Source organism: Lates calcarifer, linkage group LG5 (assembly GCF_001640805.2).
Source record: "Lates calcarifer isolate ASB-BC8 linkage group LG5, TLL_Latcal_v3, whole genome shotgun sequence".
Classification (NCBI taxonomy): Eukaryota; Metazoa; Chordata; class Actinopteri; family Centropomidae; genus Lates; species Lates calcarifer.
In genome coordinates, this window is record NC_066837.1 from 18,261,167 (window position 1) to 18,322,114 (window position 60,948).

General features: G+C 39.3%; 1 protein-coding gene across 1 annotated transcript; it reads right to left on the reverse strand.

Moving 5' to 3' along the window:
- Positions 1-31,374: 31,374 nt before the first annotated feature.
- Positions 31,375-50,227, reverse strand: LOC108875952 (uncharacterized). Its single transcript, XM_018665190.2, has 5 exons — positions 50,129-50,227; positions 33,826-33,919; positions 33,614-33,695; positions 33,129-33,455; positions 31,375-31,915 (listed from the first exon to the last, which is right to left on the reverse strand). Exons 3-5 carry the CDS (start codon positions 33,672-33,674, stop codon positions 31,551-31,553), a joined length of 753 nt encoding a protein of 250 aa, XP_018520706.1. The 5' UTR covers positions 33,675-33,695; positions 33,826-33,919; positions 50,129-50,227; the 3' UTR covers positions 31,375-31,550.
- Positions 50,228-60,948: the final 10,721 nt, after the last annotated feature.

The following is a 60,948-nucleotide window of genomic DNA, read 5'->3' on the forward strand; positions in this document are numbered from 1 at the left end:
GGAGAGAATGAGTGGGCAGTTATCTTGTAAAATTTAAAACTAAAAGGTTAATAGAGTGAAGCAAGAAAATGCATGGATATGAACCAAGAAGCATTGTGAAACTAAAAGGAGAATAGGAGATGCCGTCGTGTTTTTGGTGTAACTCCAAAGCTCCATCTAAAAATTTGGCCTGTTAAGTATTTCATGCATCCAAAATGTAAGTCAGTCAGTCACTCCCACTCACAGTTAGCCTTTGTTCACTTGTGTTGTTGACCTGTGTGGGGTTCTTCGTGTCTGTGAGACATTGAGTGTTTGGCTGTTTGATCTGTCCATGACGCATATCCATCACGATCCCCTGTCATGGGAAAAAAAAATGATACATAATTGGCTCATGCTCATGTATCCAGAAAATGATATTTTAATGCATATATTTTAGTAAATACAAAGAGGTGTCGACCATTACAAGAGTCCTCTTGTAGGTGTGAGTGTGCGTGGTGTGGCCCTTAGTAACTTGCCCTACATTTTATTCCTCCTACTCTTTGATGCCAAATGCATTACCCTGTTTTCACATTTCACACCTAAACATAAAAGTGTATGAATCCTTCAAATAATTATAATAACATGACTATTTTCAGTACTTTTTGTCTAGTCATTTAATTTGCACAGTGAAGGCTCCTCAATGCTAGTTTTTAATTCATGCTTGGCAAATACCATGCATATTTAATATGTGCACTGAAAGTGAGGCATGTTAAAAGTGAAGGAGAAAAGCTGGTGGCTTATTTGCCTCTGGCAAATAGCTAATGAGCCACAAAGGGTAGCATACTGCTGGATTATCTTTTAAATGATTAAAAAAAAAAAGTGCTCCCACTTTTGACTTGTCTCAGGGTCTAGCTGTGCAGATGAATTTCTCTTCTCAGACTCAGCTGCAAGGCATATAGGTGCTCCCCATATTTGATACAAGAAGTTTCAGTTTGAATGAAACTCAGGGCGCACATGAACCTTTAAGACTAAGTCCAGCGTCTGCAAATGAGGCCAAGAATTCCCAATCCTTCACATATTTCTGTTGCCTTATACTTTCCTTCTCTCTGCCCACGTTTTGGTATAATGACACGTGTTCCCTGTTGGCATGCAACCAGCATATGGACCCTAACAGAGCTGCAGCTAACTTAAGGGACTCTATGGCCACAGTCTTTCTTCTGGAATGGAGGTTTCAGCAATTAATATTTAAGAACAAACACATTTACAGCCTGATTTCAGTATATAAGTTAGAGTACTTTGAGGGCAATGTATAAATACCCAGTGGCACCTCTTTTTGCAGAGGAAACTCAAGAATTTTACCTTTACAAAAGTTACAACTGCCAAGGTCAAGAATGAACTGTCAAGCTCAACTTTTAAATCAGAAGTGATGCTGTATGAACGTCTACATTTCCATGGAAAGGATTCACAAGGTCAAGAATGAACTGGCTAGCTTAAATTAGGAAAGAAATTTTGATCGTGTCAAAATGAACTTGGTTCTCACTTTCAAACATTATACATCCAGGTACACATTTCTCTTTGATAGAAACTAATCAATACTTTCTCAGATCATCAACCCTTCAAGTAAAATGAGAGGCATCACACTGTCCCAACTATCAGATTGCTGTACCAATTCATACAAAAACCCCCTCCATAACTAATTCCAACTTTTTTCTATTAGCTCTGTCATAAAAACCCTTTGTCAAGATAAAGAGAGAAAGTAGTTCTTGCCAACTGTGATCAATATCATAAACAAGAAGTGAGGAATTTGTCTGCTCCAACACCTGCTCATATTTGCACTACTTCCTGTACATCCACATTGTTTCAACTCCCTGCCAGCAGCATGACTTTACATTTGTTGGTCTAGCTCTGGTGTCAGTTGGCCATAGGGTCCACCACTTTGGTCCAGACTGATCTGCAGAATTGGACGTGTTGCTATGATAATTTGTACAGACATTTGTGGTTCCCAGAGGCTGAACTGTCATGACTTCAGTACTATTTTAGTTTATGAACAAAAACTAATGGCATTCCCATGACTTGCAGTAGCACTTGTGATTCTCTTTTATTTAGAGGACAAAATGGGTCTACAAACAAGCATACAACTCAGCATAAATCAGGAATCATGTTTCCAATAATAAATGAATGAGTAATGAATATTCACTGGGATTTAATTGTAGCATTTTCTTCATGGAAATTCATCTGCAAGTCACAAACAAACTTAACTCACTGAGCTAAGTGAAACAACAGTCTCAGAACTCAAACTCCATTTTTTTTATTGTAATTAGTACAGTTCATCAATTGGGAATCAGGAAAGAGAAATCAAAATAAAGTGTTACCCTTTCCATTCCCTTGAGATGCACACTAAAGTTTTTCTGACTTTGACGTAGCCCCATTTTCCTCCATATATACGTGCTTCAAGATTTTTTTTTCCCCCACAGTCTTACAACCTGCAAAAATAAGTTTGCATTGAGGCTTGGCTGAATTTATAACTTAAGTGTATAGGTATAGATTTTCCCCAGGTATTTCTACCATGTGTTTCTTTTGAGTTCTGCACCCACTGTCCTGTTTGTCTTACAGTTTTTTGTAACAAAGTTACCATGCCAAGCAGAATTTTATTTAATTTGAAGTGCAAGCCACATAAGGGATTTTTGGTCACTGAACACCAGAACATAACATGTGATATAAAGTATTTTGTCACTTTGTATCCAAGACTCGCTGTAAATATTAAAGTGTTTGTTTTAAATTATATTTAAACTGAATTGTTAACATGTTTTCTGCAAGAAAATTCTCCACTTACTTCATAATTTCATTTTCAGACCAAGTCAGATGACCATGCTTGTGAATTTGCAAGCTAACACTTACTGTTATCAGTGATCCATATATTTTCTCTCAAGTATATGATAAGTTAAAATCACACATATGCATCTCTGAAGCTCTGACCCCAAAACTAGGAAATGTATATGCGTTATATAGATCTCTTATCAAACTCAATTTCCCATACCTAAATTACAGTTTCATTTGTCACAGCCCTTTCTGAAGGCGTGATGGGGTGAATCACTGAAGTTGGTGTTATGCTGTTATTGGGTTAATTGTGTATGATCACTGGTAAACTGTGTCGGAGTGTCATTTGGTAGAGTCACTGATGAAGACATATCAAGGGCACTAGGGCACTGTGTCATTACAGTGGATATTTCGATGAATGATAACAAAGTTCATCTAAATAATCATCATCACCTCAACTTTTTCACTGGTTGTCATTTATATTTACAGTTATCGTAATTTATTTTCGGGAGAAATTTTGCTTCACAATTGCATACTCTGATGAGTTTGTGTGAAGTTTATGGCATTTTCACATTTTGCACTGGTATTATTGTGGGTTTGAGTCAAATCATTTAAGACAAAAACTTACCATATCTGTGTTTGCTCGCTGCTGAGACTGTTCAGTACGACAAACCCATACAAATCCATATACTAGACTTGTTCTCTCGTACATTCTCGCTGTTTTCAACACTTTCTCCACATTCCAATTTTCAGCCACTCTTAGCCTGTGGATAGAACTTTTGATTCCTGCTTTTAGAGAGACTAGCTGATGCAGTTAAATGGCACTGTTTTTAGTACCTGTTAGCGTTAATAACTGCGTAACAGTGGATCCACTCGGCAAGAACGCAGCATGACACAGGATTCAATTCAACCAAGGCTTTTTTAATAGTCTCTGTTTCTGAGGTTCTGTGGCTTCTTCATCCACGTGTTTATGTGTCCTTCAGCTGCAGCAGCCCCAAGACTCAGCACACAACTGCAGAGAGGAAACCGATTAGACAATTCAAGTCAGCTGTGCTAATCAGCACACCTGGCACTGCTCCCTGGGCCAACAGCTTAGCCCAAACACACACCCCACTGTCACAAGCTGCGTTTTGATTTAAATGCTTTTATCATTTATTTGCTTTCTTACTGTAAAACTACACACATATCATCAACACACTTATCACAGTAAAGTAAAAACACATCTTGATGTCATTATCATTGATACCAGCATATCATGTTAGTGTTTCCTGTGCTCTTGTGGCCTTAAATGTGCACATAGCCAACCACTAAAAATACTTGAAATACTTCATTTACAGTACAGAGCAAAAACAAACAAACAAACAAACAAAAAAACACCCAAACCTTTGACCCTCCTGCCACTAGTATACAGCAGTTTAACACATTATACTCCCACCTTCTTTCATCTATCCACCCCTCCATCCACCTGTCTGAATCCTCCTGAGTCATTCACTGACCCATTTGTCTGGACTGATGTGGGAGAGGAGAACATCAAAGTCTCTCTGTCTTTCATCTGATTTTCTCCATCACAGTTAGTCATATCATGCTCTTGTTTATTTTGGTGGACACAAAATGACTCAATGTGGTATCACTTCATGCCCTATTTATATTATTCCCAATGTGTGAACTTGTTATTTTTACTCTTTTCAAACCATGACCCATTCAATGACCCCAAAGCAGTTTTTGCAGTAGGTGAAAATGGATCAATTTGCTATCTGACCCTGGTTTCTGCCCATGTCTAACACTATAATAACTATATAATATAGTGGCTTGCAACATTTTGGCCATAGATTCAACTGCTTGAATATGGGTTGCTTTTTCATAAACTGACTGGATAAAGCACAGAATTTACACTAGATCATCCACACTGTCCACCATATTACATGTCAGGTGTAAATGCTGCCAGCTTTCCAGTACAACAACCTTGTTTTGTACACTCAATCATGCAAAATTTTGTATATTGTTTTACAGTGATATGCACGAAACTTTAGCTGCTGAAGAGCTCCAGAGTGAAAGAAGTAAGTCACCTGGACGACAACGTGGGAGAAGATTACATGAGAAGAGGAAAAGATTACATACTAATTACATGGCAGGAATAGACTAAATGAAAATCTGCGCACTGTTCTCATCTTGTAGCAAACTTGACATGTTCATGGCGTAACAGTCAGTTTGCATGATTGCAAACCTCCAAAAACCCACTGGGGTGCTATCCAAAGAGTTACACAACTGCCCAATTACATGGCAGGAAATAGACTAAATGAACATCTTCACATAGGTTCGGTTTACTTTCCTCGGCTTTGCCTCATGCAGACAAAACAGCAAACTGATTGTTCGGATCAGAGCGCAGATTTAAAGAGACCAGTAAATTCACAGTGAGATAACCAGAGCTGCTAGCCATCTGGATTTGAGGGTCACCTGGAATCATGACAATGACTGAGGAAATTGCACATATAGTACTGGAATACAGAATGTAGTCTATCTGTGTTAGTTTATGAAATAACTTTTTTGTGCATGTTGTAATCACTCTGTTTTCATGATATAGATGTTTTACACACTGGGAGAAGAAACTGAATTAACATTCATGGTCCCCACAGGATTAAGTCTACTGAATTTTGGTGATCCCAAATGATGGATGTAGATGTGACATGCATGATCCAACTTCTCTATATTTTCACATTTCCCCCGTTTCAACCTTATGGAAAAAGTTCTTTCCATCATACTTCCAAAAAAAAAAAAAAAAAAAAAAAAAAAAAAATTCATTGCGTTTGGTACAGGACAACCAGATGAGTCATAGTTATGAGCTTTGATAGATAATTCTGTTGAAGCTACAGAATTTCAGATATTTTAACAAGCGCCTCTCTTGTTCTGTATGTATGAGGCGTCAGCTCAGCTCATACAGTTTGATGGTAGTCAGAATACCGCAGATGACACCTTCCTCCAAAAGTATATCATCTTGTGGCTTGCGGGCTTGTATTTTGTGCTCGCTGCATGATTCAGAGGGTTTACTTTTCCTCTGTCTGTCTCACTGTCCCTCATTTAGCCCCTTAGCTCTCACTGTGCCTGTGACCCAGACTCAGCAGGGCTCTCACATACACCAGAGCTTCTACTGCATGCTTGTCATAGATATTTAACCACACTCATGATGAGTCGAAAATAACAATAATGAAGATTAATAATCATAAATTAGCACAGTCAGAGCTATGAATAACTCCTTTTAATCAGCATGACTGTGGAGCTCCCCCACCTTCTCTCATCATGCTTCCTCTTATCTCATTATGTGACAGATCAGTATGAGCTGTGCCTGGGTTCACACATATTTTTGTGTTTTCAGTCTCCGGGAACGTCCTGTTTCGACAGATATCTGCTGTGTGGTGGGAACATAAGTTCACCATGTCAGAGTGGTAAACCTCTGATCTGCTAAGCTCTAATGGCTGTTTGGAGCAGTGAGGTGAAGGAAGTAATCACTAACCAGGTACACCAAGTATTTCTCTAAATGGTTATAACACCATATTGTAATTGGCCTTTCGAGAAAGACTGTTTCCACAAATTGGAATTCCCTTTATCCCCAACGGGAATATCCATTTTGTTTAATTAAAATGCCTCTGTTGGACAGCAACATCAGTCACAATATGTCAGACCGTTAAGTGTTTTTTAGCCTGAGTGAAGGGAGGACAAAGGTCTGACAGTGAAAGACTAAATAGCCACAACAATGGACGTGGCAGAACAGACATTGTAGCTGACTGTAGCTAACAACACAACTGTGTGTGTGTGTGTGTGTGTGAGAGAGAGAGAGAGAGAGCAGACTGAGTGTTTTTAGATTTATCAGGAACTTCCAGCTGTTTCTGTTATTTTTCTCCATGTCTTCTCTTTTCTTCACCTGAAAACTCAGCTGTGGTAGCTGTTGACATGGATAGAGGGAATCTGCATATTGCAATGGATTTTGCATGCATTCATACCACATTCAACACACCTTTAAAGCAGCCTCAGATTTCTATACGTTAAACCAGTTTGTAATGAAGTCCTCCCGCGATCGATTTTTTGTTTGTTGCTTGGTTTGTTTTGTGGGTGTCTTGTCTTCTCTGTTACTTGCTTCTCTTACATCACTTCATGCCTTCCTGCATCTCCCTGATGCTTTTCTGCAAACTCCAGAGAAAGAATAAATGTGTGATTTTTTTTTGTGTAGAAATATGTACAGCAAGCTCAGCAAATGATGTGTGAGCATCCTAGCGTGTCTGTAATTATGGAGATTCACTTCCCTCACAGTACTGACTGCACTGTACTGTGGTCTGTTGAGGCATCTGTCAGTGAAAGACTGGCATGTCTTCTATTACAGGTTTCTTCCTGAATGAGTGTTGGTGCGAAAAGGCAGAAAAAAGACAAACTTGAGTGAAAGTTTGCTATTTCTACTGTGTAGATCATTTTTCTCCAAAGATTGAATCACAGTCTCTCCCATATTTTATATAACCACAGATCCTATAATTTTATGCAAAAATGATAATGAAGTAGAGGCACCAACCCTGTGATGATGTGGCACCAACTACTGCACTTGAGTTTCTATGGGTGTTTGATGTAAGACGTTGCTGTTTGCATTTACTGTAGTTTTGTAGTTCCAGTCCAGTAGCACTGTGATCCTGTTTAAAGTCTGTACACATAAACTTTACTACTAAGTAGTTATTCTCATTCAATATCTTCATCTTAAGGGCCACTTGGAGTAAGAGGTGTTCCTTGGATATGAAACTTAAACTCAGTTATCCCCCATTTTGAGAAAATGGGGAATAACAGGGTTTTATTTCTCACCTGCCTTGTAAGTAAAAAGCCGGACACTCAGCTTTGCTCAGGTGTTCCCACAAAGTGACAGAACTGGGTCCCTAGGCTGAGGACAGGAGTGGTGCTTAGTTCCTTCAACACTGATAATCAACTGCTAAATAAATTAATGTTAATGAATGAATGAATCAATCAATCTAAAGTTCTCATCTGCCAAATTCTATCCGCCTTCTTATCTACCAGATTTATTCTTCTCAATGAAAACAGGTGATACAGTATGTGTGTCGTGCCTGTGTATGCACATACTGTATATATGTGCATGACGCAAGTAGCGTTTTCATCTTGTATTAGTCCCCTTGCATGGCACAGTGTTACTGACAGGTAAGCTGTCAGAGGCAGCAGAGGGAAACAGCCTGCTGGGCATCCATGTGCTAACAAGTCACATTTGGTTGTGTAACACAGTCAGCTATCTCAAGTCTAAAATGAAGTCTCTCCCCATCTCTCTTTTACAGCTACATGCTGCCTGTGGACAACAGTAGGCAACATGAGTCAAAAATCCTCTTCATTCCTCTTCATAATGTTGCATCTTAATTCATTAACTGATTTGCTAATTATTTGTGCATCTGTAGCTATAGACTGGATGTAATCTGGTCACAACTTAGTTTCACACAAAGTGTACTTGCTGCTTCAGTTTAGTTGCATTTCATTAAAATTGGGACTGGGTGTAAAATACTTAATCAATTGGATTTTTGTAGATGCTATCAGTAGTTTGTGACATTACTTGAAAAACAAAGGAGAGAAATGTTTTGAGGACACATTTCAATAAAAGCTTATTTCTATCTGCACTAGATATACTTTCAAAGCCTTGTGGGAGCACTGAAATAAATGTAAAATCTAGGCCCAGAAAAACTGAGAGTCATTGTTAGTCAAACAGGTCAACAATGTTGGTAAGGGCCTGTTAAAAAGCATTTCTGATTAAGTGCTTTGATGTATGAGGCACACAGTTGAGAATCAGCCAGAGGGATGTTAACATCACTGTCCGTGAGTCACAGGGAGAGCTCTGTGTATTATACTGAACTCTTAGAGCTTTCACTGTGTAAACATTTCATTAGTGAAGATGGAAGTTTTGGACTGTTAAGTTGACCAAATCATTATTGGCCACAACCTTTTTGGGGTTTGTTCCTCTTTGTGTTTTTGGCCTAAAGCTAATAGCTAATCCCAGTCAACTTGACTTATGTAAAGGCTTTGGAGAGGAATGGAGGCATGAAAGCTTTTTCCACCCTCTTCACAATCCACACATGAATTGAAATGTGTTAATCTGTTACTTGTCTGTAAGAAAAAAAGGATGCAAGCTTTCAAAAGTCACATTGTCACGTATTTGAAGAGACGTATGCTTGCCTACAAATATTTTCTCATTTTATCCTGAATAATTAACCTGACACTTGGTGTACAAAAGTGCATCAAAATGTTTCTTGATAAATACAGAATTCTTATCAAGGTTTGACAGATGTCACTGTAAAGCCTGGGGAGTTAATCCATTATAGAAATGTTTATCCAGATGTTTTATTTTGAAAGGAATCAGCACAAACTAATCAGATTGTTTCTCAGCCTCATTTCTAGATAAGCTGATTGTCACTTAACATGCAGAAGTGTGCCAGCCAGGAAGTGACTGCAGTCTTATCAGTCTATGCATGCGTGAGCAGCTGGTGCACAGAGATTTGAGAAGATGCAAAGAGAGCTAGATGGGACCTTTTGGAAGTATAAAGGCTAAGGAGCGCTGGTCTAATCTTAGCAATTAATGCTAATGAGAACTTGGTGCTGACTGTGTGCACTTTTGTGCTTAATACTCTGATGTGTGCTTTCATGAATAGCAGACTTTGCTCTGTGACTGGTAAATACTGGTAGAGATAAGAGGTAATCTTTTTTGATTTTGATATGTTTCCTTTCGGCTTGGGCATGTTTCCCCAAAATCCTATAGCTCACTTTACTGTTGCGGTGTTATGTCTTAGCTTTGATGCAATGTCTTATTATGCATATCCTTTTGGGTTATGCATGAATGCACATTATAAACTTCTGTGGGACACACAATCGCTAAAGACAGAAAATAGGTTCCACAGTCTGTGAGTGTTCCTTTTTGTTTGTTTTTTGTCTGTTTTTTCTGGAGCAAACCAGGATCTGGATTGTAATATTAAATTGCCTGGAAAGACACAACATTGTTTGTGCTTATTTCATTAACAATACTGTAGAAATGTATTATATCAAAATCATTATACTCGGTAATCTATAAATAATACATATTATAAAAGAAACGTGGCTCTTTTGACAATCCAGGCACAGGGTTTTAGGTGCAGAGAAAACCTGGGAAGATCAAAGTCAAAGCTGGACGTTTCATCCCTTGATATGTGTTTGCATGCGGAGCAGCCCTCAATATGTTGCAGCAGACAAATAAGACAGACGAAATACAACAAAATTTTGGATTGAATAACACCAGATGGACATAAATCCCATAACTGCTTTGCTTGTGTCAAATGTTTTACCACACTAAGCTTCCCATCATGTTAGATGGCAGAGCATGATGTTGTCCTTGACAACAAGCTGCCCTGCAGGGCCTCCTTACGCCTCACTTACTGAGAGATTATGGTTCCTTACTGATATTCTGAAAAACCCCATAGGCTGAACAGCAGGTGTATCCTGATGTGTGCTTGTATACACACACACACACACACACACACACACGTGGGTTACCACACAGGCCAGCACACATCTCGTCCACCTTAATCCTTACCGCTCTCCCCTTCACTCCGCCCCCACCTCATCCTTTCATTTCTCCCTTTCCTCATTTTGTAATCACTTTCTTTCCTTCATCACCTCTCTCATCATGCACGTGTAGACTCCATCCATCTTATGCTCTTAATATCCTGAGCACTTCCCAAATATGGGGAAGAAAGAAGCTGAGTTAAGGAGTCGACAGCTCTATTCTGCCCTCTGTGCTCCATCTCCAAGATTATTATGGTCTGTTGAAGTGTATTGTTAGTCAGAGCTCTGTTGGGCCATGGCAGCCCTTACACACCTCAGTACAAAACAGGTTCCTGACGACACAAAGAGCTGAATTACACCATGCTATCTCGATGCTGTCACCAGAACTCAGAGTGTGATGAAAAGTTTCTCTATGGTACCTCAGTGATTGGGTAAAACCCCCAGCATATCACTGTGCAAGTGAAAGTCCCTCAATTGGCCCCGAAGGCCACAAGAAGCAATCAAGGCCATGTGACAATTCATAGCGTATGGATGGCACTCACTCTCTTTAAGATGAATGGCTACTCTACTTGCTGTGATACTGGGTCTGGAATTGCCTTTTTTTTCTGTGTGGAATGGAAATGGGGGTCTTTGTTGGAAATTGAGGTCATTCTTGTGAGGGGATGGGAACTAACTAAACCTGCTACATTAATTGGATGTATGTAGCTTTCCATAGGTCTCTCCTGAAAATGAGAAATTTCATTTCAAGGGTAAATAATAGTAAATGTAATTTATGTAGGAGATAGTGCTATTGTGGGAAGATGTGTTAATTTAATGTCAGAAATGACACCGGCTACAAGAAACAAATGACCAGTCCAGGTGGTTTCAAGCTCCTCTCAAAGATAACAGTCCTGTCTCTCCTGTCTCCTACTCGTCCACTAACTCTTAAGAGTACTCCACCAATTTACTGTAGCATCACATCGCGTGATGCAGCAGAACCAGAAATATTATCTTTTTTTATTCGACACATTCCTTCCTTCTCAAAATCTGATGTCTACATTACCCACAATGCAACTTCCACTGAACGTTCTGTCAGAGATTTGGGTGTGTTGTGCTACTAGGCCTCGAGCAACTCTACCAGCTGAGATAGTTTTTTTCCCCCTCCATTTTCACACTTGTCACACAGTTTTCACATTCAACAGCATTGACTGACTTCACTTGAGGCAAGCAGCTCTGGCACCTTTCCTGTAAAACCAAAACAATGACCTAAGAGAGGCTAAAAAGCTCCAACAGGCTGCAGAGCCACACATAATTCATCATTGCAAGCAACTCCTTTCACCTTACACACATTCATTTAATTCAATGTTTATATAAAATATTGATTAATGTAGCTTTAAATTAGCTCACAGTTCAAATATGTGTCATGAAGCAATTTAAAGTACTATATGTAGAGTGATAAGGAAAAGCAGAAGATTTATGGCAGAAAAAGCTGGATTATTATCATATTGCAATCTTTTTGCTAAACACAGTAGAATATAATGCACAGCAGGTTCCTAAATCGATAATCCAGCGGCTATCCCATGAATAAATCTCTTTCATAAATGATAAGGCTGTATCAAAGGCTCACCCTGTAGGTGACAAAAAGTGAGCTGTATATACATACAGTATGAATAATTTCTCCCTTGTAGAAAACCAATTATACCCTTAACATTTGATTGTACACAGCATCTTATCATTTCTTAGGTCTGTAAGAAGCAAAGCAGAATATTGATCACATGCACACACACACCCCCACCCCCACCCATTCTCTTAACTTGTCCATCTCTTCCCTTTCTTCCTTCAACCTTTTCACATTCACTCATCTGTGCCCTCTCATTATCCTGTCTCCTACCTATTTCTCTAACCAAACCACATCCCCACCCCTCTTCTCCATTTCTCCATCTTCTCACTAAGGCAGATAATGAGCCCCACTGAGCAGTGATCGGTTTCCATGGCATTTCCAGAATCCACAAGGTTTTCTGTTCATTCACATACAGATATTCATGCATTGTATTGGATTTGTTTCTTCCGGGGCTGCTCTATGGGCAGGAGACTTCCCACCATCAGGCTTAGCATTCTGTCTTTCTTCATGTGAGAATTACAAATGACAATATTTTCTTTTCTTTTTTTATGACTCACATGCAGAGATATAAATGCAGTTCTAAAACACAGAGATTTTAACTTTGTCTAGAGTTTGTTTGACTATCAAGACTGCAACTTTGGAAGACATCCATTTGATTTGTTTAATTCAGGCCACTGACCACTAGAATGCATTTTTACAAAGGAGGAGCAAATGCAGTTACACTATCAATGTGTTTTAAAATCAGGTTTGAAAAAGCATGAATCTACTCTTTAATTTCATCCAGGATAACAGTAAATCAGTAAATGATTTACATGAGTCATAACCTCTGACACAGAAAATGCCCTTCCACAGTGACTGATAATGCTGCTAACCCAAAATGCTATTTAAATAATGGGAAATCCTTACTCCATTTCTTACTCCACTTTCCATTTCTTGTAGAGGTAAACTGGATGTATAATGAATTATCTACATAATATAGTTACAGTAAAATATTGTATGTGCAGGATGCTTAATGCATGCTAAGAGAACTAAAGCAAATGATTTTGCCATGACAGTACGATAGGGAATTATGGACCACTCAAACATGTTCAGTTTTAAGCCATGTAAGTTTTGTTATGACACAAATTTGTGTTTATAGCTGTTGGGTTGGATGGTTGGACTGAAGTAGTTACCTTTCTCATGTCTTCTTTTTAAATTTCTAGCCAGACTGGTTGTTGCAAATCTAGCAATCAGTCTGCAACCTAGTGGCCTTGAAGTTCTCACGACTCCTGCCCACTCAGAACCTTGGATTAGAAACACGCACAACAAATCGCTTTGAGGTAGAGACTACACACGCATTTCCATGAACCTACGTACACATATACTGATACAGTACAAATTATTGATTTAGTCTGCATGATTGCCTGTTGTGTTAATGTAAAGAATGTATGGGTGATTCTTGTGTAACTGACAAAATCTAAACCCTCATGACTGTACAGCACACTTCAGAATTAGCTGGATTCCTATTGTGGCTGTATATTATGCAGCAGACACAGGAGTAATGTATTTGAGACTCATTTTAAAACAACGTTGAAGCAGAAAATGGAGCCTGCTTTCAAACTCACCCACTGAACTTAAAATGCAAATGCATGTAGATAGGTATCTCGCTGTTGTGTGTGCAGAATGTATTCATGCTCTTCAGTGCACAAAATTTTCATCTGTTGTGCATTCTGCACGTAAAACACGCTGTCACTATTTTACTCTGTCAAACAGCAGCTCAAGAATCATGAATTACCAGCACTTCAACTACAGCACATTGATGAATTGTCACTGATTAAAGTTTGCTGATTGCAGTCACTAATGATGCAATTTCCAACAAATAACCCAGAGGTCCTTCAGTGTGTTACAGAAGAAGCTGTAAAGAAATCAGTTCTACACAGTAAGCAGACCATGTGATTCAAAACATCATGAGACAAGGGGAAAGGACATCCACACACATTATGAACATAGCACGACTGTATTTTAATGCTAATGTCACATATTACCATACACCCCCTACATATTCTCCGCTAAGATGGGAACTGCTGATTTCGTACAAAAGGGGAGATCCTTGGACAAGCAAACCAATCAAAGGTCTTTTGTATGCTGGCACAATTATTGGCATGGTTGACAGTGGAGAATTTCAGTTGTTTACAGTTCCATCTACAAACTCCTGAAATGATTTGCAGGTCACAGCTTTTTACATTACAAGACTGAATAGTCATATGAAGGTTGCACTGCTGCAAGAAACTGCTGCCATGGTAACCAACGGTAACCACAGTAAAAAGACTTGAGGTAAATACTAAGGCCCAGGTGAGTACACCCCTTCCCGTCCATGTCTGCTGGCTCTGGGGGAAGCCAATCTGATCACACAGTTCTCTGCAACGCTATCTTTAGAGCATGATGAAACTGTAAGTCCACACCTTCACCGTAAAGATTTTTGTTGTTGACAATGAGCATACCTTTCTACGAGGTAACATCGTGAGCTACAGCAAAATGAGTTTTTTCAGCAGACATAAACCTGTAAAAACAGCTTTTCACTTATGTTTCTCCAAACTAATGAGTTTTAACAGCTAACTTGTGTGTATTTCAGTCATATTTGTGTGTCAATGGAGTGTGTAGAATTGTGTTTGTTCTGCATATTTAAGCTCTGGGCAGCAATCAATGCTACCATTTTGTTTTTTGCCTTCTTTCACCTCTCTCTCTCTCTCTCTCTCTCTCTTCTCTCTCAGTCTCCACCACTTTGGTTGATACCTGTTACAGTTATAAGTCACCATGGAAACCTTGTGCCTGTCAGTTTAACTGACAAATGAGATAATGAAGTGAAACACAGCCCACCTGGCCAGGGACAGAGGACAGTCTGCTCTGGTTATTGCAGTTATAGTGTCGGAGAGCTGTGACTTACTTTGTTTTCCTCCTGAGTCAGGGAAGGCCTGGAGATCATATACCACTGGCAGTTAATTATGTTATATTGGACATTATATTTTATTTTCCTCCATTTCAAAGCTATTGGCTGTGTTCCAATTGTGGTCCAGTCTTCATACATCACTTCATATTTCCCTTACAATGTTGAACTTTTTAGACTAACTAGCAGTGTGGCTCTCTCACAATTATTGGATACATTGCCTTTATTTTTTGTACATACATAAGTGGTCCTTAAAGGATAAATCCCTGGTGATCTTTGCTGATTGTCTTTGCTGGACTTTTTCATTAGAGCCACGATAAGGTTTACATTTTTGTTTTGAATGTCTTGATAAATTGAATCAGCATAAATTTTGACACTTACATCCATGCTTCCCCAGGGATCCTCAAGACTCAAGGTCATCCAGTTATCGTTTCTCTGGCACAATTTTTAAAAATCAAATTTGATTTAATAATAATAATAATAACAATAACAATAACAATAACAATAACAACAATAATAATAGTAAATGTTATTTATAAAGCACCAGCTACAATGTGCTTTACAAGACAAATAGTTAGAACAATCAAAAAATTAGGGTTAGGGAGGGAAAAAAAAACGCAAAAGTGCAACAAATGTGAATAAAATCTGATAAATATAACATTCTAAAATAGTTTAAAATAATAAATAAAGAAGATAAGATAAAGAACCAAGACAATGACCATGTGCATAAAAAAGGTTTTTAACAATCAACTTTATGTGATCTCTGGCTAATAATTGTAATAATGGACATCAGTGTGGAGCTAGTGGGTCTGTGCCACGATGATGGCAGCGGAGTGGGGAGGAAGGTGGCCTCGTGTTGGATACCGGAAGTGCCCGGCGTAAAGCCTACTTGGCTGCCTGCGGCAGGGTCAGGCAGCTGGAGTATTTACTGAATAAAAAATGTCGTTCGTTAAAGTATGTTCACCCAGTCTGCCAGGGCGAACATCGTCCCTCAGATAAAAGTATGGACGATTCCCAAAGAGGTTAAAATTGTCAATGAAAAACGTGTTGTAAACTGTACAGACAAGACTGGAGCCACGTATTTGAACGCTAAGGGTCCGGCTAAAACCACCGACGCCCCGGCTAGGTGAGGGAATGGGTCCTGAGATAAAGACACATTTGCCACAGTCATTAAGCGAGTGAAGGAGTCTGCTAAAATCCTGTTTTAAAATCTCGGAGGCCCGGTTGGAGGCATCATCACAGGCATCAAGGATCCTCACAGACGGAGACCGGAGCAGGAGCAAACCGCAGCGTCAGTACGCCAGAAGAACGGTGGCATCAAGGTCTACCGCACTCCAGAGCCAGGTCAGTGGCAGCATCTTGTTGCATACGACGTGTGATGTTACTGCCTGTGACATGTCGCCTCCTCAGTATATTGACATTATATCAGCTCTGGCACTTGTGAGTTTGACATGATATGACATGAGTTAGACCTGCCTCCAACTGAGATGCATGTTTTTCTCCTCCTAGGAGGACACAGATCAGTATGCAGTTCAAGTGCATATGCCCGTTCCCACTCTACTTAAGAGAGGGATGGTGTATACATCCAGTCATATGTTAACACCATCAAATGTCACCAAGGTTATGAAATCATTTACAGGAGTTGTATAGTAGCTTGGAAAAATACAACGTAATCACCTAACTACCGCTTTCCATGTAGCTTTGTGTCAGTCACAGGTATGCCATTAAACTAATACATAAAAAATTTGTGGCCACAGTGAGTGAAATGGATAACCAAAAATAGAATTTAAATAAATAATGAACACACAAGCTGAAACACTCACACACCCCCTTTCACCCTGCATGTCCTTAAACACCAATCAAGCATAAATATCAAATGTCAAACAAACAGAAAACCTCTTATGAGTCTGGGTTCAAAAGAAGAAAAAAAGTGAGGATTCTAGATTTTGACAGCATCTTCTCCTCAGCAGTTGTCTGCATCTGTGCATGTGTGTGGAATAATGACCTATAGTTCTGTGGTCTTAATCCCTCTGGAGGACTCTGCAGGGCTTTTGTTCAGAGAAGTAAACCTGATTGATCATGGATCAGTCTCTTTGAAAAGAGGTCAGAATAACCTAGGTCGACCTCCTTCGTCCTCTTCAGCCTCATTTACCCTGCTGCTACAGTCTCCAGCTGGGCTTTTACTTTAGGTTTGTTGTGTTTGTGTTATTCAGAAGGGTTAGTCTGACATTGGACTTTTAAGTACCTTCTAAGTACCTGTTTATGGAGCCATGACATTTAACTTCAACTCAATTTTGACTTAATAGTGAATTCACAGGGCAATGAATCTGCATCCAATCTAAAATCAGAAAGAGTGGCCTTTTGTTTTTCTGGAGTGTCTTTTTAGAAATTGGGAAATATGAGTACTATTGCAATATAAAATCTCACTTTATATGATCCTATGTATTTGTTACATCTTTCCCTCTTATTGGTTATGATGTGTAAATGATCTCTACTCATGATGTCTTTTCTTCTTCCCTCAGGGATTTGGTCACTTTTGTTGTTTCTTTTGGTTTTCTGATGGCTCCAGTAGTCCTATTTTTGTGGCTTTGTTTCTGTTAGGTTAGTAGTGATGTTGGTTTTGGGTAGAGGGAATACACAAGATCCTACGACCCTTTGTGGGTTGGCCTGAGTGGCTTTGCTTCTCTTTGTTCATTTTCGCTGGTTGATCAGCCTTCTATTGTTGTTTGTAGATATGATTATTTTTCCATTGGTTTAGTAATAAATTCAGTGTTCTTGCTGCAACTGCTTGACTTGGTAATGTTGGACCTCTTTTGGGGCTTGTAATGATATCAATGCAAACTAAATGACTGGGCCAGAATGGGTCGCAATTGAAGGGCGTACATTCAACATTACTGAGTAAGCAAGCAAATGTTAGCCAGCTGTAACTTAGCTATACTACAGGGATCCGGCATTGCTTTGTTAGCTGATGAAGAAATTATCAAATGGCAAGCTTGTCGATTCACTTGCCAGATTAGCCCTGGGAGTTTTGATGAATTAGCAGACCTTACTACAGATTTGTCCACGTTAGTAGGCAAGTCAATGCTAGAAAACATTAACCAGCTAAAACCACAGTATCACAAAAATTTCACAGGCTTTGTAGTAATGTTAGCTCACCTGTCCAATAGGTAGAGAGCCACCTTGGGGCCAGTTTTGATCCCCAAAGCTGAACGAAGGTCCCTCCATGAATCAAATGATGTTGACCATAGTTTTCCCCCCAACGCCGGTCCAATTCATGTTTGGCCAAACCAGCTTTATTAGATAAAGTTTTACAGTGTTTGTTCTTGCCTGTTGTTTTGTAACAGTGGCTGACTCCATTCAGATTTATTTACAATAGTACACTGCCGGTGCCATAGCGGTGCAGAAGAGAGACTTTTATTGCTGCAGGGCACTCGGAAACGAGCATATCCTGAAAACTCAATCCAAGTCCTTTACATAGAAATAAGTTTAAATACTATTATAGGGCAACTGAGAAAGTGAAAGTGTACACTTTCAAAGACATTTCACTTGTCATAGCTATACATTTTAAGCTTTTTATGTGTCATTTAACATCATTTTGTTTAGGGTAACAAGGGTTACCCAGTACAGAAATGATGTGGTGTGAAATGATGTGCAAAAAGCAAAAAAATGCTTATTGATAACACATGAAATGGTGTGTTTTTCATATGCCATTTGGTCAGACCAGGCTGGACCATCACATCAGGCACTGGAGTTTGCTTCCAGAATCCCGTGCTGTTATCTTTTTTCACCTCATGCCTCACTGAGATGTAGTTAGTGACTTGTGTGTAAGCATTTTAGAGGAACTGTGGGTGACATTTTTTACATGATACTGCAGCAATATACAATTCTGCCCAAAATCACAATAAAAACAGATAAATAATGTAAATACTGCTTTGGTGTGAAGAGATGTGGCGTGTATCTTATTCTCTCTGTGTAGGAGTGTCGAATATGAATCTGTGACTCACGTTGCAGGATGTGAATGTGATCCAAACACATCACTCTGCTCAATGACCTATTTAGTTACATGTGGAGATTCATCTTAAAATAATAATAATAATAACAACATGGGTGTGTATGTTTTGTGTCACATCCAGTTATATCTGAACAATTCATTGTCCAGATGATCTTGTGCACAGATCTGCTTTGGCATATTTGGTACATAAAACCAGCAGACTGCCACAAAACAATACTTACTCTGGTAGACATGTATCTGTGTGCAGGTGTGCATTTGCATTCTGTGTGTTAGTGTGTGGTATCTATATGTAAATAAAAGAAATGTGAGGGTCATTGTTTGTGTCATGCATGTATGTATCCATTGTGTGTGCATGTGCATGTGTGAAACACAGCTCATTGTCCAAAAATAGGACTTCTGAATAAAATCAGACTGTTTGCTGATCACGAAAAGACTTCACAGACGCACATTTGTTCCTGCTAAATCAGTGTCAATAGAAGCTTCATGTTTGGTGGAAGTGTTAAATTTGTGTTCATTTGTGTGGATGACTGTTTTGTCCTTGTGCGCATTAGCACTTGAATGTGTATCTGCCTGCTTGTATGCTTGCATGTGCCGTGCTCAAATGCATGCAAGCACTGCGTGTGTTTCCCATGTGTATGCGTTTACAAAACATTTTCTCTGGCGTGCTCTCATTGCTCTCATCCCAGTGTCTTTTGCATCAGATGGCTCTCTGTTGACTTGTCCAGAACACTAAATGTGTGTTTATTACACATTAACCAAAGACATTTTTTCTGAGTGTGTGATGTATGTGTAATCACCTGCAGTATCACTGTTTACAATCAACACTTAACATGTTTGCTGGTGTGACTTGTGAATTGCATTGTGGAAATGAGGAAGCAATTCAGCTGAATTCTCTAAAAGTAAGCTTGTCTATTGGTGCTATTTCTTTTTGTGTTTAATCAGAGTTGCTTATATGACATATTAAATATCTTTAAAAGCTGATGGCTTTGAGAAAATGGCACATGCCAGGAGTCAAAAATCAATGCTTAATTCAACTCCCATTATGTTTCGACAGATTAGAAATCATTAATACTACTAAATACTGAATGGTTCTAATGACACCTACTCTGATAATTCTAAGTAATGCCAAAACAACAGTCTCTTTTATGTGTCTTGCTACAATTATTTTTTTAAATACCTTTTAAAGAGAAAGTGATGGCTATATTCATTTACTGGTAGTATCAGAGAATATCCAATTACCCCTTTAAATATAGATGACTAATCATGTACATAGAAGTCCTTTCATTACAAGTGGCAAATGAAAATCTGTGAAAGATCAACCCAGATGGCATTTGACTTCTGTTATGTCAAAGCTAGGGATGCACCGATACCACATTTTTTCAATCCTATTACAAGTACTTACATTTGAGTACTTGCCGATAACAAGTACCAATATGAGTACTTATTAATGCCATTACACTTCGTACATTTACTTGAAAATGTGTTTTATTTTCATCAGATATTGTTTCATTCTCCGGCTGTAAGAAACTGCTGCGACTGACGTTTGAACATTCTATTAATATGGCATGCCACACATTTTACTCAAATAGAAGTACTTATTGACATTTTAGCATTCAACTGCATCTTTTTTTAACAAACAGCCTTGCCACATATTTCACTTAAATATAGCCCGCTATTAGCAAACTCTTTGAACTCCTCGTCATGTTGGTTTTTTAGATGTTTTATCAGATTGCTTGTGTTGAAAGTACTCGCTTTCGTCCCTCCTCTTGACAACGTTGCAGAGCATAATTTGCAGTTGCAACTAGCACCTGACCGCCCAACTGAACGTCACGCTGCTGTAAAGTATTGGTTGCTGTGGTATCGGGACACTTTTATGAATATGAGTAGGAGTACAGGAACAGGGTTTCGGACAGATACCCGATGCTGGTATCGGTATTGGTGCCTCCCTAGTCAAAGCCTTTATCTTTCACCAATGAGGTGCTTTTCATTTTCTAATATATACTATATATTTCATTGTGCACAAACTTCAGAGGTAAAAAAGAGGCAATTATGTGGAAAATGAAAACTGAGATGAGATGAAATAAGTCACACTGCCTGCCTCCGACTTCTATAAATGCCTTTCCCGTACTAGTATCTGAAGACTAAGAATGACTCATCTACTGACAGTTGGGAAGTGAAAATAAAGTCTGATCACAGTAAGTCTCAAGGCATTTTTTTTTCCATACAGTGAAATATAGAATCATTTCAGAATGTCCTTTAAACTGGCTCTGTCATCTTAGGGAAGATGTTCCCCTTTGAAGAGTAAGCCACCTCTATTTAAGGTTCCCTACTCTTCAAAGGGGACTTTCCAATTGTCCCGTTTCACCATAATTGGGAACCACATCAGCCCCAGCCACCAAACAACTCCACCTCTCATTCCTCCTACGCCCTCTATCACTTCAAAGTCTTCTGTTGTACTTGGAAAACACAAGTATACAGCACTCAGATCTAATGGATATGGCAATTGCCTTATTAATACTAAAAATCTATGCAGGCCCCCTCTAACATTAAAGCAATTACTAGAATAAGTGAAGGTGCCGAGTGGGGTTTGCCAGCTTGGTGGTCAGGGTTGCCAGGTGTTGCATAAACATTACCCAGGTTACATAACTACACAGACACACTAATAGTGTGAGGAAACTGAAGCAGCAGAGTAATGAGGATCATCTGGGCATGATTTTCTGAGCACAGTGAACCATGTCAATCATGCACCAGTTTTGCCCCTGGTGCATTGACTCCTTCGTTCATGCGGAAAATGGATGATGGGCAGACCTAGAGACTAACAGAAAACAATATGAATGAGCGCAGTTTACCAAGAATTCTTCCTTTTCTCCTTGGACCAGAAAAGAAAGATAAATGGGAAAATAATGTACATGGCCAGCGGACAGAGATGACTTTTTGACGTGAGATAATCAACAGTCCATTGATGCGAAGCCTGGAGGGGATTGCAATCGTACAGAGAAGGCGTGTTATGTAACAAGTATGGTAGATGAATCTTTATTGATTCATATAAGATTCAAAAGGGTTTGATTTAGGTCTGGCTCAGTCTGTTCTCTTACAGTCCACCTTCCTCAATCTTGGACACCGGCCATTTGTTGGCTCGGCTTCATACATTTATATGCAATTACACAGAAGGATGTTGAGGCATTGATTCTGTATTACTCAGAATGGATCAATAAGCCATACATATTTCATAGATGGGATCCTGGAAATACAGAGGAAGTAAAGTAGATGACATGCAATCATTTAGACTAATAAGTGGCTTATAATGAACTAATGAAATGTGTTGGGTACAGCAACATCTAGACAGTCTCTCAAAATTGCCACTTTATTAAGGCTTTGATCTAAAACATGGCACAGTTTTCCTTTGATGATGTGAGTAAGAGCCACAGTGGATGACAGAGATCACTGAGCCCATGCAAACAGATTCCAGCGGGGCATCCTGTTCCAGCTTTGGAGTCAGTTTTGTAATGTAACCCTGGAGTTTTTAAGGAACAATATTTACAGTGCCTACAGTACCTGAAAATGAGAACAGTAGTTTATTATTATCTATACCCTTTATCCCTGTTCTTGCAGTAATTTCTGGCCAAACAACTTCCCCTCTATTCTCCTGCTTGTTGTCTTTCAGGTTGTAGTTATATAAACAAGGATGCAGCAACAATCAGTACTTCCTGAACAAGAGGTTGATCCTACCCTCTCTCAAAGAGTGACTAGACAGTGGTTAGTTTTTTTTTGACTACGGGCTTTTGTTGAAAAGAGCACTCACTTAGTGCCAACCTTCAAAAAGTTCAAATAGTATACTGTTCTGTGATATTTCTACCACTCCAGATGAACACGTTCATTACATGTGGTAATAAAATGACTTATTTTAACAAAAAACATGGCCCTTTCCCTAAATCAAAGTTGTTTTTTATGTCTAAACCACACCAAATCCTAACCTTGTTTGGGTCTGTCTTATCCACGGTGTGGGAGTTCTCATAGAAAAGCTCAGGTCAGCGGCTGTGCATTACACTTTAATGGAAGTGTGGCAGACATAGATTTGCTAAAACAACCAGCTAGTCATTTTTGCCAGTCTTTCCTCTTGCATAACTGAAAAATACAGTTTGAAAACACTTCTGCTGAAGCATAAACCTCACCTTTATATCCAAGTTTCCTTGTCTGCTGTCGTTGTCACCTCATTGTGTTGCACTAAACAGTTTCATTGCTGCCCCCTGAGACTGGAGTACCGCTGTTACTTGATGGTGGGTGAGAACTGCAGTTGAGGGTGAGATTTATGAATTGTTGGGGTACTGTTCAAACTTTTTTTGTGCATCTGATCCATTTCCCCACCTCTGTTTAAGTGTGCTTCATAGCCGTTGGTTGATGCTACAGGAGCTTCTGTGACTGTACCATGCAGACAGTCTCAGATGGATCTAACCAAACCTTAATTGTAGCATTTTCAAATCATAAAATGGATTTGTTATATCAAAGCATCTTTGGTCCTACTTTTTTGCAGATCAAAGTTCAGTCAGATTCAGCAGAGGAAGCAAATACAGTACTCTTCACAGGAATGAATGTGGTGAGCATGAATTATGAATGAGCTCAGTATGGCATGTAGGATCCCTTCCAAACATGCTGGAATAATATTTTGTGTCTAATACTGTATGATTTTTCTCCACACATATTTCATTTTCAAAGTGAAGATCAAACATTCAAGTCAAGAGACAACAAGTAAAACAGTTTTGAGTGGAGAGGGGCTTTTAGTACAAAAAAAAAAGTATGAATCTATTTTATGTGGAATCACATCTTAAGCATGTGGATGTGGCTTACAGCTTGCTAGTTGAGAGAACAGAGACTTTATTGTAACTGAGAATCACTGATGTGATAAACTAGGAAAAACCCATTAATTGCTAATCCTTATTAAGTCAATAAAGTATAACAGACCAGCTAGACAAGTTGTTTTGTGTTTCATCACCCCAGTTAGTATTACTATGCACTGCAGGATGAATGGCTTGATTTGATCAGCTGTGAGACAGGAACAACACGCTCCATTTTTAAAAAAAGACACAATTACTCTGCTTTACTCACCTTTTTCTAAAATATCTGCAACAAAAATGTCACATCACATTGTGTTACAGTCAGAACTGTGAACAAATTATTCTGACTGAACTGGGAGGCAATGGCATATCAGTCATTTTAAAATCTCTTAGTATACTCAAAGAAGTCAGAATGCATTCCAAAAAAGGTGGTTTTTGAGTGTGGTATTAATAAACACTATTGCCCCATATGCACAAAGGAATGTAACATATGTTTAAAAAATTGAACACATTGCAGATGGTTCTGAGAAAGCTACAGAAAGCTTATAAAATAATAAGACAAAATAATAAATACGACTGGAAAAACCATTAGCATTAACTGTGATATTTCAAAGGCACGGTTTGATTGACACGTGACAGCACGTTCAAGTAGGAAGCATCATCACACTGAGGCTCCACCTCTCCACTGTTATCCAGTGATTTGTGTGCACAGGCTTTCCTATCATCCAGTAATCATCTTATCTGAAGCTGAATTTAAACCACCCTTCCTATTTTGTCTCTCTCTGCTGCTATTGCAGTCTATGCTGTTCGCAACTTTGCCCTTCCGCCAACCCACAGCCACTAGTGTCATGGCCCCATCTAAGGCTCCCATTGGGGATCTCAGATTGGTTGCTATTCATAGGGCTCCCTCCTTACATACAGTTTAATTAACACCAATGTCTTTCTTACATAAAGTTTATGCATTCATGTTAGTTTTTCTTTTCTCTGATTGAACTGTAAGTATTTTTAACGGTATACTAACTGCAAAATGATGTACTGTGACAGTTAGTATATGACACATATTGTTTTAAATTAGTATTTGTAGAATGGAGTTGATCACAGCACTGGTAGGAAGTAAAATCCAGCCATTAGTAATGTTACTTATTAAGCTTGTGTTTTTTCAGCTGTGACGGGTGCAAAAAAATTTCAAGCATCTGCCATGGGGCCAAAGCAAAGTATCAACTGAAATAAGAAGGACCATAATTCACCTCATTATAGTTGTTTTTACCACAAAGATCAATCTATTTCTATTTCTGTAGTGATTTATAGTGATTTTTCTGTGAAGCCTGAATGCATGTATTTAAAGGCAAACCTTTTTAGTCTTCTTGTTATACGCTACTACTGCAACATTACAATCTTTATTCCAAACTGCTAATGTACTTGGTTTAATACACTCACACTAGATGTGTCACTTGAATTTTGTGAAGAGCTTTGTGAAGAGTTTGACAGGTGAGGATTATAACGTGTGGTTTCCCAGGACAACCAAGGCTAAAAGTGCATCTAGTTACACTTAATACTCCCTTTACGACACACACACACACACACACACACACACACACACACACACAAGGAAAACTATACAAACATGCCTGTTATCTGTGAGCTGTATGAACAACAGCCAGATGTTCTTGTAAGACGAAAGACTGAAAGGTTGAATATATAATGTAAATGGACACATAGACCTTGTGAGGTCAGTTATCTGTTGTGTCATGGCTCACATGCTTCCTGTTGGGAATATCCAAGCATTTTATTGTAGCTTTCAGTCGCTTTTATGTTTTTGCCCTATAGCTTTCCACATAACTTGGTGGAAGGAACATGGGCATGAAATTGTACTGTCACATATGGGCTCTAGGCCTTGGGCATGGAATGACTTAGGTGCCATATGCTGTTCTTACTTGATTCTATGTTGGAAAGATGGAGAGAAAAAAACATCTTATAAAGAGATCAAATGAGGACACTTTTCAACAACTTTTAGGCTTAGACTGTCAGGAAATTGGTAAAAGTGACAGCCCATTTTTCATCTTAGCTGTCACACCTGGAAGTAAGACTTAATAAACAGTCAAGTATTCTGCATCTCAGCACTACTTGTAATATTGTGGCATCTTATTATGGCAATCAGAAGACTTCACATTCTGTTTGTTGGGAGGCTTTCTACAGGCTGTGTCTTAAGACGAACAGGTTCATCTTTCATTCACAGAGAAGTCTTTGTCGTTGGTCTGTGTCTTCACTGAATAACTGGGGCATCAGCGTTGGCACATGGCTTAAGAACGTCCATTGATGTTTATTCTTATTCATATCTTCCAACACTTCCTTTTCTCCTGCTTTAACTTTAACATTTCAAGAGATCACGCTGTCTCAGTGCAGACGCGAAAGCAGCTGAGGCGCAGCTCAGTCTTCCCACTGGTTTATTCATGTATTGATCTCTATAAAGCAACAGCTGTTATATAAAACAGGCTTTCAGGCGTCTGGATCAACACTGATTGTACAGAAAATGGATTAGTTTGTCCGCTGACAACCTTGTGAAAAACATCAGGGGAAAATAACAAGACAGTGTTAGAATTAAGTCAATGTTGGCAGAATTGGAAATGTCTGAGTCATTGATGTTCTCTGATCTGCTATATGATGTTCACGCCGTGTGGGAGGGACGAGGTGTTTAATTAAACCTCTTGTGGCTGTTAGCTAACATATTTACAGAACGTACATAGACATTATAGAGCACTCATTGTTTGAGCTAGCACTGCTTTCTGTGTTGCTGTGACCTACAAGCACATTCTATGTAAACTGCAGCAGTTTGGGAGAGTCAGGTTGTAAAAGCATGCTGCTGTTTTCTGTGGAAAGGACATTTACTTGGGTAATGTACTTAGGCACAGTTTACTGCATTGATATTGATGAAAGAGCATATCAAAGAGTAAAAATTAGCTTCACCTCAACAACTACAATATTAAACCAGTGCTTACATATTAATGCATCAATAGAGTATGTTTACCTTTGATAATTAAGTACATCATTCTGATACTTCTCTAGTTTTTCTACAATATGAATGCAGGACTTTTTCTTGCAATTAAATATTTTATGGTGTGTGTGTGTGTGTGTGTGTGTTTTTGCTGCTTTTACTTACACCTTGAATAACATGTTTTGGATGCATAGGGGCAGCGAAGACAAGCTGTGAACTCACCACTGACGTATCATCACCTTTTAAGTTGATATGCTGGACTCATTAGCATCGTTAGCAAACTGTTATACATATCCAGCAGTTACAGAACAACATTATCAGTCATTTGCAGTTGTGCTCCAAGGCCACAAGATGAATCCAATATTGACTCTCTTTAGCTCTGTTCTTGGTCTCTACCAACGCCTGAGGGAAATATCTGATCTTTAGCAGCTAAATGCTCCATTAGCCAGCCAGAAACCAGCTAGTTTCTCACAACGAGCTTCTAGAGCTTTTTCACCGAGGACGGCTGACAACTGAACAGTGAGCTGAAACTGACAGTAAATGTCCATAAAACCAATATGAGCTGCAGATTAGGGTGATAAGTCTCTTCACTATGAGCAACCCATTTCACATTGTCATATCATTTTCACACTGTCATTTGATAATTTGTACATAGTGAAGATATCAATTTGAAGTACTGCTTAGATGGTCGTGATCTGTTAATTAGATAATATAAAACTGACAGGGGCCATTCAGTAGTATGAATGCTTTTACTTTAGATTCATTATGGACATTTTGTCGCCAATACTTTTTAAATTATTACTTAATTATGTAACATTTTACATGTAATGAATTTTTTATAGTGTATAGCTTTTACTTAAGTAAATGAATTTGCTCTCGATGCTCAACTGAATGAAAACATACAGGGCTGCGAGCTGTGAACAAATATTGCAGTTTTAAAACACACTGGAGCATTTTATAAAATATGCATAAATGTGTGCGTGAGCAGAATGTGCCTGATCTAAAATTATGGAGAAAGAAACACACAGAAGTCAGACACCGTGCAGCAACTGTCACCAACAACACTGATCCCTGTGTACACCAGCTCTCGGGGCAATTAATCCCAGGCCAACTCCCTTTTACCGTAATGTTAGGTAACAGGCTATCAGTGCTTCACATAAATCCTGGCTGTTTGTTGACAGAATCTGGCTTTTATCTCCTCTTTCCATCCCTCCATCACTCTGTCCTCTCCTGCTCTCTGACCCATCTATCCATCCTGAGTCGCTGTTTGTTGGTCAGTCAGTTTCTTATCTTGTGTCTTTTGATCTGGCCACCTCCCCCCACCCTCTGCTCTTGTGTATGATATAACCAGCTGTGGCCGCTCACCTGACCAATGACCACTATGCTGTCAGGGTGATAATGTAAACCTCTCGGAGAAGAGATAACAGCCCACAGGGATAATTGGCCAGACACACAGACAGATGAAGCCAGGGGCACACAGTGAGACACCTCTCAGTTACCATGGGAACTTGACCTGAAGCCCCTGTATATACACACACACACACACACACTCACCTCAGTGAATACACAGAACACCCCCCACTGTGTACTTTGCCCATATGAGGTGCTCACAGGAGAAGCAAACTTCAAACATTGAGAGATGATGTAACAAAGCAGCAGGGCCACTTGCAGAAACAAGGCTCATATTTTCTGAGGTAACAGGGAAAATCTGTTACAAGAGCAAAACAACTTAATTCCCCCATAACTTTGTAAGGCTAATAAGACCGCCCTAACAAAACATGTAACGTGTTTGCAAAGAGAAATATATTCACAAATTTCAATGGCATTCTTTTTTTTCTCTTCTGAATCTGGCTGTATGCTTTATCGTAAGATAAACCTACAACAATCTTTGCACCAACAGCCATCTTTTATTCATAATGAAACAAACAGTGAGAAGGTTGTCTCGGTTCACTCATCACTGATGTGGCCCTTTTGAACCCTGCAAATAAGCATCAATATGCAGCTGGGAATAGTAGTGTCTGACAGGATGAGGGTGATAAAGTGTGGAACTTGGTCCCTCTTGTGGTTAGAGGTGGATATTACAAGTATATAGAGAGACTGATGCAGATTGTTACTGTAGAAATAACTGGAAAGCAAGATGTGCTAATTTGCAAAGGAAAAGATTAGTATATAAGATGAAGTGCAGTCGACCAAACAGTCTTTTCCTGAGGTACATTCAGTAGCTGTTGTGGAGTTTTTGATCATATCATATGCTCATCATCAGCAGATTGAGCTTGACCAGTTTTAGTAGAGTTGCAGATGTTACATTTTTTTGGGGGGGAGCACTTCAAGGACATCTTGACCATATTGGCTTGTGTCAAAGGCAACAAAACATGAAGTCAATGTGGATGAAGTCTTTGAAGTGCTCAGAGAAAAAAAAAAGGAATTTGATCATCTGCAACCTCATGACAAGTTGCCAAACCCCATCTGCACATCACCAAAAGCTCAATAACGGTTACCAAATGGAACTGGACTGATGGTGCGATTATCTCTAATGTTCACAAAGTCAAGAACAGACTTTGAGAGAAAACCACATTTTTATCACAGAAATATGGGAATGTTGCACATTTGTAACTTAATTCAGTTTTGTATTTCAGGTTCAAAAGACAGACGTTTTAGCACTCTATATGTACAAATGAGATCAAATCCACAGTAAACACCTTCATCACATAATTGCATGATTAAATGATGGCTTCCAGTGTGTTATTGTCGTGGAGAAACAGCCACAAATCATTTTTTGACAGATATTCTTTAATTCCCTTTAAAGGCACACTCATGACAATTTCCAGCAGGTCCTACCAAATAGGATTTTTTTTGTAAACATGCAAATACAAATTTACCATTGTAAATAGTAAATTTACTGCACAATTTAAAAAAAAAAACCCAAATATAAAAGCAATAGCAAAAAACCAAAATCTCATTAGAAAAAAACTGTTAATATGTACACTTTCCATTAAAGATACAAACTCAGTGACTGAAATTTCTTGCTGTAAAAAAATCTGAATTCACAGTAATTTATTTATGCTTGCTCTGGACTGCATCCAGCAGGAAAGACCATAAACACCAGTACACAAATCAAAAAAACACAGTATATTCACATTTCTGTTATAATGTAAAAGATAAACAGCTAACTAAAAATCAGTGTGATTTTTTCTGAGGCTGAAAGCATAAATATAAAAAATACAGCATTTTTGAGTCAGTTGATCAGTCATCGTCATTCAGTTTGTGAAAGGAGTATATTTCATTTTGTCAGTGATGATATGAAATTGACAGATCATTATTCCACACATTAAATACAACTACTTCTCATAACATTTAGCCAGGTGTGTGTGTCTGTGTGTGCGTGTGCATGTGTGTTTGTCCGGTCTGTGTCTGGATGCATCCATATGCACTGGTATAGTCAAGGTGACCTTGTTTTCATTTACCCAGCGGGCTCTCAGCCGCAGCAACGCCTTGCTAAAAGCTCAACCTGCCACTGACTTCATGACACCATTAGCAGAGAGTCATTCTGACTTGAAAAGGCTCTCAAATTTCCTGTCTGAACAGGGTGGGTGCATTGAGCCTTTAAAAAGGCAGAGTTTTAGCCTTGGAGCTGAGTTTGTCCTCTGTAGCTTCGAGCTATGGCTGAAGAAACTTGAGCAATGTGAGACAGAGGGCAAGCTGAGGATGCGAAACAGGAGAAATGATCTGTATCTGTCTTCTCACTTGTGTTTCCTGTAGCCAGGACATTGAGTCCTGGTCAGATTTTATCAAAAGATCAAAAAACACAAAACACTCTAGTCTCTTTTTTTGTATATCAATTTTAAAGGGTTGTTTCACCCAAAAACGAATGTTTTTACTACCTCTCACTATTCCCATTACTGTGGACAGGTTTCATTAGCACAATTTTCTGCAGGAAAATAGTCCTTCTGAAGCCTGATGACTTTTGAAAACTTCTGCTAAGTGAAATGTTTCAAAATGTCAAGTCAGTTTTACATTCTGTGAGAACTACAAACCTTTGGCCTCTGTTTAGCTGTATGACAGCCACAGCCACCTACATCACCAGTCACAACTCGTTCACCAGAGGGCAGCATCCAACCAAAAACCTCAGAGTTGTTGCATGACTTGGAGTTCCTGTGTTCAGCTATTTGATATTTCACACACAAAGACTTCATTGTTTCTGAAGGGAATTTACAGCAGAGCCTGTCTTTTGAGGTCTGCATTCTGCTCAAGATGGACAGATTTACTCACACACTCGTGTGACACACACACACACACACACCGCGCATGGCTGTGATGTAGACACATGGTGGACACACCTGTCAACTGATATTTTCATCTTGCTCTTTCAGAAATAAATACACACTCCTGAAAATAATCTGTGGCTAGACAGGTTATAGCTCAAGACTAAATTGAGCCAGTAGCCAAAAGAATTTCTTGTTTGTTTGTGGTTATATGAAAGTGTGTCTGTGTGAGTTTCTGTGTGTCTTTGTTGTTTTCTGAAAATATAATGAAACCAATAAGCCCTGCTCCCTCATCTGTGACTCTCCATCGAAACAAAACAACAAAGGTATTTTAATAATTTTTTGTGTAATGATTATCAGCTCCCTTGTTATCAGCTCTCAGTAGTCTGTAATTTCCTTGTTCACCAAGAGTCAAGAGCTAAAAGGGAAGAAAAGTACACCCTTTGAACAAGTAAGTTGACTCAGATAACTGAAGATGCTTTGGATTTTTAAAGAAAACATAAATCTCAGTACCTCATTGTTCTTAATCAACATAAATCAAGGCCTCATTCTGATATCACACTCCATGATGTTGGATATACTATGACATATCAATTATTTCAGTGTGACAGCAAGTAAGACTGAAACACATGGAACTATCCACATAGGTCCTTGCGACTTGCTATGTGAGGATGAAATAGCGGATATTCTGGCGTTACCCCCGACCAAAGTACTTGCAATGTATCTACCAGATTTGCTGCTCCACAAAGAACAGTTGTAGGGCACATCTGAACTTTTCCTCTTCAGGTGGCTACGGACAGTCAGCCAACCGCCTTTGTCGACACTTTTACGCACTGTAAACCCGCCTGAGAGATTGTGGGAGCCATGAAACCAGTGCACATCTCCGTCTGGATAGACATCGCTGAAGGTGCAAATAGGACCATCGCTTGTTAGATCACCCTCCACGTTCGCACAGCACTCTGAGGGGAAATCCAGAGACGAGTTTTGAGATGCATTAATGTTAGAAGCACTTGATGCGCTCATGTGAAACCATTAAAAACCCACCACGCCTCACTGATTCATACCACCATCAAATATATGCCAATCAAAAGGGATCAGTGGTGGAAAGTACATTTAATCCTTTGCTATGCTTGACTGCAGTTATAAGGTACTTTTTATACTGCTTTACACTTCATCTGCACTACATTTCAGATAAGTATTGTGCCTTTTTACTCCATTATTTGTTATTTTACACTTACTACACGTACTTTACTCCCAAAACACATGGAAATATGATGCATAAAGGAGTTAATATTGGCTCAATCAGATGTTACATTAAATAGCATTCTGGTTGTTTATTATGATTTGTGAGTTGTAACTTATGTCTTTATCAGTAGTCAATAATTCAGTAATTCATGTGTTTTGGATTAGCGCATAACACGTTAAAAAGACAAGTTTTGCGTTGCAAATTGTAAAATCAATAATTTTCCTGGTGTCCTGGCATCTTCCTCTCCCATAACTTGCTTTGTCTTTATGGCTTTACAACCTGAAAATTTCAAAGGTTGCTCTAACAAACTCTACTGTGTAAAACATTAACACATTATTATTACCAATAATAACAGCAATAGTTAAAATTTAAGTTATAATTTATATACATCTTACAAAGTTTGTCTCATTAGAAAATGGTAAGAAATGGTTCTTACACCACAAGCTTTGTCAGTGCATCTGTAATAATACTGATAATACTAATAGTAAATATGAAAATATAAAACTATGGCCAGATTTTGCTATTAACAACTCTATAATTTTACATGAGAAAATTATACACGTTATTATACATTTGAATTTTACTTGGAATGGTTTTACGTAGTGGTATTAGTACTTTCACTTAAAGGCTCCCTGTGGATTTCTGGACCACTAGCAGTGATATAGAGCAGTTTTATGATTTGTTTGTCTTGGGCACACACACAAGGATGTTTTGGAAAGTAACATTTAATGTAAAAATAATTTTTGCTTGTTTGCAAGTAAACTCCATGGAGCACCTTTAAGTCAAGAACTTGAATATGATGAATATCATGCCTCCACTGTAACCAGTGCAAACCAGTCTCATTATTTACATTCATTACAGCTCTTTTGCAGGTGTTGTTAAGACATGTCACTGTTTGTTTAAATATAAAAGATGTAGACTCTGACCTTGTAACTCCACAGCTGTAGTTTTATACTGTATTCCCTGGTTGGATCGAAGTTTGCATCCGTAGGGCTCTTCTGTTGCGTGTGGCTCCACTTTTTCGAAGATGAGGGAAAATTTTCCGTCTTTATACTCACAATGGAAGTCATTTAATAGACTTTTTTGGTATGTTATGTTTCCTTCACTGTCCACAGAACAAGACATTTTGCTGTTGGACCATCCAATGTGTTTAATCTTTAGTCCATTAAGAGATGAGGACACGTTGCACTGCAGGGTAACTGGTTTGCCATGCTCTGCAGTGATCTTGGGACTCACACTTAGTCTCACATACTCTGTAAAGACAGACACAGATATTGAATAAACTGAACCAAAAGCTTCATGTTGATTCCTTTCTATCTTTGCATTATTGTTCATATCATACTGTTACATCTTACATTATTAGAACATAACAACCTCCCAATTTAAACTTGTTTAAAATAGTCTCACATACCTTGTGTTGTCAAAGTGAATGCATGCACAAGCAAGAGTATTTGCAAAGCTGTGACCCCCATTGTCAGCTCTTTTGCATTTCACTGTAACATGGAGAACAATCAAATTAAAACCTATCTCAGTCAGGTTTAAACATTGATCTTAGCAGGCTGAGTCAAACATGTTTTAGATTGTTAAGATTTCAAAACTGGGTTAAATCTGAGTGGAACTGACCTGAGGAGTATTAGTGCTTCTGTCCAGCTCTTCTCCAGTGCTTGTAGTCTCCTTACAGTGCTGTTGTGTACACGTATCTTCCTGCAGACTTTTCCTTAAGTGTAGAACGTTAATGATTAGAGAATTATGAAGAGGAATTACCAGGAAGGCTAACAGCTTATCACTGTGAAGGGTGAGTGCTGGAACCTGAATGACAATGGTAGGGGAGAGGAAGTCTTTAGTTTTTCTGTGTGTGTGTGTGTGTGTGTGTGTGTGTGTGTTTGCATGTTTGTGTGTCTGTATTGAGCAATAGAGCGTGTAAGAGGAAAAGAAAGTGAAAGAAACAGAAAGAAAGGGATTGAGAGCCAATTCATAAAGCTGTAGAAGCTGCCACAAACAGAGACTTGTATGTCTGCCTTTGATGTGTTGCGGCAGTCTTTCGCTGCTTCATTTCCCTGCATTCAACATTCACATTGATTTTTGCCATGAGCTCATTATGTCTGTTTGATACTGTTCAAACTCCATGGCAATAGCCACAGGGAAAGCACTTTTGTCTATTATACACAGAAGAGTCACTCTCACTCAGTTAAGGACTCCACTGAGTCTTACTGTAAATTCAGTCATTTCATGGGAAGCAGTCAAATAATGATAAAGTACGTGTCAGTAACACACACAAGTACAATGGTCAAAACTTTGCTTATTTAACTAAGTGCACAAGTCTGGCAGGTAAACAAACACTAGCTCATGTTTGTGACCACATACCGCATTCTTATCAGTACCACCTCTGCTTTACACCACACATAGCAAAACAAAGAGGTGCAGCTTTTTATTTCTTTTTGACTTTACTTCAAGTCTCCCCATCATTATCAGCTGTAATTTTTCATTCAATAAATAGTTTTTAACACACAACAATGTAATTATGAGCTGATGTAAAGGTATTTTAAGTTATTCCTTTACAGTATTTGTCAATTTCCTACTGTAAAGACATATTTTCTATTATTACAACTGATGACATTACATTATAGTGTGTTATAATTAATTTACTAAATGTTTATATACTGCTTATAAATGCTAGATAGGGGAACATAAAGATTGTTACCTTTTGCTTTGACCTTTAACCTGCCTGAAAGCTACTACAAAAATTCATTTTAAGGGACCAGCATGTAGGATTTAGTGGCATCTTACAGTGAGAGGGCAGATTTCAACAAACTGAATACCCCTCCCTCACTGTCACGTTGTATGACATGCAAACATGTTAAATGTGTTATTTTGTAACTAATAGAGAGCAAAATCAATGTAGCCAAATATAATGTCATGACCCGTCCACAGTGAGACTCTTACTTCCTGTTTTATTTCTAAATCACTTCAGAATTCAGAATTAGAATCATTCCTTGTGTGTAGCTTGTGTTCTTGCTTCCTGTCTTTGTGTTTTTCCATTTGTTTAATTGTGCAAGGATATATGTTATTTCACAGCTAATACATTTGTTTGGACTGAGAAACGAGAGTCACAGCTCTTTTTGTATTGTGAGATGATGCCAGCCTCATCCTTTAAAAACATTCACATGTGCATCTGTATGATAAATGTTCAGTCATAATAAACACTGATTCTTTACAGTTACAGTATGAGTGTTAATTAGAGAGTTGTTTGTGACAGAGACAAAGTAACTCATAGTCATTTACTTAATTCACCACTGGGACACACAGAGTGATAGAGAGCAGAGCAGCGCCTGCCAAAGAGACCTCAGACACTTAAGATGAGAAATTTCAGCAACCCAGAGAGAGAATCAATGTTGCAAAAGGCCCCGGTAGATGTGTTCACCTTATGTCCTTCCTCTGTGTAAACATTTTCTATTTCAGGTCCCAATCACATCTCCCGTAATAAGAGCTAAATGTGGAGGAAGACCCCACAGGTTGTAGGTAACTATGGTGAGGGATCCTGAATATGTAGAGTACATGCAAATTTGAGTGCACTAAGATGCAGAAAATCCATACATACATCCCTAGTGGAGAGCTCTGGCTGTGATTACAAACATAGAGTCGCCATGTGTAATTATCTATTCATCTCTCTGTATGGAAGCAACACTGCATGAAAAAACAATCCATCCTCCTCATTTATTTCAATGAAAGCATTGCACTGGCTCAGCTGGGGAGACAATGCTGATGATGTTGGCAAAAGTAATAGAAAATCCTGGCTCAGCTTTAGCTATAAGACAATGCAATATAGTATGTTGTAAATCCAAGCACATACATTCCTGGTGTATCACTTTGTAATGAGAGCAACATGTTTCTGATTTCTTTACCTCTAAATCATGGTGATGGAATGTTGTGACCATGCTAACTTTCTAGAGTAGTATATTCTTTCCTTACAGTATTACAAATAGCATAGCACTACACCCACACCGGTGCAGTCTTTGACACAGATGTGTGTGAGCTCTAGGTATTACTCAACCTAAGTCTATTTACATATTCACATTGTGGGGACTTGTATTCCTTATGGGGACAATGAGCAAGTCCCCATAATGTAAATCATTAATTTATATGGTGCAGACATGTTTAACCTCTTAACGCCAATTGTCGCGAATTCGCATCATACCACTTGCATTCAGACTGCAGCCAAGATAGCATATGCATTCCCCCAATGCTGGTTTGTGCAATTTTGTGGCTTCAATAAAAAATTTACCATTGGTTACCATTAATGCCTATTGTCATACCAAAATGTACATCTATTTTATGTGCTATAGACAAATTAACAATCTCTACTTAATTTAGCATCAGCTTGAAAGCAAAAACACAAATAAATTTTTTTTATACAATTGTAAATAAATTCAGGCATCAAGGGGTTAAAGGTTAGGGATAGGTAAAAGTAAGCCTCCAGGAAATTAATGTTCGTCAATGTAATGTCTCATGAAGTCATGAAGACAAGACTGTGTGTATATGTGTGTGTGTGAGTGTTTTCTTCTTCTTCTTCTTTTTTTTTTTAACATAGTACTGTTTTTGCTCTTAGTGCCCTTTTGTGTCACCTGTTTAAGGGGAACTCCACTTTGCTCTCAGGGTGTGATACTGTGTAAATTCTTTTGTGGCTCCAGAAGGAACTGCATGCAATTTGATTTTAAAAAAATGCCTCAAGTCTGCCTGATCCATTTCTGTGGTGTCAATTACACACAGGCTACACAGTCACTGCTCACCTTGTATAATGGCTGGTCTGAGGTTAGCTGCTAGCTCAGTCAGCTCCCACTTTTTGCTGATGTGGTGCAAAGTGACACAAAGGTTTTGATTTTTGATTTTGCAATAATTGTCTGGCTGTGTATCCAAAATGACAAGCCATGTCTGTCAGTCAGCTGAATTCTTAGTTTTGGACTGACTGATGAATTTAGGAATGAAAGTTTGTTTTATAGGCATTCACAAAGGCTTGATAAAATTATACTGGTTTAGGTGTCTAAAAAAACATTTCAGTTTTTCCATTCTCATGTTTACTTCTACCTGTCAGGTACCTGCAAGTACCCAACCTGGTGCAGATTTCAAGGGTGCTTTATTATGTTGCATGTTTTACATTTATTATCATTATCTATCCTTTTATCTGACTTCTGTTGTACTGTCCCTTGCCCTGTCTTTGGACTGCAGGTCTTTATGCTTTTATGAGCATACTAGTTAATGTGGCAATAAAGTATTGAATCTTGAAAAAACAGGCTGGCCCACATCACAACACTGCTTGTCTTGTTTTATTGTCCTCAAGACCTCATCTGACTGTATATTTGTAACCACGTGAGTACCCTTCATGTAACCTACAATACAATCATTTCACTGAAATTTAACTGACTCACAACAGAATGCATTTACCCCATGACAGCTTTCCATAGCTGGTGACCCCGCCTTTGTAATTTTCCTATTTGTATTAACAGCCTTCACTTTGCATCACTTCAGAGCTTTCACTCCTGTATTAGTCATCTGTCAGCCAGCTGATTCATGCAATCCTGCAGTTGTTATTGCTGAGCTGTTCATTTGATCATAATTTGTAGGCTATAATGTTTTTCATTGACAACTCAGAACACACATTTTATTTTTCATAGCTACTCATCATTACCTGGTTATTAACCGTGCCTTAGTAACGTGTGTTGTGCTTATTGTACTTATCTGTCCAGAAACTACGATTAAACAAACTAAATGACACCAAGTAAACCTGGGGCTTTTGGGCCAGTGAAGATCTGCAGTAGAGCAGGTTGGAGCAGGTTTATATTTTGTGCTTTGTCTGCACACGCCTACACAAACTTGTAAAACACAAATATGATTGTTATACTGCTATACACTGTTATATATACTGTTATAATTTACTGCCTCATATCATAAAGAAAAACATGCTGTCAAACTCTCAGGCCTTCCCTGCCCTGCATGACAGCAGCTTTACAGCTTATTTACACAGTATGCCTGGTTTTCTCCTGTACTTAATTGCTGTGGGGCCAAGATTACCCATAACACTGAATTTTATCTGTGGCTTTAACATGATTTGCAGTAAAACCGCTAAAGTTGTTTAGTATCTGTCACATTAAGTTCAACAGTAATTTGGCGCTCAAGAGAGTCCAGTGGTGTTCTGAGTCGCTCTCTGGACCTGTTGCTATGGTGATTAGTTGGGTAGATTTTGTTGCAGTAAGGTGAAAACCTCACATCTCCAAGTCTGGCAACTGGTGAAGCTGAAGGATCACACATTATGTTTTTTGGAAAATTGTCACACTGGCAGAAACTTTTTTTTCCTAGTAGCGCCTGGATAATGTCAAAGATGCAGTGTCACTGAGCTTAGAACAAAAGAATGATTTATGCAACTTATCCTGGATGTCACTTCTTTTAGATGAATCACTTGTGGGTGCAAAATAACCAGAAACACTGGCTTATGCTCTAATTACAACCAATACAAAATGAACAGGTGTTATGCAGCTCAGTGCATAACACCAGACAGAAGTTGCGAGGTTTCTAAATGACAGAAAATGAGTGTTTTCTTGAACCCGTTTGGGATTACTGCACTACATGAGCTCTTGATCTTCCATTGCCTCAGAACCTCGAAGAGTCAGCATTCATAATTCCTGTGTATCTAATTCCCGTTGAAGACTTTAGCTGTTAACCCCACCTCCCCAAAATCCCACTAAAGCTCAGCCTCAACAACATTTAAGGAGTCTAAGCTGTACTAAAACTTAACTCAAAAAGTTCTGTAAATCTCAGATGCAATATGTTGTACCAGTGTACTGTGAGTTTCCATTTAACCTGCTGCTGCGCTGATGTCCCCATGTTTTATATTGGAACTAACAGATTTTACATCAGGTTTAAAATGTTACATTATATACAGATAAGCAAAGTCAGCTGTGGCTGTAACAAATCTGAATCAGTTTTTACTTAACAGCCTCAAAGATGTGTTTGGTCAACTGACAAAAATATTAGCACTAATGGCGTTAAGGTCTTGTGACTGAATGCTGTGTACCATAAACACACAACCACAACTTGCTCAAAAACTCCTGAAGGGTGAACATGTGCAGTAGACGTCTGGGTTTTCCTAAATAGCGGATAAATCACCACAATGTAAAAAGAGGAAGGCATTCAGAGTCACTAGACATGTCGTGAGAAATATGACTTTGGGCTTGATATCACACACCGTTAACTTGTGTGTTTGAACAGTCATTTACTGTTTCTGTTCCTCACAGACAGCTGGAACAAGTATGGGAACTGCTGCGGTTGTTGTGGGCCTGGGAAAATCCTTGGAGACAGACTGTATAATTATAATACTGGGCTATTTAAATGAACTTCACTCAGTCCCAAGTCTCACTTCTGTTGACTTTTCAAAGGCAATAGCAAGGAATTATAATATGAGCGCTATATGTTTGCTTGTGCATTGGTCATGTTTTACAATTTACTGAAAAAATAATCTTTACACGGATCAGTGTTGAGATAACATATCTCAGCTGTACTGTATCTGGGTCAGCTGTGCAGCGTACACTCACTCTGTAAAAGTGGCTTGTTGCACTGAGCAGTGCTTGTTGTTGGCTTTTCAAAAACTGTTTCACCTCTCAACATAAACCAGGCAGCTTTGTGAATTCCCATTCATTTGACAGATGAATTTACCATATAATATTCATAGAGGATTTAGCTCAGACGACATTACAATTTCACGATTACTATTGTTCTCAGTTAAGTGCAGTATTTTCTAGGTCAGGTTAACAGCCAGGTTGTTTTGGTATTCCCCACTCTTACTGCCACACCTTCCCCTCACTTGGACCATGACTGTTCCTTTCTTTCCTTCATTGTTATCAGAACAACTTGAAGTAAACAGCAGAATTTCCAGTTAAACATTTAAAGAACAGTTAAAATGAGAGAGGAAAGCCTGCTGTGCAGGTCTATTAAACACACCCTGAGCATTACTTCACATCTTTGCCCTTTCAGTCTTTCTACGTGCCCTCCCCTCTCAACAGCTCTGACTAGTGATTCCAGCCATCAGTGGCATGGCTGTAGTGCTTAGTAGAGCCATTAGTGGTGACTCGTGACATCCAGAAAATGGCAGGATGCAATCAATGCTACCCCCTCCTCCTGCGAGAGCCATAAGTGAGGGGAGTTCAGGAGAAGAGGAGAAAGCACGGCTCTAAATTGTACAGAATTTGTTTCTTGAGCAAGGAAACAAGGCAGCTTGAACTAAAAAAAAAGTTTTTTGTTGGAGTGGCTGCACACAGGTAGCAAGTGATTCGCCACTCAAATAAAATTGAGCCAATTTTCCCAAACTGTCACAGGAGCGGTTCAGTGGATCTCTGCAGGGCAATGATTGTAGGCTTTAGCTGTAGTGTTTTTTTTAGGGACAAAAGTCTGAAGAGACCAGAAACACACAGCATTCTGATTTCTATCACACTGGGTTTATAGATCCTGTGGAAAACAGAATTCCTCTGCTTTGTATATACAAATCACAGATAGAAATCATGATACTCATTATAAAAGTTGTCGTTTTTACTGAAAAGTGCGGGGTGTGGCATGTATCTGGGACTTTCCTTGTACACACAGCAAGTTAATAATTACATGCTGCAGGGTGTGATCAAATACTCTGAGCAGTGTTTACAGCTACCTTCACCAGGAACATGCAGTGACATGTGCAATGCCAGTTACATATGTGTGTTTGTGTTTTTCTAGAAGATACATGTAGTTTTAGAAAGCTAACACAGTTAGTGCTGCAACCTGATCTGTACTGATGCACTGATGCACAGCGAAATAAATATGTATACAAGTTGTTGCAGTGACTAAGGGAGCACTGGGAAAACCGATTCAGGCTTACATTTGTAGTTTGTATTGATGAATACAACACAGGCGAACAATCTCCACACATTATTTGTATGGCATGCTTTACAGCACTGTGAAAGTCTAAAAGGAACATGGAGAAATGCCTGCTGAGACCCTTGTTTACTTACAGCATGTGTTTCTCAAAGTCATAGCTGCAGCAATATAGGATCACCGTTTATATAAATCTTAATAATTACCACATAATAGTACAATATAAACTCACTGTTACTGAAACAAGTTCCTGCTATTTCACAGACTTTATCAGCACGACAATCCGATCGTATACCAGGCCTTGACATAAGCAGTATTAAAAGCCTCAGCAAAGTCAGTTATTGATATAAGATCAGTAGCATTCACATACACTTCACACAGAGGTGTGGTGCAAAAAGACAGAATGTGCCTCAGCAGCAAACACAGTCACTCAGGTACATGTACAGACATCACCATCTGAGAGGAAGACATCCTTCATAACACCTGGGACTCTCAAGCTGACAGACATATCTTTACTGTATACCAACAAACACAGGCACACATATGCTGACAGTCACTCAGAACACTTAAAAATATGATCAGATATTCCAACAAGATGCCATTTTCCCCTCACATCACCTAACTTGATGATAACTGTTGGGCTGATAGATACACACAAACTTATTCTGTAGTCCCTGGCCCAGCATGCACAGTTTACCCTTGAGCTTGAGCTCCAGATGAAAACTAATGTTTGCTCCTAACAGCCTTTCCATCCTGAGATCACACCGACACATGACGAAACTACTTTGCTGTCCCTCCCCAAACTCCTCCGTCTGCGCCCTCTCTTTGAGCCCTTAAAGTTCGAGGACATCTCCATCACACACAATCATGAATCGCATTTATGAGCTGATCTTGAGGCTTCGCTGCACCCATAAACACACCACCCGAACCTCTCCACCCATAAAGACTGCTATCACACAGTTAATGTCTGTTGGAAGGTTTATTGGAGGGTCCACCGTAGAGAGAGAGTACTCAGGAATGGGAAAAACCATCCTGATGGGCTGAGAGTAGTTATACACACTTTTGGACTGAACAGAAATGATATGTATTGTTCAATTTAGGATCCAGGAAGCTGAGCTCAGTCTTATATAATACAACGAGATGAGGGGCAGGAAGTCACTTGAATGAGTGTCCACTGGAATTTATTTTCAATTTATTTCTATACAATAAAATTCACACATCCCACATCTGGTAATTTAATGGGAAGGGTGTGAAAGATGTTTTTGCATCTGTCAGCATTTTGAGCTGGCACAGTCTCTGGCTTACCCTGCTGGGTCCTGTTGCGTCTTGCATCCCAAACATTCATTTACAAGCAAAAGGCTATGAGGATAGACAGGACACTGAGGAATACAAATGTCTCTGCTTTGTTTTAAAGAGTTTTGTATATGCAGTAATTTTAATTGGTTTAACACAGATCAAGTAGCTGTTTAGTTAAAAGTGTTAATTACTGAGCAAATAAGATTTATTTTAAACCCACCACTGACTGATAAATATTTATGTAGCATGTAATGAGTAATATATTCAAGACCAAACCCTAGAAGCCACTTAAATGGTAAATGACTGCATTTATTCAGTACTTCTTTGGTCATATCTACCACTCAAGACAGTTCACACTACAGATCCCATTCACCCATCCACACACACACGCATTCATATAGCAGTGCCCTAACACATACACACACCGATAGTATTCCATTGGGGGCAATTTGAGGTTCACAATATTGCCCAAGGATACTTAGGCACGTGGACTGCATGAGCAAGGGGTCAACCCACTGACCCTGTGATTAGGGGGCGACCTACTCTACCTCTTAAGCCACAGCCGCACCATCTAGGTCTATAACACTATTTACATATGACTACAAGGCTCTATAATGTCAGTGAGCGATATTTTCTAAGCTTGTGTGATTGAAAGAAGAGTTGATTACTGCCCACGCTATCTTTTATTCTTGATGGTCATAAATGACCTTTTCACAATCAAAAGGAGCAAAAACTTTCAAAAGTAGACAAGTGACAGAAAATGTAGACAGGAGAGGTTAATGGTGTATTGTTCGTAAGCTCAGCAGTTCTCTGTTTTTGACACACCACTTTAACATGCTATTCATCAACATTAAATCATGTTGCAGTGGGAAAATCCACAAAGCCCGTCAGATCAATGAAAAATGACATCTTTGAGCCGTAAATGCAGATAATTGGTTCTCTCTCTGAGATTATATGATTTTAAAGGTCATTTCACTTCCACTCGTGTTTGAAAGGACTCGACATCACTGTTGCAATCATACCGACACACAAAGCTACACTGTTGCAGAAATTACCCTCTTGTGGTTAGAAAAAGCTGCAGCTACCACATGAACATTGAGACATTAAGGAGCATTGTGCTTTGCCATCTGTGGCCTCATGTTACATCAATCTCAGCATAATCTACAGGCTGTTACAAGCTTCAAAAGGATGCAATTCAATAATCTTGATTGTAGTGCAGCTGCCTGCTGCAGCTGGCAAGAACAGGACTATGAGGGATTTGAGGCTGGAGAAAAAACCATCCTGCGACAAAATGCTGTTGTTATCGACACGAAAAGCATATGATACCTACATCTCAACATTGGTGCTGTACTGCTTTTTTGTAATCTATTTTATTGTTATTATTGTTTCATTTTTATCATTTCAATTTCTCATTGGTCTTAAATTGTTTCACTGCTTATACCTGTGCTGTCTTATTATTGGCTTGTCAGTCATCTGTAAATAACTTTGAATTGCATTAATCTGTGAATCTATTTATGGTTGCTATACAAATAAAGTTTTAATTACCTGATTGATTGTAGAGCTGTAAATCCAGTCTTATTGTCCTGGATTAAATGCTTTAGAAATACTTTCTCTCTGGAATATCTATGCATGGCAACAACAGTTCGGTTAAAAAAGATAAATGGTATTGGAAAGTACAACTGCCTATGTGAAAAATAAAAGTTCTATAAAGCCTTTTCTGGCTTCAGGTCAGGGCGTTACATAAAGTCTGATGAAGTGTGAAATTGAGAGACTACAAACTTGAGGACTACAATTCTAAAAATGAAAAAAAAAAAAAAAAAGTGAACTTGCCAGACCTTTGTTGCCTGCTCCTCATCTACATTAGGGGTTGCATTAGCCACTGTTAGCACAACACACCACTGAACAGTTATCAGTCAATTTGCATTGTGGATAATGTAGGCACCAGGTTTTGACAGAGAGGAAGAAGTATAGGACTGTCATGCTAAATCAGTGGAATACTCTGATTTAAAGATTATGGGGAGATTCTTGTCCTATGTTATGGCAAAGTAACAAAAATAATGATAATAAAACAAAAACAAAAAACAGCAACCTCTACTACATAAAGGGCACACCTCCAGTATGAACATATTTTCTGGGAATAAAAACAAGTTTAAACTTGCCAAAAGGGGAAACTTCACCTCCTGGCTGTGCCATTGTTCTCTGTTGTTACTGGTATAGGCCATGTCACACCTTGGTTGTGACCCTGTTATTTTTCCTGTGTTTCTCTACATTCCCCTGTGTCTCATCCCCCTGTGTTTGTCTGTGTGTGTGTGTGTGTGTGTTTCCTGTGTACATGGCCCAAGCTACACACCTGCTCTCAATCAATGCAAATACCCCAGCTCACCTTCCACTTGTTGCCAGATTGTTAGCACACTCAGTGGCCACTTTGTTCTCTTGTGCTTCTGTCACAAGTTTCTCTAGAGTGTTGCTGCTACTTGCTTTTGCTAATCCGTGCCTCCTGTGCCTTAGAACCTCTGTGCCAGCCCTGTCGTTTTGCTCCTGCCTCACACACTCACTCTCAGGCTCAACCATTCATCCTCCTGCTGCCGTCACCAGCTGGGATCCGCCATTCCCCCTCATCCTCACCTGCCTGTCCCCTGCTGTCCCCAGCGCCCCTCTCATTCTCTGTTTATCATTGTCCAGTTTCTCATTCTGTGCACTGAATTATAACAACTAAGCCAAAAATCAGGATTTGCAATTTGTTCCACCACTGTTGAAAAGGTGTGGCCCTAAAAATATATAGAGAACACTCTAACTGAACTGTACGCAGGCATAATTTCTATAAATCTATTTTGATACATTCAGTTTAGTAAGCAGCACCACAATGATGTTATCAGCATTGTCACTGTTCATGCATATGATTCATAGATTCATCAAATTCAAGCTGTTGTTCTTGACCAGCTCAACATCATTCTGTCCCACATGATCAGAGTTATACAAACCATAATTCTCTCTAATCTGTGCAGGAACAGCCATCTCAGGGATCCTTGTTATTTTTTGTTTGGACTGTAAATAGGTGAAATGTAATATTTAGATACACATCCCATGCCTCCTGTAAGCCCAGTGGTCTTGTCAGCAGCTTTGATGCAGGACAAATTTATGTGTGAGGGAGAGTTTATCACTGAAACCAGCTCTGAGGAGATCAGAGGCATGTTTTTGCAGAATCAGGAAGCTAATCTGGCTCAGAGTGTACAGGGTAGCTGGCCTACCTTCTTAGCGAATGTGGAGCCGTGCTCAAACTCGACGCCAATGTTTGCTAACGCGGAGGATTAGCCTCTTCTGTTTGCTTGCACTTTGCAGTTGCTGATGTGTTATTGCAGCATTACTGAGCCCAAACATATCCTTTATTTTGGCTCGACTCCCAGATGAGATTCTAGCTTCTAAAGGTGTTTTATGATAGGATGCCTCAGTGAAAAAGATGACCTCCTGTGTGATTAACAACCACTCCACGCTGTAGTGCTTATAGACAGAGTGCTTTCTCTGCCAGGGATTTAAAGAGGGTGTATTCCTTAATTATAAAAAAAGGAAATGATTATGGTAATTACAGTGAGAGCGCACAAGGATCTCTATGTGTTCCACCCTCTTATGAGCCATCCATGTCTGATGGAAAAATTATTTTTCATTTAATAATAATGCTGCACAGATGTCCACATGCTGGTGCTTAAAACGCAGCTCCTTTAATTAGGCTTTAGTGCTTCACCTTGAATTGGGCAAGGTGAGTCTGCATCCGAGTTGCTACGAAAATCACAAATAAAGGATGAGGAAGGAGGAGGAACGATGCATTAACAAGACTCTACAGCCACACTAGTGGCTCTGAGAAGCTGTAAAATTAGTTTTTACCGGACTGATTAAAATTGTGATCTGATGAAAATGAAGGGATTCATGCAGCTATTGCATCTAAAACACAAAACAACAACCTGCATAACTCAGATTCACCACTGTAACACTTTTACAGCAATGTTAGCACTACACCACTGAAATAAACCACAGGAAGGTAATACTTCAGGTGCTGAATGCATTAAGGTCTGTGAAAAGGGAAATAACACACTAATGCTCTTGACACTATATAGGTTCTGCTATTTAGTTCAGTGGCAGCTCCATATATAGACTCTCAGTGTGTAAAGACCTTCACATATACAGGGAAGCAAACCCATTTCCTCTTCTATTCCCTCCTCTTTTATTGTTAAACCTGATGGACTGAAGTGTTTGTGTTAACCATGAAGGTGCCATCCCTCTTCACACTCCTTCAAATTGTCCCCTGGTATTACATTTTCAGTCCAAACCCTGTGTACAATTATCAGATGCTCTGCAGCCTTATAGGTGTTCTCGCCTCCCCTTTGGCTGCTCAGCTTAGGCCCATCCATCTCTGAATTGACTATGTTTAGACATATAGGACTGGCCTCGCTGCTGATGGTATTCATGGACAGTGTGTATTAGCCTTCCAGCCTCCCCTGGGCACTCATCCACTGTGATTTAGTGGAGCTGAGAACCATGAATTTCAGTCAAGCAGTTGAGGAGAAGCTTCAGTGATTTATGCTTTTGTTTACAGGGTGCTGTGGGGACCTTAATCTGGCAGTGATGAGAGGGGGGGGGTGTGTCTACAGTAAACATATGTGTGTCTGTGTGTGTGTGTGTGTGTGTGTGTGAGAAAGCACTCGCAAATCGGCATGCAAGTGTTTCTGATTTCTGATAAATAATTAAGTGCATGAGGGAAGGAAGAACTGATTGAACTATGTGTTTATTTTGACTTTATCAGCAGTGAAGAGAGCAGAGAATTCACAAGGGAGAAGATCATCCCAGATGGGCTCCAGATGTTTTTTTTTTTTTTTTTTTTGGGCTTAGACAGGAAGGTGCTGTGTTAAGCAGAGAAAAGTTGGGGACCAAACCCCTTATGGAAACTAAATTCACTTAAAGGATACACCATCTCCACTGTGAATGAAGCAGTGAAAATAGAACTCTGGACAATATTCAGCCATCAACATCACTTTCATAAGCTCGCTGTTCATCACTGAAAGCACCTCATAAAGGTATGAGTCTAAATGTCATCCAGCAAAGGATTGCGTCTAACAGAGTGCCGGTCAGATCATTAGCACCCATTGATGTCCCCTTTAAAAGCATTACCCTTCATAAATGATACCCCTGTCCATTAGTGATAGTGCATAAAATGAGCTGTTCGACTGCTGATGAAAATGGCCTCTATCAGTGCTCCCACACCTCTATGACCCTGTGAATGAGGATAATTCCCCTGGTTGGAGAAGGCGCTAAGGAAGTGTCATCCATTATCTTTGCCTTATAGGTCACCAACATGGAAAAACACCCGGACAAACATCAATAATATGTTCCTGCGACAACAATCCTGGTGGATTTGAAGTGTTAAGTGGTGTCCTTGTTGGAGATGAGAGGGGTTTCCACCTGAGGGAGGGTGGTTGGAGGGGTGGGGGAGTGGAAAGTAGGAAGGACGCAGACAGGCGTAAGGGAAAAAGCTTGTAAACATAAGACAAGAAATGTTGCTTTGCAACCCCTCCATACAACACAAATAAACACACAGTTGTGTGCAGTATGTGTGTTACTACCGTACTATATTTAAATTTGACAGCTACCATTGTTCTAGGAGACTGGGTGGAAAGAGTGGTGTGGGCTTCCATCACATTGCTTACATCAAAGAGGGGAGTCTCACATCCTACACTGGAAGGGAAATATTTTCCTAACTTGACAAAATGCCAGAAATATATGCACTCTTTATATTAAAGTCATTACAAACATCAAAGCATGTTTGAAAATTAATCTAGTGCTTATCCTCCCCACTGACTTTTACATTTTCGTCTGACAGCCTCAGCAGCAAGCGGCAGGGCTTGTCTGCTGCTGTCAGAGCACTGTTTGTCTTGAATATAACTCTAATCTGGGCGATAGTCAAAATCAATACAAGTTTGAGAAGAGAGATAGCCGTAGGCTGGCTGGTCAAATCAGTCACCTGAAATTACTGAAGCAACACAAAGAATGGCTGCAGGGTTGTTGTGGGAAATGCCAGAAAGTAGAGCACTGTGATCTCAGACGAGAGAGAGGGAAACGCAGACAGGAAAAATCATTAGGTGATAGGTCACTGACACTTTCCCCTTTTCCTCTAGGAAACAGGAGAAGCAGTTAACAATTGTTCATGGGTGTTTATCAGTAGAGGCAACACAGAAACATAGCTGACTTAGGTTTACTTCAGTTTGTTCTATTCAGTCATGCAGCTTAAAAGCGCCTGTAATCAATATTTTGATTATAATATTAAGATGCATAATGTAATGAAGGCTTTGCTTGTGACAATGAGGCCTCACAGAATTATCACCTGAGTCTGCAGTTCTTTTAACTAAACATTTTGATTTTACGGTTAATGTTTTGATTCACTCATACCACTTGTTTTCAACCTAAAACTCTTAAAAAAAAAACAAAACACTGTATGCTACATTCCCAGCATCAAATATATATATATATATATATATATATATATATTTTTTTTTTTTTTTTTTTTTTTTTTAAGCTAACTTTACTGTATGGTTACTAGAGTTAGTTTGGAAATGTTTGTGGAAATGTCACTTTCAGAACACACCTTTTTTGCAACACCAGTATTGTCATCTCTGTTTTTACAATGTGTCAGATGAATTTAACTGTAATTAATGTACAACAGGAGATGTACATCATTCATATCCTCAGCCATATAATGGAAAAAACCCCAATAGGCCAATTAAAACTAACCATGTAAGACTTGGTGCATGTAACTGATGAAAGTACCTTTGCATGTTTCAGATTTCCTTCATGTTTTCCTGTCATTTTTCTGTGGAACACAGCCACTATCATGCTCTGTAATCTAACTCTGAGTGAAGAACAATCATGTTTACATTTGATGGGAGCGATACTAGGTATACTCATAATGAACCTGAGCTGAATGTCACATCCCAAGTTTATAATACTGCTTCCTGTTTCCCCACCAAAACACTATGTTCACCACAGCTTCTTCATACATCTTAAGAATATTGTCATTTTGCCAGAGAGAACTTCCCGCACCTTCTTTTCATGAAACTATTTTTGTTGGTTGTTGATTACCCTGGACCAAGCCTGAGCCAAATACAACATACAACAAAATTACACTTATATAAAGTTGGAAAGTGTGCCATGCTGAGGCAGTCAATTTAGGACAAGTCTGCTATATTACTTTGGTGTCAAGGGAGTAGCTCTGTGGCCATTCGGGCCAAAACAAAATCATCAGAAATGTCATTTTAATCCAGTTGAGAAAGTTCCCTCACAGGGCTTCAGGGCTTGATAGAAGTTTGCCAACAAAAGTTATGAAGAAAGCTTATCCCCCATTGTTGAAAGATTTTAGTTGTAGTGCTTGAAGCTCAATGACACATCAGAAAATGTCAGTTTCACTTACAGTTTTTACCATCTGTGGGAGATTTTAGTTGTTCTACAATTGTGATTCTTTACTGTTGTTTTGTAGATCTTCAGTCAGTAGTAATTTAAAGTATTTTCTTAATATCCCTACTCTCCACACCAGGATTTAGAACTTGCTGTCAGTCACACTGCCACTTGGTTTAAGTTGGTGTAATCATACACTTAAAAACATAACAGCATCATACAAATCTACCTCTGTCATTGAGGTTTTATCTTTTCTGCACTAACACCAGCCTGCTAATTACAAAAGCAATTTTCCTCTTACCTCTTGCCTTTTCTCGCTGATGGCCGCTGAACGATGTCTGCTTTCCAATACACTCTCATGTCTCTCCTGCACTGTTTGTTATCTCACACCCACACTCCCTGCTCCAATACTTCAATCTGCAACATACCATCAGAGATGCGGACTGCTGAGTCACTTCCTTTTGTGAAAAATCTTGTCTCTGAGATACCTTGACTTCCTGTCCTAAAGTATAAAAATAAATTCACTGGTGTCAGACACAGTGCTTTTCCTTCCTTTCTCCACATTCTATAGTTTGCAGTTTTCCTCTTTGTTGATGCTTGCCCCGTTATAGTCTTTTATTATGAAAGTGAATTTTTTTTAGTTTTTAGCTTAAATCAAACTTGTGTGGATTGAAATGCATGCTTCATAAGCAGTAAATACTGTAGAGCAATGGTTCCCAATATATTTCTGATTTATAGAAGAATAGTCTCAACCCTCCCCAACACACACCCATTACATTCCAGTGAAGTCTGGCTGGAACAGTGTTATAAGAGTTTCTGATGGAGTCATGCAGGAAATTTTTGTAACCTGATACAGTTTTAAAGGTTAATTCAAGATGACAAAACAGATCTTCATCTTCATCTTTATTTATCACTGATGTTTTCTTTCAGACTTTAATATTGTCATACAGTATAAAACATTAGCGTGCCTTGCCACATGGGTTGAAATGTATAGATTAAGGTGAAGCTACATTTCACCACAATTTTAATTTCGTCTGAGTGCTGAAAGGTTTTGAGATTTTCCATTAGACTCATAACCACACCAGCAAGCTCAAGCACAATTTACTTGGCCACAATGTGCTGCCGTTACTGTATGGCTGGAAATGTAATGAGATTTTAATGGGCTTCTGTCAATAACATTCTGCCATAATTTGTTGTACCGTGTGTTTACGATGAGGGTTTCACTAATGCTCTACAGCAGCTACTCTGAGCTTTTAAGAACAGCAACTGGCTGATAGATATAATAGACATCTATTTTTTCCTTCATACTTTTTCAGTGTTGTTGTTACGTGTGTCTTCCTTTTGCTTTTTTGAAAGAATTTGAAGAACCTTTTTTTTCTTGGGTTGGTGCTACGATCTGTTTTGATTACATGTGTTTTGACATGTGAAGGAAGAAGTGTGACCTACTCATAATAAACCAAAAAAAAGAGGTAAAAAAAAATTGACAGATCTGAATGCATGAATATATTCATTAGGATGTGGAGAAAGTAACAAATATGACAATAAAATTGAACTGTCTACTCTCCACAGACATACAGTTTTGAGGACCTATAAATGTGACAAACCATGCAGATTTATCACATAGACCTGTGCTTTATGATCTATTGATATCAGATACTTTTCTATGCATACCATAGTACGTGCATTATTAGTTTAACACAATGTTTTATGAGGCTTGTTGAAAAGAACTGCTTGAACATGTTAAGTAGCAACAGAGAGAGTGAGCATTTAGTTGATGTGACTCCAGTCATTACACAGAAATTCAGGGATGGAGGGAGGACTGCCATCTTTGTTCAATATTCCTCTCTCCTCTTTTCTCTAGCTCCGCTGACTTTGTTCTGTTTTTCCCCAGTTGCCCACGGGAGGCCTCCTGGCAGAAATGAAGGGATTTCTATGCTAGTGGAGTTTTCTCTCATCAATCCTGTTTGCCATGCTTCGTTCCCTGCCTGTCTCTCCCTCCCTCCCTCTACCCAATCATCCATCCATCCATCCATCCTTCAGTCTTCCCCTTCACATCTATCTCTCCGTTCCCCAGGTTTGCGAATTGATTGCGTTAAGCTTGTGGGAAAAAAGGCAGCCTCTGGGGACAAACACTGAAGCACCTGTATGCCAGGCCCTCTGTTTTAATGAAAAGCTAAAGCCCCAGCAATCACACCTACACACACACAAAGCCCTCATACATACTGCCACACATACAAAGTGACATACACGTACGAGCACACACAGCAGCAACCTAGCGGGCAGATCTGGGTCCATAATTACCTATGCTGTGTGGAGTCCTGCTGGCATTTAACAACTGGAGTTACCACCTTGTTTGCTTGCTGAAAGGGAGATTTATGTGGGAATGTCAAGGGGATTCTGCCTTATGGCGGAAGTGAGCGTTTGTGGTGAAAATTAGGTCCCTTGTGTGTATATGTATAAATAGTCACAGCCAAGATGATGCTCTAACATGGGTGGGGTCCAAGGAACTTGGAAACTAGAGAAGCTAATGTCTTACAAGCTGCTGTCTAACGGGTAATCAATATAATGCATTGATTGCTGCTAGGGATAAAGGGCTGTGGGTCAAGGTAATGTGTGTTTGTGTACAGTATAATGTGTCCAGTTTGTGTGCAGCATGTTCACAGTCTGCTGCTGTCATACTACATAAATTAAGTGCTTTATAACTATAGTAACCAGGCAGCCATCTTCATTGTATTATCAACAGGTTGTAAACACAATAACAGTTTCAGCCCTAACTATTCTACAGTATGAGATAAATATTGATCAAATCTATAAAAATGTCATGCTTTAGTGCCTCCAGATTCTTTCTTGTGCACTGAGCTCTTTTAGTGTTCTGTATCATTTTGAAGGCTCTAACAAGCAAACGTGTCTGCTGGGGAATTCTGCAGTTTTGGACAACAATAACTGCAGTTAAACTTTGTTATAAGGAATGTGCTGAAGCACAGTGCAAATTGCTGCTCGGGGCAGTGCAGCTGCTCTGGGCTAAGCTGTTGGATTAAGTGTAGTTGTTGCAGTAGATGTGATTTAAATGTTGTCTGAAGTTATTTCTCTTTTTAGTCATACTGATAGAGTTGCGTTTGGAGAATATAGACTAACATTTATCTGGGGCTTAGCTGCAGTCCAGAAATCCCCCCTCCCCCTTCCCCAGTGGAGCTGTTTGGATCACTACACACTCACATAACTGCAGATGTGAGAAGTTGCTCAGCTGGAGTGTGTCTGTGTTTGTGTTTGTGCACATGCACACACACTCACCTGCGTGCCTTATGCCTCAGCCTTGATTGGAAGCCAGGCAGACAAGCTGTTTATTTTAGGAGTTGATTTTTCTCCCTTCTCCAGTTTTGCGTCCCTCCTTGGCCTGTCATGCTGCTGCATTTGGCCGATCAATAATGTAATTCTTAACCAGCGGCTGCTGCGCACTGGAGTAATTACCTCCTCCATTATCTGACCACATCTCTCATTATACTGTAAGCTGCCTTCATTAGGGCCACAGGCAGAAAGGCATAGGGTGGGGGGCAGAAAACACACACACACATTTATACACCAAAGACTGATAAGCATGCATACTCATGCTCTACATAGTATTATACTTGAGTGCTCAGGAAGACAAACAGACAGACAGACTTGTCACCTTCCTGCGCTCCCCATTTTCACTTCTTCGCCTCTCTTCCTCTCTAAGCCCAGTCAATCAGATAGCCATTACCCAGTATTGGTCCCAAGGGCTAGTCTCTCACATACTGCACATCTATGGGAGCATTTCCATTCAGGAAGATGGCTCACCTCCTCGCCTCACTGTGATAGCAGTGCAGCCCAGGGGAAATAAAGACAGTCGCAGCCAAATCACATCCGCAGCACAGTGTGGGTTGACGATGGCACAGAGCAGCATGTTACTGGCCTGTTTAGGCTCCTTCTGTGGGGCTTCTTGAGCCAGTTGGGGGTAGTTTAATGGTTTAATATTGTTAACACTACCTGGGCTGCATTTCCACTGTGGGTACCTGCCAGAGATAGTTTTTGAAAATACATTTACCATATAAAATGTACACCTGTGCATTGTCTATATTTGTAATACACCTTTAGAGTGCTGACAAAAAGACACAAACAAACACCGTCTCAGTCTCCTCTCTTTGAGATTCCACTACAAAAGCCCATTTTCAGCAATTGTACAATTGTTAGCCCTTTCAGCAAAGGCAACAGTCATGGTGTATTAGCATGGGCCACAGAGATAAAGGCTTGCGTGCGTGACGGGAGCTAGCAGGTCACTGTATTCAATGACCTTTGTAGATATGGCTGATACAGCTTTGTTTGTTTCAGAGTACCAGACCAGTGTAAGTACTGCTTCACAATAACTAAGAGGTGAATTCATTAGGGGATTATATGGGATTAGTTAAGAGATTCTTAATATGTTTGTGAGTTTGCATGAGAAAGAGACATCAGTATAAGCCTGTTAAAATACACTATTAAGCCGCATGTGTGTAAATACGTGTGTGAATTCATGCATTTCTGTCCACAGCTGCCCTTTCATCTGCCCTCTCCCTGCTTTCAGCTCATTCAACATGGTCTGACCTGTGAAGAAAGAAATCAGTGTTGCGCTGTTCATGATCAGCCATCTCTCCGTCTCCCTTCCCCCAGCCCTCAGCCTCTTGTTATACGACTGGCTATCAGCCTGATGGCAGTTTGCTAATGGTGTCAGCGGACTTCAATTAGCTCACCGCCATGCTCGATCACACCGTCTTTTTTGTGCCGGAGAGAGGGGCCTTTAAATTGTCTGAAATACCAGAGCCATTAAGTGCGAATGGTTAATGGCTGTTTAAACAGAGAAGGAGAGAGGAGCGGGCAGGCGGGGTCACTGCAACTGGACAGTCTCAGTCTTTGTTTTCCACTCTTTCCACTGCTAACTGGTGGAAGGTGATAAACATATTATGTCTGTACAGGAAGGGGATGGCAGCACACTTCTAAATACTTTACATCCAAAATATTTAGGAATAGAGTTAATTAGAAAAGGAGAGCATTTTATTTCAAATCAGTTCAGTTCACTTTATTTTAAATCCACAGTCTCTGGGTCAACAGAAAAATATACAGTATAAAATAAATAGTTATAATAGTTATTCTAAAGTGAAAGAACATACTGAATTCCTACCCCAGAGGTTCATAACTTTGATGTACTGTCTACCTCATGCGACTTTTGGAAGAATTAACCAGGGCATCAAATATACTTTTATCATAGCGTGATCCCGAGAATGTATTGAGTTATAAACCAGTGGAACCAGTGAACCATGGTTAGCATTTGTGAACAGTTGTCAGCCACACCAACAATAAAAAGTATCTGTTAGAGTAAAAGAGAAAATGGCCTGCACTGATAGGCAATAGCTGTACTCACTTGACTGTTAAATCATCCTTACTGGAGTCAGAATTTACTTGGAAAGAGAGAAAAATTGCAGCATGGAGTCATAAATACTCCTGGGTTTACAGATGAGTTGGTTTACTGTTTCCATGAATTTAAAAATGTACTTCTGAAACTTTTTCAGTCCTCTCCCCAGTGTTACCTAGTGTAACTGTATGTACTGGCCCATATCACATTGCTAAATTATTGTGGATAAGGTTAGCATCGGCAATTGTAAACCTTTCTTACTTCTCAAGATGAGTTTTGGAATGAGTCAGTATCCATAAATCTCCCAATTGACTTTGTTAGTAATGACAGTGCTATCAATCAGTGTCTGAAATTGTTAGGTACTGGATCTCTTAAAGGTTTTTGGGCAGAATATTGTATCAGTAGATGTCCTTTGTGCCAATTCAGGCCCAGTCCTTTCCCCTGTCCTGCAACAGACACTTTGTCCTAGCCAGAGGAAAGAGGATGACTGTGGGCTGAGAGACATGCATAAGCTTTGTAAGGCAGCAGGTGATGGTGTATTTTCCACACTTTTTCACACAAAGCCTATTGCATAAGTGTGGGGGATAGCTACAATGTGGTGAGATTTGTGTGAGCATTTCTGCACCAGAACTAGAAGCAGAAGGGGAAACTTTGCGTGACGACTCCCCTCTTTGGCCGAGACAGAGTGGGCACTTCTCTTCGTAAGCATGGCAGCTGAGAGAAGAGAATTGCTTTTCATCTTATCAAACAACCCCCATGGGCACAAAATATCTACCTGTGTGTGCTCAAGTATAATCTTTCTTGGCCAGGGGAGACATTTAGGCATAAAGGCCGCCAGTGACAGCGTGCCAGATCAAGTATTGGCATATCTAGGTTGTCTAGACACAGCAGGTGTCTTGAAATAGAATCCATTTATTTCTGTCTCCCAGCCCCTCAAATGTTACTGTTTTATTGCCAACCAACACTGACTGACAAACAATAGTGAATGGCAAAAGCATAGCGCTGTCTCCTACAACAAAGTCTACCCTGTAAAAAACAGGGCTGTAGATCTGAAAGTCCTCCAGCAATATTTAGAGTTTGCTTTTTAAGAACTGACACCTTATAGGTTACAAGATGAAATAAAATTCCTGTGTTTTAAGCCCTCTTATCTGAACTGTAATAAAAGTCAGAGTGGTTGTCTTTGGAGATTATAGTGGAGTGTCAGTAACTCAAACCTTCCATTCGTCTCAGAGAAAAACACAAAAAGCTGTTTCAACTTGTCAATGTCACCTTTTGATGGGTGACAACCCCCCCCCCAGTGATCGATCACTGTTGACAGGGGTCCTCCCTCAGTGAGCTTCAGAGCTGCTGTTTCAACTGCAAACTAAACAAAGTGACTGAATACATTTTGTGAAAAGCTGAGCCTATCCAATCACTTTCATATGACACCTACGGTGGGATATTGATTACAGTGTCTGGAATATATTTACATTGCCTCTGGGTAGTATTTCTAGGTAAGTATGTATGTATGTATGTATATGTGTATATGTGTGTGTATATATATATAAAACCCTAACCCTAACCCTATAAAATTACAGCCTAACTACAGAGTAACTTCAAATTATGTGAGAATAATAGAAAAACATATTAAGAATTCTGAATTACCTTCATATATAGGCTATCACCCTGGATATATACAGAGTCACTGGTCAGTGACACTTAACAATAAAAGCCAATGAGATTGATAAAGTGGAAATTAACTTGTTCTAGAAAAATGAAAGAGTTTGTTGCACAATTCAACTATTTCTGTGAGTGACAACTGACTGTTCACTAACCCTCCCTAAAACAGTGATTGCACCATCATAGCTTAGCAACCGTGACTAAGCACAACAAGCCTGTCAAGCTGCTGTATCACAATGCTCTGGATACTAAATATATGGAGTTTAAAATAAAAGGGAGAAGGTGTGTGGTTTTGTGAGCTCTAATGAAAGCCTCTGACTTTAGCGTTTCTGGCTAGCTGATTATGTAGTGACTAAACATTAAATTTAGCATATCACATGCTGACATTATTATGTAGGGTACAGGGTACGTTCGAAAACCTCCATTTAAGACAGACACAACCACTGCATTGGAGCTGTTGTAACATTGGTTGAAAGTTGCAACTGGCTGTTGTATCAGAGTTTAAGGTAAAGTTAGCAACTCTGTTTAGTTTACCAGAGGTGACTTTGTCCTCATCTTCAAGTATTACTAACATAAAATATTAAAATACTGACAACAGAACAGAAATAAAACAAACCTTTGTGTTATAACTGCAACTGATAAGTGCAAAAGACAGAAACAGTGTGCATGTGAGAGAATACTGTGAAGAAACACCTGATCCACAAGTCATACCACTGCCAGCTAACTTCAGGTCAACCTTGATAATGGCACTGACACACAAACACACACACATGCGCACAGATGAACGCTGTCCAAGGTGAATACATCAACCACTCAGTTCTATTCTGAAAGGGCAATGAGGGGCGTGAAGCTGTCATTTCAAGGCTTGAGTTATCTGCTTTGGTTTCCTTCCATCCATCAGTTCTTCTTCCTGTATATCCCTGCTTGCCTTTGGTGTCATGGCTCCACTCCAGAATGATAAAAACACACATAGTTTGCCCTATGGGAGACAAATTAATTGAGAATGTTGTTTCACAGATATGCCTCCAATATCTCCATCACAGTCTAATTTGCTATTTTAATTTAAGTGTGATGCACAGTACAAAACTAACAAACCAGTCTTTTTCACAGGCCTTGTGTTTTTCCAAGCCACTTCATGGAGTTGTTTGACTTTGACTTTGAGCATCATAAATACTAAGATATGCTGCTAAAACGAAATGCAGTTGGCTTCAGTTCATAGCTTTCCTACTCTCTGATCCTCTCTCCCTCTGGACTCGTCGTCAAAAATAAACCTAAATCCTGCCAACTGACTGATGCCCACGGCCAGCCCTTCTAATCCAAAATGTGAAAAGATACTTGACCACCATTTGCATTTCATCACAATGGCTGTTTTAAGGTAATGACTTCATCCCTCTCCTGCTGAGTCAATTAAAAAGTCAAACGGTGTAATACTGAGACACCCATGCTGGATCTTTTAATACTAAACTCTGTGTCGGCTTTGGAAAAAGAAAAAAAAAAAAAGCTATATATCAACAGAGGAATAAGACTCAGCTGCTGATTCGGTTTGAGATTCTGAGATCACCTGCTGTTCACAGACCTGTGATCCAGGAGTCTTGCAGCTCGTTGTAGGTGTCCATCTCCAGGATCAACCACTGTGCCCACTTGGCTTGCGATCAGATGTAATCCGCAGGTGGGCAGGGACACCATTTCCTTTTCATTCTCCTCTCTTTTAGTATATAGTATAATATTTAATGCACTCAAACAAGAAACTGCTATAGCACCATCAATTTACTTTCTGCAAAGCTTCTCACCCACACTCTTCTAATAATCTTGCCTGAGCTTGAAAGCAAAATACTAAAGTAGTCTTGACAGGTTGAACATAGACTTCATAGTGGTATGCATGGGGCAAAAATTTCCTTAATGACTTCAACTTACAAAACAGTAATGTTAAGAAACACTAATTGTTTTCTTATATAGACATTATATATATGCACACAAAACACTGCCACTTGATAACATTCATAAAGTGACAGTGAAACATGTCTCTTTCACATTCTGATGTTGTGCTGTGGCAAAAAAAAAGCACTGCATTAATGAAGAACTGAATTTTGGCGTTGCTGTTGATAAGAGCAGTGGTTCCTACCAGACAGTTACGCTCCCTGTTAGTTTCCCAGGTGTCAGAGAACAGCTGCTGTAAGGCTGTGTTGTTACTGTTCTGTCAATTAAAGCAGATGTAAGTGTCCTGTTGTTGTGAAAAGAATAGTTACTGTGGCAGACTGTGGGTGTCACCATCAATCACGGTTCATATTGCTAAATATTGGCATTGACCCCTCGCTTGAATAGGATAAACGATGCAAGCAGAGGCGTGAAATGAAAGACAAAGATGGATTGGCTTGGTCTCTATCAATGTGGCCAACATGGTCACTGTTAGTTGTGCTGCCTTTGTTCCTGCTATCTAGTCCTTTTTGTTGTTGTTTTTTACCATGTCCTCTATCCAAGGTTACTATAATTTAGGATTTATTTTTAGTCAGATCTTTGTTTTGGTCTGTTTTTGTATGACATTGATGGTTATTTTACTTTATTTCATTGTATGGCTCTAAGGATGGCAGTGTCATTATGCTGTAAGCTACAAAAATTTTGGCAAAAATGTTATTTTTAGATATAGTGAAATTACTCTTGAAACAAAGTGCTATAACAGTTGCAACAGCAGTATCAGTGAATCCCAGACACTTCTTCCAAACTATTTGCAACAACATGAAAAGATAACTGACTGTCTATTTATGTTCAGTAAAAGTAAATTACTAAAGTATGTTCTCTAATTCATATTTAAGCTAAGAAACATTTTATTTATATTTTTATTTTATTAAATCTTACAACAGAGAAGAATGTTTCCAATTTTAGTTATGCCACAAGGTATTGTATCGTATTTTAGCTTCAGTTTAGCATAATCAAATAACCCTGGTTTTGTCTTCCTGTCTCAAGCATAAACACAGATCCTCTCTCCACATCCACACCCACCTGCAAGTAACACCTGAGCTCATTTTCTCTCAGCTTTACAAAGTGATTGTGGCCCTCCATACACATCCACTATCTAGATTTATGAGTCTTGTTTGGGCTGGCGAAGAATGAGAATGAAATTGGACACATTTATACAGTGCTGTATAAATAACACAGTGAAAAACAATGGATCTATGTTGAATACATCTCTTTCTCTCTGCTTCTCTCTCTCAGACATGCATACTCACTCACTCACACACACACATACACACATTTTGTTCTCTAGTGTTAGTGAAGAGTTGCTATTGCTGCTTATGTGCAGCTCCGAATTGCCAACTTGCGTGTAAGATGACGCCAGCAGCTGAGACCTCCCCACAAGTGATTCATTGCTTTAATCACTCTGGCTCTCCAACCCTCTCACCAGCCATGGCAGGGTTTGACACATCACTGCCTTCTCAGAGCCCTCGCACCATTTGTCCTATTTAGGACACTGTCTCTACCCTTGTAGACAATTAGGTATTGGAGGTGCAGTGTTGTGTGGAGCTGGTAAAATACAGCACTGCTGGGGCAGGTTGAATCGCTGTGAAAATTGGTATGTGGTCATCACCAATTCACCGGAGATGATGATGGTTCTCTTGTGCACCTCCAAAGTCATAGAGCTCATATTTATCCTTCATACTGCTGTGAATTTTAAGCGCTCACATTTAAAAACAAGTAAGTTCATCTGATTATCTGGCTCTCAGTTCCACCTCACTCTGTTTAACTTAGAGTGGTCATAACATTACATCTACAGCAGCCATTATAAACCCCTATTGATTTTGCCCTGGTCTGTCTTTTTATTGCTACGTAAGGTAGAAAGTGGAAAGAATCAATCACTCCTCTTTTCTCCATTTGCCACCCTAAGGCAGAGACCTGAGTGGCTCTGTAGACACACAAGTGGATGAAAAAGTTCCATCATATGCCAAATATGTTGGTGAGGGAACCGAAGAGATTGCAGCTGAGTCGCAAAATCCACTTTTGTTCTCATTTCTGTCAGATTCAGAATTTCCTGATGAAACTAGGTTGGTGTATGGCTCCAGCAG

Excerpts from the sequence above, each read along its gene's own strand:
- LOC108875952 (XM_018665190.2), bottom strand. The coding sequence starts at position 33,674 with ATGGGGGTCACAGCTTTGCAAATACTCTTGCTTGTGCATGCATTCACT. Across the intron at positions 33,456-33,613 it reads ATTCACTTTGACAACACAAG|AGTATGTGAGACTAAGTGTG; the intron begins GTATGTGAGACT and ends CTGTCTTTACAG. Across the intron at positions 31,916-33,128 it reads TACAGCTGTGGAGTTACAAG|AGTGCTGTGCGAACGTGGAG; the intron begins GTCAGAGTCTAC and ends ATTTCCCCTCAG.